At 35.4% G+C, this 71285-nt stretch overlaps 5 protein-coding genes across 15 annotated transcripts; 3 read left to right on the top strand and 2 right to left on the bottom strand.

Annotated features, from left to right (window-relative positions):
• Window positions 1–2165: 2165 nt before the first annotated feature.
• Window positions 2166–5793, bottom strand: LOC110007322 (uncharacterized). 4 transcript variants are annotated; one of them, XM_088874450.1, is made up of 4 exons: window positions 5602–5793; window positions 3161–3286; window positions 2589–3079; window positions 2166–2450 (listed from the first exon to the last, which is right to left on the bottom strand). In XM_088874450.1, the coding sequence occupies exons 3-4, from the start codon at window positions 2959–2961 to the stop codon at window positions 2443–2445; spliced, it is 381 nt and encodes a 126-aa protein (XP_088730576.1). In that variant the 5' UTR covers window positions 2962–3079; window positions 3161–3286; window positions 5602–5793; the 3' UTR covers window positions 2166–2442. The 4 variants fall into 4 exon arrangements, with proteins under 4 accessions (XP_088730576.1, XP_088730567.1, XP_088730584.1 ...); XM_088874441.1 differs by having other exon boundaries at window positions 5542–5793; XM_088874458.1 differs by lacking the exon at window positions 3161–3286.
• A 1190-nt stretch (window positions 5794–6983) lies between these two features.
• LOC18434754 (ARM repeat superfamily protein) lies at window positions 6984–25050 on the top strand. Of its 6 annotated transcripts, XM_088874475.1 has the most exons (20): window positions 6984–8126; window positions 8937–9474; window positions 9993–10247; window positions 13190–13281; window positions 16904–17114; window positions 17208–17389; window positions 17519–17761; window positions 18336–18508; window positions 19366–19459; window positions 19604–19660; window positions 20188–20316; window positions 20930–21217; window positions 21307–21376; window positions 21716–21820; window positions 23084–23245; window positions 23333–23461; window positions 23563–23664; window positions 23760–23839; window positions 23976–24490; window positions 24567–25050. In XM_088874475.1, exons 1-12 carry the CDS (start codon window positions 7632–7634, stop codon window positions 21131–21133), a joined length of 2673 nt encoding a protein of 890 aa, XP_088730601.1. In that variant the 5' UTR covers window positions 6984–7631; the 3' UTR covers window positions 21134–21217; window positions 21307–21376; window positions 21716–21820; window positions 23084–23245; window positions 23333–23461; window positions 23563–23664; window positions 23760–23839; window positions 23976–24490; window positions 24567–25050. The 6 variants fall into 6 exon arrangements, with proteins under 6 accessions (XP_088730601.1, XP_006844880.2, XP_088730612.1 ...); XM_006844817.4 differs by lacking the exon at window positions 21307–21376 and having other exon boundaries at window positions 20930–20998; XM_088874486.1 differs by lacking the exon at window positions 21307–21376 and having other exon boundaries at window positions 17519–17730; window positions 20930–20998.
• Window positions 25051–26996: 1946 nt separating this feature from the next.
• Window positions 26997–38159, bottom strand: NADK1 (NAD kinase 1). Of its 2 annotated transcripts, none has more exons than XM_006844816.4 (11): window positions 37852–38159; window positions 36091–36259; window positions 35476–35595; window positions 34767–34966; window positions 33755–33868; window positions 33379–33473; window positions 31924–32030; window positions 30255–30328; window positions 29553–29631; window positions 28419–28726; window positions 26997–27609 (listed from the first exon to the last, which is right to left on the bottom strand). In XM_006844816.4, the coding sequence occupies exons 1-11, from the start codon at window positions 37876–37878 to the stop codon at window positions 27301–27303; spliced, it is 1602 nt and encodes a 533-aa protein (XP_006844879.1). In that variant the 5' UTR covers window positions 37879–38159; the 3' UTR covers window positions 26997–27300. The 2 variants fall into 2 exon arrangements, with proteins under 2 accessions (XP_006844879.1, XP_088730621.1); XM_088874495.1 differs by having other exon boundaries at window positions 33755–33934.
• Window positions 38160–55571: 17412 nt separating this feature from the next.
• On the top strand, window positions 55572–60203 carry LOC110007811 (uncharacterized). 2 transcript variants are annotated; one of them, XM_020671158.2, is made up of 4 exons: window positions 55572–56087; window positions 56780–56990; window positions 57486–57611; window positions 59868–60203. In XM_020671158.2, exons 1-4 carry the CDS (start codon window positions 55956–55958, stop codon window positions 60002–60004), a joined length of 606 nt encoding a protein of 201 aa, XP_020526817.2. In that variant the 5' UTR covers window positions 55572–55955; the 3' UTR covers window positions 60005–60203. The 2 variants fall into 2 exon arrangements, with proteins under 2 accessions (XP_020526817.2, XP_020526818.2); XM_020671159.2 differs by having other exon boundaries at window positions 57486–57578.
• Window positions 60204–64434: 4231 nt separating this feature from the next.
• On the top strand, window positions 64435–65995 carry LOC18440920 (uncharacterized). The gene is made up of 2 exons (XM_006851055.4): window positions 64435–64987; window positions 65138–65995. The coding sequence occupies exons 1-2, from the start codon at window positions 64592–64594 to the stop codon at window positions 65366–65368; spliced, it is 627 nt and encodes a 208-aa protein (XP_006851118.1). The 5' UTR covers window positions 64435–64591; the 3' UTR covers window positions 65369–65995.
• Window positions 65996–71285: the final 5290 nt, after the last annotated feature.

The following is a 71285-nucleotide window of genomic DNA, read 5'->3' on the forward strand; positions in this document are numbered from 1 at the left end:
TCACACCTTAACAGATGGAATTTTGGCAACTCCCCAAAAGAGCCCCAAAAGAATTCCCGCATCATTTTTTCAATTTTCTAGCAACTGAAACAGGAATATTGACCAACGACATTTGGTATACAGGGAGGTTAGCCAAACAAGACCGCAACAACGTTACTCGCCCTCTTAAAGACAAATACTTCGGCTTCCATAAGTCAAGTTTAAGTTGGACTCTCTCATTCACCTTAACCAAGACAGCCAAAGAGAGTCTCAAATCCGAAATAGGCATTCCAAGATAAATAACCAGAAAGGAACCAACTTTACAACCCATAGTGGCTGCAAGATGATCCACCATCCCTTGTGAACAATTAATGCCAACCAATAAGGACTTGTGGAAATTAACTTTTAAACCCAAAGTAACCTTACAACATTATAGGAACCGAGCAATGTTCTTAATATGAAGGGGGTCCACGTCACAAAAATAAGAGTGTTATTAGCATATTGCAAATGTGAAATGGAAATATTTGAGTCCTGAATCTTAAAACCTGCAAAATGTCACACTCTTTCCACATTACTCAACATTAAGATGAAACATTCAGCATAAATGATAAATAAAAATGGAAGTAGCGGATCCCCTTGACGCAGTCCCCTAGAGGCATTAAAGAAACCAATAGGACTCCCTTTGAAAATCACTGAAAAATACGTGGATAACAAACAACCATAAATCCAACTCCTCCATCTGTTTCCAAAGCCCATTATTTTCATAATTTCTAATAATGCCCCCCACTCAACTCTATCGTACTCTTTTTCCATGTTTAACTTTAACATCACCCCAGGCTTTTTACAGATCACTCGAGAGTGAATGCACTCTTGTGCAATAAGCAGACTTTCAGTAATTTAGCAGTCCTTAATAAAAGCTATTTGTGTGCTCGATATGAGAAGAGGCATAACCACTTTCAGTCTTTCAGTCAACACCTTGACAATGATCTTGTAGAGGCTAGTAAGTAGACTGATAGGTCTAATATCAGATATTTATTAAATAACTTATTTTTTGGAGATCAAAGCCAGAAAAGTAGAATTAATACCTCTAAAAATATATCAAGAAATCATAAAGCCCCTAATCAAATGCAGAAGATCATCTTTAACCAAGTTCCAACACTAGTGAAAAAAAATTAAAAGAAAGCCATCTGGTCTAGGTGTTTTATCACCTGACAACGCAAAGACCACCTTATGTATCTCCTGAATAGTAACCTCATGCTCCAATTGCCTCTTCATAGCATTTGGAAGCACCTTAGAAGGTACTCTCCCAAATTTTGGTGTAAATCGCACTTCTTTGGTAAAAATATTCTTAAAATGGCTTATTATTGCTAACTCCATCGTGTTATCATTTTCTGAATCCACCCCAGGGATGACTAATCCAGAAATAGCGTTTTGTCTTCTTCTAGAGTTAGGAAAAGCATGAAAAAATTTGGTATTGAAGTCTCATTCTTTAAGCCACTTAGAACGAGACCTCTATCTTCAGTATAACTCCTCAGCCCATCAAAGATTATTCAACTCATTCAGTTTAATACTTCGATGTAAAATGGACTGATCAGTCAAGACACCATCCTCTTGAACACTTTGGTCTATCCCTTCGATATCCCTTCGATATCATGTAGAACCCCATCAATTTTTTTTGTGATATCAAAATTATTATCTTTCTTCCAAACAATCAACTTATGTTTAATACGTACCAATTTCTGGTGTACTTGGTAGTCCACAAAACCCTCCACTATGGTATTTATCCATGTTCTTCTGATGAACTCCATAACCCTATCCTATGCTAGCTACGCCAAATCAAGTCTGAAAGGTTTCGTACCACCCCTTGTAATGTGTTGAGAGCATAATTGGGAAGTGGTAAGAGGAAAGTCTCATAAGAGATTTAACAGATGCTAAAGGGAATTCCTCCAGCCATTCCATGGACACCAAAAACCGATCTACTTTGGACATGGCCAAATTGTTAACATTATTATTAGACTAAGTAAATTTTGATCCAATAATAGGAAGGTCCATAAAAGCATTGCTTTCAATAAATCTATTAAACCTTCTCATTGAGGTGTTTATTGAGGTGCATGCTAAACACTCATCTGGTAATTGAATAAGGTTAAAATCTCTCCCCCACACCCCCCACCACCACTACTGGAAAAGAAAAGAAACATCATTCATCTCATCCATGAAAGCTTCTTTAAGAGCTAGAACATACAGTCCACATACATTTATAAAGCCCCAAGAAAAGCCCGGTTTAGGACCAATAAAACCCACCAGTAAAAATCTATCCTTACTAATAATTTCAAAATTATGCAAAATCAGAGGATCCCACAGGACCCATAAGCCCCCTGATGCACCAACTGCATCAATACCACAAAACCCATGGCACCAGAACCCCAAACTTCCCTAGCGGCTGAAACAGTAGGGCTAGGTAATTTAGTTTCCTGTAAGAGCAAAAGTATGGATTTGAACTTAGACACTAAAAACCAAAACGTTATTTTTCTTTCTGGGGTCACTCAGACCCCTAACATTCCAGGATAAGAAATTCATAAATCAAAGAGTGGGTGGGGTAGAGGAACAACCTCCAGGACCATCAGGGCCAGCATCGAAGTAAAGCTCTTCCAGCAGCACGGCTTCATTGAGATCATCATCCCTAGATGTAGAGCTCGAAGAGGAGGAACACAAATCAACAACAATCGGATCTCCAAAGGGTAGTGCAGGTGCTAGTCCTTTCTTGAGTATGCTCCTGGCCTCGAGACGTGCAAAATAGCAAGTACCCGCTTTCGCATACTTCTTCTTCTTTGCCGCCGACGAAGATTTGGCCGGAGAGACCGCTGTCGGTGCCTTACCAATACTCGGGGCTTTCTTACAGACAACCCTTGTTCTCCTCTGCTCCTTGATTTCATCCAAAACTACCCTGAGTGGCACTTCATCAATTCCCATGTCATCCAGCATCTTGGGCAACTGTGGGGTGCATCCATTAGCGGCTGAACAGAGATAGGCTCCTTTTTGTTATTACCCCATTGTGCTGCATCAGAACTTGGACCCTGTAAGAGCAACTGCGTGCCTCCATCTGTGGAAGAGCCTCTAAAGGCATCAGTACCTCAGAACTAGTCAAAGCAAGCCCCGAGTCCAAAAGTTGTGAACTAGGCACCTCTTCAACAGGAGGCAAAGCTTCCAATGGTTGTTCCTCAGGCTCCACCTGGACAATGGCTAGAGGATCTACCAACAAAGGATCAAACCTGGTCCTAGTTTTCTTCGCCTGTTTTTTGGCCACCACCTTGCGATAGGGCAACAGATACACTTATAATGTAGAACTACAGATGCCCCTCAAAAATCCATTGGAAAAGATAATTTTAATGTTGAAAAACCCTTTGATTGATCATCCGACATCGAGATGTATGACTATGAAAAATAAAAAGATTTTAAGTCTAAAAAATAGTGCATTTAACATCATATTATCGACACTGTCTATTTTCAAGATTTTCATATGTTTATAGATCTACTTGATTTTAACCATTTTTTAAATTTAAAATTTTATAATTAGATATAAAAATAGATTTTGAGATAATCCTAATAACATTTTACATCAAAATTATATACCATGATAAAATTTGAATGTGCACCTTACCTCTACACCTATGGATGCATCCGTATGCAAATTGCACCCTTTTTTAAATGTAGTATAGCAAATTTGAGTTCAAGGACATGGCACTGGCTGTCCCATCATGACTAATTCGACCTGGGTATCAATAAGGTAAAAAGAATTAAAGTTTAACTATATTTTTTACAAAAAAAATTTAAAGTTTTGTAATCTTTTTGTAAGGCGCACCTCTAAATTTTATAGACAGATGTTCTAGTATTATTAGGAAAATGCTATAATGATGATAACGATGATGTAGTTCTAGTATTAGGAAGATGTAGTTTTGGTATAGAAGGCTTGCAAGGATTGAAAAATGATAGATTTAAAAACACTGAAAAATCTTGAAAATAGATGGTCTAGATAGTTTGTTTCAAGATGCACTATTTTTATGACTTGAAATTCTTTTTTCTTTACATCCATACATCTTGAGGTTGAAATGATTAATCATAGGGTTTTTCAACTGCATAATGTTCTTTCCATAATTTTTTTGGAGGTGCAACCTTATACAAGCTTTTTTTCAAACTAAAGCACTAAACACCGAGTAATTGAAAACAAAAAAATATGATAACCTTAAATAAACATGAAATTTGATTTAAACTAAATATGTATTGTTCCGTTTTAGTTGGATCTTCTTTTTAATAAATTCTTAAAATAGTACCCCGTTTCTATTACATGAAGTGCACTTGAAATTCTAAAAATTCTAAATCCAACTGGTTGACTCGCTGATTCTTTGGCCCATCCTAGTGTTGAGATGATTGATTTGAAAGTTTTTAAAAATTAAACTACAATTTTCTACAAGTTTTGAGATACGAAAAAATTTATATAGAGCTGAGGCTCCAAACAATTAGATTAGAGCGTACCTCAAAAAGTTCACTTCACTAAAAGAGGTTGTTTTGATACCTAAATATCCTCAAATTGATAATCTCGACCATAGTTAACAAATCGCTGTATTAAATGTGATTTTTTAAAAAATTCAGAGTTTTTTTTTTAAAATCGTTTTCATCTGCATATTATTCAAAAGAGCGTCAAAAAATCGCTTTTTTTAATGAAGAAGTTTCAAATGCGATTTTTTGATATTTACAATAAATCGTTCCAAAATTTTTTTTAGTATTAATAACATCTTATTATTATTTTTTTGGAATGTTTATTTACCTTTTTCCTGTTTTATAAAAGTTCATTTTTATACATTAAAAAAAAAGTTCATTTTACCTTTTTCCTGCTTTTATTTCTTTCCTTTTTTCTTTTTAATCCTAAAACGGGCTCATTGTACATGCTGCTGATTTATTGTAGAAAATCACTGAATGCTCACAGAGATTTATAGTCTTTATTGTATGGCAGCTTCATAGTGTGTTGACCACTAGTTTATTTTTATTTTTGATTTAAATCTCATTTAATATCACATTTTATTTATGATTTATTTACTAGGTATTAATCCCTATTTATAGTGCTCAATATAAAGTTCCAATACACACACAAGGGTAAAGAGAACCACTCATATAGAGAAATTAGGGGAAAATAGATTAGGAAATTTATTTACTAGTTATCAATCATTCTTTATATCTCGATATCAAGCTCCAATACAGAGAGAGAAAGACAACCACTGATAGAGAACCATCTCAAAGAAATTAGGAGAACAGACATTAGGGAAAAACATAGATAGAGATAATTATCAAAAATCCCCAAATTTAACATCTTAAAAAAATTAGGGAAAGATAAATTAGGGAAAAAAGAGAACAGTATGATAGAGAGAACTTTCAAAGCACATATTCAACATTAACTATAAAAATTCCTCAAATTTAACATAGCTAAAACATCCCCAAATTTAACATAGTTCAAAGAATATTACATTGAGGCAAAATAAATTAGGAAAAAAATTAGGGTTTTCCCTAAACCTGATTCAACAATCCGTTGGCTTCAAAAAGACAACACCATTTGAGTTCTGCGCAACGTACCCATCTGATTTTCTTTACAAACAAGTTCACCATCTGCTTCAAAAGACAACACCATCTGAAAAAACCTCTGCACGTGCCTGTGTTTGTGCCTTCTCTTCAGTGCTCATCTCTGAGAGATCTGTGGTCACCCCCCTTCTCTCTTTTGTGTTCATTTCTCTCTCTGTTTATTTATCTGCAACCACTTCTCTCTTCTCTGTCCCTGCTCCATTTTTTCTATTAAAAAGTATAGCTTTTTGGGCAAGTATAGAAAATGATATTTAGCTGTTTGGGTAAGTACAACACATATCATGGGTAAATGGGTAAGTACCTAAAAGAAACATGCACAACCTTTGGATTTGGAATTCATCAACATGACCAAATAGTTACTATGGTGCACACGCACAAGCTTTGAATTACATGACTAAATGGTTAGTATGGCACAAGCTTTGAATTGGAATTCAAATTAACATGACTAAATAATTAGTTTGGTGCATAGTTAGCATAGTTAACCTATCCGTTATTTTCACTTTGAATTTTTTAGCCTAGTCCAATATATTTGCGATATCTTTACATAAAGCATTTTTGCCGATCCGTATTTTTTATCCGATTTTTTAAAATAAAAACGATCTATAGTGAGCCGATATATTGATACTCCCTGACTTGTTAAGTATGATGTCAATATCAAGATGCATGAACATGAGAGAAAAATAGATTTCAAGTTTTGGAAATAGTGCATCTTGTAATACATTTTTGGATTGCCGGTTTTTAAGATTTTTTATAGATTTGCTCGATTTACACTATTTTTTGAATTTGAAATTTTATAATTAGAGATAAAAAATATTTTAAGGCTATCACAAAGATTTTTAGTATTTAAACCACATTTCTTAATACCATTTGAAGGTGTGCTTTACTTTTATTGTTTAGATATTGGGCTCTATACAAAACCGTATCCTTCAATACTAAAAAAAAAAAAGAAAGAAAGAAAAAAAGAAAAAAAAGGTAAGGTACACAATTATGATATTTACTGGGGTTTAAGAAAGGGAAAGGTTTTTATACTTCCCCTACAATATAAAAAAATTATGCTTCCCTTACCATCCAGCTGTCCAATTTTGATCAAAAGAGTCACTCACTATTTGATCTTAGATCGATGTCTCAATGTATTTTTTTTTTAATATTTTTTTTATACAAATTATATGAATATGAAATTTGGTACGTGTCATCTTCTCATTCGAGCGTACCTATAAAAAATATTAAAAATAATTTTTTGATAAAATATAATGACCAAAAGACCCCTTGAATCTTTCAAAGGTATTTTGGTCATTTTATTTGATTAGAAATATTTGTTTTTATATTTTTCGTTAGTGCGAGCTTAATAGAGCAAAAAGCCCGTACTGTCTCCCTCCAGTTGCGCAGTGAAAAAACGTTGCAGTCAACCTGTTCTCATCAAACAAAACACTACCATACATCCTTTGCTGGCAAGCTATCCTCCGCCCGTCGGCGAGGCAAGCTACCCTCACCCGTCATTTCTATCCGCCCGTGCGCGAGATCAGATCGGCTACTCTACTACCATAATGCTGGAGTTCTTCAAGAGGACGGTGAATGAAGAGGGAGAACCCTCTTCTTCCCTGCTTTCTTCGAGAAGAATCAAATCAAAGACGGGCCGCTCGGCTGGTTAATGGGAAGGAAGGTGGTTCAAGACCGAAGATACAAAATTTGGTGTTAAATATAATTTATAAAAAATAATTAAAAATAAAATAACACAAAGACATGAAATTGTAATTGCCACAATCCTAACCCTCGATTCAGAATGGACGATTGGATAATGAAAAGTGTATAAATTTTATGGTGTAAAGAGGAATATAAAGCTTGAAAATAGGGAAAGGTTATTGTACTTCCCCTTGATCGTGGAAGACCTCTGCTTTCATATAACATGCTCAATAAATATTTGTAGAGAAGAGAGTGAGGCTTCAAAGCCCTCCCCTCAAGAACGAGACCCCGCCACTGCAAATCCAATCTCCCGCTTTCCAACCCTACGACGCGCGCAGGCCACGATGGGCGCCCACACCGAGCCATCACCGAGCCACGACGCGCCACTCTCCATAGAAGAAGAAGACGACGTATGCGACGCCATAACCAGGCGCTTCGCCAACTCCTCGGCCCCTCAGCACCGCCATTTATGCGCCATGGCCCAAGCCATACGTGCACTAACCCGAGAAGAAGGCCTCCCCCTCTCTCCCCTCTCCTACTTCGCCTCTTCCATGGCCGCCATCTCAGGCCGAGCACGAGACCCTGAAGCCATGACAGCTCTCTCTACTCTACTTGCTTCCATTATACCCTCCGTGAAGGGACTCAGTGAAATTAGGGCCAAGGAGGCGGGGACTTTGCTTGCAGAGATAGCTGGGGGAGAGGGGTTGTCGACTTCGACTGTTAGGTCTCTGGTTAAGTGCGTTGGGTTGTTGGCTAGAGCTTGTGATCGCTCGAGTTGGGGATCAATTGGGCCTTTGTGTAAGAGTTTGCTCTCGTTTTCACTTGATAAAAGACCCAAGGTATGGGTCCCTTTGCTTTTTGTTGTCCATGCTCTCGCTTTGTTATGTGATTGTAGTAGGGTTCTTAGTCTTTGATGGTTTTATGATGGTAGAAGTCTTCTATTTTAATGGTCTTGTGCATGCAAAGCGCAGCTCTGCTTCTTCTCCTTCCCAATAATTATCCTTCATGGTGGGTTGCTATTTTTTGTTTCCTGTAATTTTAGTTCAAGAGTTCATGGTGGTGACTTCAAGGAGAAAAGCATGACTTGTTATATCAAATTTCGTTCTTTGTCTTCTATTATTTTGTTCAGTTCTTAGTTCTTAGAATTCGATGCTTATGTACCTGCAAAGTTTTCAATTTCTTCTCTCTCTAACTTTTTCTACTGGTTTGTGTTGTTTTCCTTAATTTTGTTTTCTGTAATTTGATTTCTGGACTCTTGTTACTCATGGCAGTTATTGGACACAAAGCTTTTATAGGAAAATGGGGCCCTTTATGTCATAAAATTGGAAATCATAATAGTAGGAAACTGAAATCCATATTCCAAGCTGCATTTAGTTCTGGTGTCTTTGTTCTCTCATTTTTGTTTTCTATGATTTCTTGTTTAGGGTTCTATGCTTTGTCATGGTAGTTGCAGAAAACAAGGATCGAATAGTATATTTATGGGGAACTGAAATGTACATGCCAAACTGCATAAATTATTTATCTGCTTCATTGTTGAAATGAAGAGGAAACACAGGGATATAAATTGAATTTGAATTTTGGCAATATAAAGTTTTAACAGAGTGTTTGCTCGTCCTCTAATTTTCCTTGCTCATTTCATCCATATACAGGTGAGAAAGAGTGCACTAATGTTTGTTGAGGAGGCCTTTAAATCTTTTGATAGTTCCAGTGTTACAAAGAAGGCAAGCAAAGAGGTTTTATCATTGTTTGAGCACCACCGTCTATTGGCAAGGGACCTGATTCAAAGTGACACTTTCCGCACTTCTGAAAAAGAGGAAAAGCACAAGATTTTAGAGGTCCTACATATGCTGAATGCTTTGAAACTTATTATCCCCCTGCTATCTGGAAAGGTCATCTCAAAATTTTTACTGGAGTTGAATGTCCTCCTGGTTGATAGGTTCACACCTATTACAAGACACCTTTTTGATGTTTTAGATGCTATATTTACTTCAAGATCTGAAACTTTTGCTTCAGAGACAAAGCATACTCTAGATTCCCTAGCATCATATATATGTTCTATTAAGAAGAATCCTATCAACACTGTCATAACTGCATCATCTTTGCTGAGAAGTGGCTTGAGCAAACTCAATGTTGTGGAACCACAAGTCGAGATTTCCAAGCTTCCTCAGGTGTTCAGTTCAGTGGCAGGTATGAGTGTGAATGCCTTGTTTCAGTACTCTTATATTTGCAGCCTTTCTTCCTTCCAAACTTTTTTTCGCAAGTTCACATCAGATGAAAATTGAGCGCATTCATGCAAAGCTTTGGTTATTTACTTAAGAACATTTTTTGATTCGATGTTGTTCATGCGTAATGATTTTCTCTATATCCTGTGTTTTCAGTTTTTATGTAGTCTACCCATAAGGCTCATAATGAATTACTTTTAGCAGAAACTATATTGTTTCACTGTTGAACTATTACCAATGCTCCCATTGATTTATGCCATAAATGAGTGTTGTTTGGGTTGATTAATTAAGCTGTATGAAATATTTATTAAAACCCGAAGGAAGTTGTATTAAAGAAATCTGGAAGCTACAAAATGTTATTCTCAGCTGTGTTCTTTCCAATTGATTTAAGTTACCATGTCGTCTGTGAGTTTGTTGATAACTTGCCATATATCAAACACAGTTGCTAACTTATTCCCAATTGATGTTTTCTGGAATTATTAGGTAAATTAAGTGGTCCAGATGAGAATGTTTCCATGAAAGCAGCAGAGATTGTTAGAGAGTTGGCTGGGCTCATTGTCAATCAAAGTAGTTTTCTGGGAGAAGTGAATCTAACAACGGATAAAGAGGCCTTAAATCAAAAGGAGTCAACCACGTTAAAGTCTTTGTGTTCTGCAATAGAGAGTGTTCTTGATGCTTGTGCTGGGCCCCCCAATATTCCAACCTTGGCAGTCGTTTCAGATCTATTTATTATGCTTGGTTTGCATCTTTTGTCCTCCTTTTTCTCTCCCTTTTTTTTAAATAACTGAATATAAACACTTTTGGGCTGCTAGAATCTCATGGCTTTTCCAGTATGTAACAATGATTCTGCTACCTTATTTCTCCTTTATCGTGGTTCGGTTATATTCCTGCTTTTGTGTTATTTCTTTCTGAAGAACTAGATGAAGCGTTGGTTATTGGGTATCACAGTTATTTATTTTGTCCCTACTTTGCTGCTTGTTAACATAGTTGTGTTAGCTCGTTATTAGAATCCAAATCTAGCTTCCTATGCCACTTGACTGACAATTGTGTTCTTGCTGGAAAATATTTTTGTTCTCCTATTCTAAAGTAGGTTTTTTGCGGTACGCTCTAGAACTTTATTTTTGAATTTGTACCTATGTTAGTCTTCATGGCTATTGTTATTTTCTTGAGTGTGACATTTATGTCTAATCTTGCCATGACGTTTGTGTTTGTAAAGTATGCTTTCTTGAGGATAAATCATCAATTTTTATTTATTAATTTTCAATTTTGGCTATTTCATTTGAGGGAAATTTGCAAATCTATCCCTTTCACAATCCTGTTTTAAAAATAAAAGATCGCTTGTTTAACATTTTATGCCAAGATGCCCATAAATTTCCATTATTTAGAAATTCACTCATAGTTTCCATTATTACATTCATACCCCTTTTTTCTATTATTTTCTAAAATGTCCAAATTGTCCCTACGGCGGACATTCAAGGTCCAAAGTTCAACTTTGGAAAGCACTTGTTTATTTAAAGTTTATTAGAGTGTCAACAAAACAATCTTCAACAAACCTAGAACCTTCAAGGTCCTAAGTTCCTTTTGGAACCTAGGATCCTAAGTTCCTTTTGGAACCTAGGAGATACCCCGGCTGTCATATAGGGTGGCTCGTGGTGTAATTTAGGGCCTTTAAGGTTCTAAGTTCTGTCTAGAAACTTGGAGCCAATCCCCCTGCTGTGACGTTGTCATAGGTTGGCTTCTAGCGTAACTTAGGTGCTTGAAGGTCCTAAGGTTTTTTTGGGACAAAGAAACAGGTAAATCCCAGGTTTTGTTTTTGAATAAACTTATTTGTTTTTGTATAAACTTAGGAGCTTAAAGGTCTTAAGTTTCTCGGATTGTTAGTAAAGCAATCTTCAACAACCTTAGGACCTCCAAAGTTAGTACTTTGAAGGTCATAAGTTTATTAAAAAACATATATGTTTATTTAAAACCAAACGCTGGGACTTGCTTGTTATTTCTTCCCAGGTCTCAAATTTTTTTACAAACTTCAAGTCCTAAGTTTCTCAGATTGTTAGCAAAACAATCTTCAGCCTAAGTTCCTTCTAGAGCCTAGGAGACACTCTGGCTGTCATGGGGTGGCTCCTGGTGTAATTTAGGACCTTTAGGGTCCTACCCTAGCTATCATAGGGTGGTTCCTTCTGGTGTAATTTAGGACCTTTATGGTCCTAAGTTCTTGTTAGAACCTAGGAGCCACCATAGCTATCATAGGGTGGCTCCTAGCATAATTACACCATAGCTATCATAGGGTGGCTCCTAGCATAATTACAGCATAGCTATCATAGTGTGGTTCTTAGGTTCCTTATGGAACCTAGGAACCACCCCCGGCTGTCATGGGGTGGCTTATGGCGTAACTTAGGACCTTGAAGGTTCTATTAAAGAAAATAGGACCTTGAATGTCCTAAGTTCCTTCTGGAACTTAGGAGCCACCTCAGTGGCCATAGAGTGGCTCCTAGCACAAGTTAGGACCTCAAAGGTCCTAAATTAAAGAACTTAGGACCTTCAAGGTCCTAAATTTCTTTTGGGTGAGACATGAATGCGAAAGAAATTGTTACTATTAAATGTAAGAAATAGGAGGGGCTGATGTATGGATTCGTAGGACTCAGAGAAAAAAAAGTAGATGTGTTAAAAGAAAAAATTGAATCAAATAACTTAGGTACTTCGAGGTCCTAAGTTGTATATTTAGGACCTTGAAGTACCTAACTAGGGTTATTGAGAAACATTAAGGAAAAAATTTGAAAAATATGGATATGAACGTAAATATATATTTTTGAAGGGGAACTTTTAAATAACAGTAATTCTGTGGAATATTTGCATAAATTTCACTTTTTTTTGGATGGGAGATGGGTTGCTTATTGGGTGCCTGAAACCACTTATTTGTTTTTTGTAAGCCAATGTCCACACCCGCTCTGTTTCTTATTTTTTGTGTCGTAAGTTCGTACATTGGGTGTCCGAAACCTCCCACTTAAATTTTTTTAAGTGGCAAATGGGTTTGGACATGGAGTGTCCGAATTCACTCTTCTATTCTTTTTGTAAGTGGGAGATGGGTTCAGATATTGGGTGTCTAAACTCATTCTTTTTTATATATTTTTATAGTGGGGAGCTCGAACATTGGGTTTCCATACTTGCCCACTTGTCATTTTTTGAAGTGGGAGATGTATTCATACATCTAATGTCCAAACACCTAATGTCAAAACTGACCCACTTACAAAAAAAAAGAAAAAAATAAATGGGTTTGGATACTCAATGTCCAAACTCATCTTCCAATTACAAAGGAAATAAAAGAGGGGATTTCAACACCCAATGTCCAAACCCTTCTCACACTTAAAATAAAAACCCGGGTTTGGACATCTAATGTTTGAAACAAGGGTAACTTGGGGAGAAAACTCCCCCACAAAAAAAACAAAAAAAAAAAGGGACAAAAGTGGGACGTTTGCAAAAATGTAAAAAATATGTGATCTTTAGATCTTATAATGGGATTTATTCATAAGTTTTCCTTTATTCTAATATATTTCTTTGTTATTTTGTGCCCTATTTACAGATGTTCATCAATTTATATATTGGTTGAATATCTTGTAGACTGTAAATATACACAATAATTGACTGCTGTAAAATTTGATTTGTAAATCCTCTATTTTATGCAGCGGAATCTTCATTCATCTGGATGAAAGCAATCCTTATCAAGCTGTCAAAGTTCGAAAAAAGCACTGATAAAGATGCACCTTGCAAAATGCAGGTACAAATAACTTGGATGACAATCATCTGGCCTACATCGTAACATTTTATAATAGTCATTAATAGCAAAAGCTTGTGGAAGTCTATAATTTCTATATGTTGGTTTTTGCTTGTTTGAATTTCTTTTTGTATTTTGCACCACATCATCATCATCATCATCAGCACCTTTTCCCAGCCATTTGGGGTCGGCTATATACATATATTTTTGCAAAACATGTCAGAAATAAATTAAAATCTATGTTGAAGGTTCGTATTTGGAATTCACTTGTGGCTTTTTCTTGATTATGTTCATATTATTTTAATTCTGAAGGTGCAAAATTCATTGCATCCAGTTGAATGCAGTCGTTTAAAAATCTCATTTGTTCATTTGCACCTTTTTGCTCAGCCCTAAATGATCACGCCTTCCCTTTTTTCTCGCTCTGTGATTGAGAACTCCCTCCCTAGGATTGGTTCCTCGGATCCTAAATCTTTTGACCTTTCTGAGTTGAAGGTAAATATTGACACTATTAATCTCAAATCTAGACAACATGGGCATTATTTCTTTGTCAATTGCTGGGTAGTTCCTTTTGATGGAGGGAAGAAACATCGCTTGCACTCAGTGGAAACTGGAACTGGAAGTGCTTTCAGAATATTTAACATTGTAAACAGTTGTCACTTTGGAATGTACTTACCTCTTATATATATATTGGTTATCATGATTTTTGCATTATATCCTAGCTCCGAGAGATGGGCCATTGGCTATAGTTCTTGTTCAAAAGAAGTGGTATCCATTTGATTTAGCTAAAATGGTGCTCCACTTTTGTAAGTCTGTGAGAAAGTCCCTAGAAAGTCTCTAGGGGGTAATAACTCAACAAGACCTCTCTTTTAACCTTTCCATGGAGAATCACATAAACTACGGAGGACATGGACTCTCATTGATAGATAGCTTCCCTGCCATGATGCAAGACAAAATTATTCTTGTTTTTAATTTTATTTAATTTTAAAAGATATATATTTTAATTTAAATTTTAGGCTTTATTTTTAAAGTTTTTAAGTTTTAGGTGTTCTATTTTATTTTATTTTTTTTATTTTTTATTTTAGGATTTTTAAGGGTTTATAAAAGAGAATTTAAAAGTTATGGAATATTTTGTTTAATCTGGGGTAAAATTGTCATTACAAATTTTGTGATTAAGATGGGACTTTTGGGTTATTTTATTCATGGTATGAAAATTTAATGTCCTTGAACAATTAAATAAACATTATTTAAAAAGTGTGGGGAGCCCTTGAGTGGTCATTCTCATGACTATTTTAGAAGAAAGGAAAAGCCTCAGGCATTTCAAACCCTAGCTGTGTTTGGGGAGAAACCCTAGGTTTCTTCTAATAATTGCTTGTGTTTGGCTTGAAGTTTACTGATTTTGCTGTTCCCTATCAATTTTCCCACATCAACTTGGTAAGGTGTCTTCAATAACAGGGCCAGGAAATTACAACCACTTCTAGGGTTTATTGATTTTGGGCCGAGTTTTGCCAATTCAGCTTAGATCTTTCTGATTTCAGCGAAGCTTTGTTGATTCTCTGCCAAGGATTTGTGGTTTCGGTGAACCCATGACAACGAGAAGGGGCTGTGGAAGGGGTATTTTGTAGATCCACTTTGTGATCTCAGAGATGATGCGATTGAGGACTTCAGAAGGCAAGTTCAACAGCTTGCACAACTACTTGCAAGCATCATTCATTGGCAAGATGATGATCTTTCTACCCAAGAAGCTGTTGAGTACAACCCTCTTCACCTCCGCACTCCGCGTGAAGAATCGAGTAAGAGGAAAGTGAAAGTGATAAAAAACTTTGACGTAGGGGACATTACTCTAGGGTTTTCAATATTTTTTATTTTGACACAGGTTGTATCCAAAATCAGCAGGATGTAGATTCAATTCACCAGCAATCTTCGATACACGCTCAGATGAAAAACAAGATATCTTAGGAGATCCGATCTATGATAAGGAGTAAGATAAAGATGATCATGTTTTGGAAGAGGATTTTTCTCGTGAAGAATGTGGAGAGAATGCAGCAGGGAAACTGATCAAAATGATGGCCTTTGAGGATCTCAAGAATAATAAGGTTGAGCATTCAAGAGATTTATGGCATTGGAATCAGAGTAGCACAGAGGAAGCATGGTCGACTCATAAATTGAAAATTGTAGCCCTGGATTCAGTCAATAATGGAATAGAGGTCGAGAAAGGCTCTAAAGGCTAGAAAATTTACTTTGAAGTTTCCACTCAATTTTCAAAGCGACTTTTGGGATAGTCGAATTTGATAAATTTGTATCAATGCCTTGCTATAAATACTAGGATCCATCTAAGAATAATATTTGAGCTAACAAAGAAGAAACTAGTTTTGATGTTGGATTCATCTGAGCCTACTTAAAAACTTGAGGATAGGTTTTTCCAACTAGGGGAATTGATGCAGCACAAAATTATTCTTATTTTTAATTTTTTTTTAATTTCAATGGATGTATATTTTAAGTCTAATTTAATGGTTTATTTTTGGGGTTTCTTAGTCTTTTATGGATTTAGGTTTTTCTTTGTTTGTTTGTAGTTTTAGGATTTTTAGGAGTTGTTTAGAAAAATACTTAGTGTTTGTGGAATATTTTGTTTAGGGTAAAATTATCATTATAAATTTTATGATTAAGCTTTTTTGGGTAAGTAAATTTTGTGATTAAGTTAGGACTTTTTGGTCATTCTATTCATTGTATGGACATTAATGTCCTTGAGAAATTAAATAAACGTTATTTAAGACGTATGTGGGACCCTTGAGTAGTCATTCACATGACTGTATTTTATAAAAAAGGAAGGAAAAGCCCCAGGCTTTTGGAACTCTGGCTGGGAAAACCCAAGGTTTCTTCTAATTATTTTTTGTCTTTGGCCTGAGGTTTACTGATTTTACTGTTCTTTATCAATTTTCTCAAATCATACCAACACGTCCTGAGTTTGGCTTACAACTTGGCAGACTCCTTAGCTTACTTTGGATTTTGGAGGACTCACTTGTTGAGGGCCTGATATTTTTTTTCGTTCTCTTGAGTAAGTTCCCTTCGAGTCTATGCTGGTCCACACCTCCTGGTCTGACTTGATGTATATGCTAATTTCATAAGTGGTGTCTTTTAAAAGCAAAAGTACACAATCTCTCTTGCGGAATGGTCTTTGGGACCAACAGCTGAAAGGTTTCCTACCGAATTTATCATCATTTAACCCTTCTTAAACCAATCCAGGAAGTAACATCAATGCAAAATAGGAGCTATGCATTAGTAGGTAGTCCAGTGTCTCTTCATGACTCCATACACATGAAGCATATGCTGCACGTTTCGATTCCACCATTATGGAGTTCATAAAGGCTTCTTTTTGGATTTCTATGACAAGCATCTGGTGGATCTTTGTTTTGTTTGTTTCTTGTCTTCTGCTGTTTAAACTTTATGTGTCTAACTTGGAAACTATGTGCACATCATATCTGTTTGGTTTATCGCCTATCAGATTTTGCATGCTGAGTGGGTTGTGCTTTTGTTTAGCTTATTCTTTGAAGCATTTGTGAAGAAACTTTCTTCCATCTTCCCCTAACCAATGAATTTCCTGTTATCTAATTTCAATATAATCTTTCAGCTGGATGCATGCATTGGATGTGCTGTCGTAGCTATGGGTCCGGAGATGATCCTTTCCATCACACCTCTTACTCTAGATGAAGAAAAACTGTCATTTTCCAACCAATGGTTGATTCCCATCTTGAAGAAATATACCATTGGAGCATCGTTAAGATTTTTTGTGGAGCATATAGTTCCCCTTGCAAATTCTCTTCAAAAAATTAGTCATAAAGGTATATCTTTCAGGATATGATACCCCTCTATCGTTGGCTCTATGCTTTTTGTTGTCTTTCAGCTCTAAACAATTTTAGACTCTTTCTTTGCAGCTCCAAAGTCATCTCTTGTGCAAGAACTGCAATCTTATACCCATTGCCTATGGGATTTGCTACCTTCATTCTGTAATTATCCAGTCGATACAGACCAAAGTTTTACAATGTTGGCAACGTTAATGCTTGATGCCCTCAATCAGAACCCAAATATTCATCAGATCATTGCCTTAGCTTTGCTGGTTAGTTTTATTTCTGTTGGATAATAGTTATCGCCATTCTGTTATGTGCATGGGAATTCATCTTATGCATGTTTTACCATGATGTCCTATCATTGTATTCAACATTCTCATGTTTTTTGTGTTTTGCAGAAACTGGTGAACCAGAACAAAGATATTCTTAATGCGATCCATAAAGCAAATGATAGTCAAAGTCAGTCCATTTCATTCATATCGGACGACTTCCACATGGAAGTTAGGAGAGTGAAGCTTTTGTATACAAAGAAGCGTGCATCAAAAAATATCAAGGCTTTGTCATCATTCTCTGTGGATCTTATTGAGGCATTTTCTAGTCTACTTTTCAGGTCCACTCATGCAGAAAACACATGTTTGAAGGTTCTTCTTACATCCGACATAGTTTTTTTTTGCATTCTTGAATGGATTTGATTGCATAATTGATCAAAATCATCTCCTAGTAGACTTGAAAGGTCCTTGTTCTTTATAATTGACATTATCTCTAGAAGCTTATGTAGATGCACTCCCTAAAATGCAGTTTACTACGGTGGGACTGAGTGATTAGGATCCTTTACCCATTTTTCATTCCTAATATTGTTATATACTTTTTATTTTTTTTAAAGAAAAAGAAAATTATTATGCCATTATGTACCCTATATATTTATGCGCTGCTTCATTAGCTATTTGTGTGATTTTTTATTTTGGAAATATCTGAATACTTTGGATTTGTTATCTTATGTTAGTATGTTGGATGTTATCCATGTCCATGGGGATGGTGTAGTTTATGTGGGGTTATTAGATATTGGCTGATTTACATCAATATTTTGCCCCTTGAAATGAGCTCCCTTAGTAATCTTTGATGTGTATTTTCTTAGTGAAAATCTCTTTGAGAAAGCACTTCTTTTGTTTACAGCAGTGACTTATCGAATTATTTTTGTTAACTTGGTTGTCTCAGGATGTGATTGGGTGCTTGGCTTCAATTACGGATGGCTCAAAGGTCAATAAGATTTTTGTTCAATCTGTACAGAAGTTTCAGCTCACAGATGGTGCTGAAGATAACAATAGTTCAATTGTTTCTATTACCAAACCAATTCATAAAGAGTCAGGAGAAGATGTACCATCAAAGAGGTAAATTGTTGCTTATCTTCAACAGAAGTTTAAGGATTGAGAATGGAGTTGGGATACAATTTATATTTGTTTGTCGGATTGTGCTTGCGAGATTAATATGGATGTCATTGAACCTTGTGACTTTTGCATGTATTTCACAGAATTAATCATTAAATTTTGTCTTTTCAAGGCCAGAAGTTAGTTCACTCAGCCACTTGTCCTAGTTAAGTCTGGCCCAATTTGCCTGGGATATTTTTTTTTCTTTATATTCCATTTTAGCACAGTATTATTCAAGTTATTGGATACCTAAAAATGGCATGCTCTGCAATTAGGGTTATCATTCTCTCTGGAGCATTGTTCTCCAATACATGAAATCATGTTGTGCATGCCTGCATGTTGTACCCTAGCTGGTATATTTTATTTTGGCAATTTATTAGCTCCACTGTTCCATATAATATGTTGTTGTATGCGATCTGCTAGAGAAGTGACCAAGACACTATCAGGGACCGTCTCTTTGCTCATAAGGTGCGGTAAAATGATCTACTAAGAAATCCTTAGCTGTCCCAGGCCTGAATCATTTATTCAAAACATGCACCTGAATGAAAGAACCTTCGAACCTACGTGCCAAGAAACTAATTTTTTTTTTTTTTTTTTTTTTTTTTGAGGAATACCCACCAAGCAACTGATCATTCCTAAATTCTCATAAATGCATAATATTGTAGTTTTACTCTGCTATCTGGAACAGCTTATGTTGGGAGTAGTATTACACCTGGTATTTTATTATCTGAAAATTGTAAAACTGTATGCATGAACAGTATTTGGTTTGGGAAAGAGACATTAACCTCACAAGTGAACTGGGATATGGCACATACTTGCAGGCTCAAGGTGCTTCAGCTAGCATACTCGCTTGTTGGAGGAGCTGATGAAGATGGTGTAAATATGATAATTGATCATGTCAAGTCTGCTCTCGAGGTACGAGGATGAGAATGTTGTTTCATTTCCTCTACATTGTGTCAGGAGTATTCATGTTTCTTTCTTTTATAACCATTGTTGTCTTGTGTTTGTGTGGTTTGCATATCTTAAATTCTTAATACATTGCATGGTGGTGGTGTCTAGGCTGATAATGAACTTTGTCAACATGAGGCATTCTGTGTTTTGGGCAAATTATTGAAGGTTAGTTTTGCCATGACTGGTTGATGTCTTAAGTTGTGTCAATTTCGTTTTTAGTTTCATCAAAAAGCTTTTGCATTTTGGATTAAAATTGGTATTTTCTAAAGTTTCACTCACAAAGCGGTGGTGCTTTAGTGGGGCCTGTAGACGTAAACATGGGCAAAATTTGGCATTCAAATATGCCACTAAAACCCATTCTGGCTGTTTCCTAAAAAAGCCGGGCCAATAGCACCAAAACGCATGTTAGGTGGCATCCAAATGAGCCTTAAAGGATTATACAGGGGGGAATTGTAGGGCTAAACCAATGAAATAATGGAATAATGGACAGTTATTGAGACTGAGGGCACCACCATTTGGGTCATACCCTGTTCTGGTGGATCCCACTTTCTCCTTCACTATCCATCATAGTGGTGACCCAATGAACTATGGGTTTCCAGCCATTGGATTATTGTATGCGTGCCATCACATAGTGATTGGTATCTTTTCATACTCTCTTGTCTCATATTCTAGTATTTTGCTACAACGTGCAGGAGCATACTTGGTTTTGTTCAACAAGGTTAGATGAACTGATTGAGCTTCTGCTTGGTGCAAAGCCATCTGCTGCTGCCCAGAAAAGTCACTTTGCCTGTTTCCATCATATATTGGTTTACCTTTTAGAGGTCAGAAGACCATTTTACTTATCAGTAGCTCTTATTTGTGAAAACTTTTCTTTAAATCTATCCATTGCTTTCCATGAATCATTCTCAAATATCCAATGTTTTGTTCTTAATTGTGGCCATAGGTATAATAGTCATCACCATAAGTCTGGGACTTGTGAAAAGGGTCCTAAATTAAATACAAATCGGTAGTGAATTTCAACTGCAAGAAGTTATATGAAATGTTATATAGTCGCAAATTGCATGCTCTGAGAGCTGGTAACCTGTTTCACTTTTCCAGAAGCATGATAAACTTGCTGTTAACCATAACCTTCCTAACGTTATGCTGTATGTCACTGATTGAAATGAACATGTAGTTAATAGTCATAACTTGATCATGTAATGTATACAACATGCATTGTTTTTGGGGCAAATTTATCTTTTACTTCTATTCCCAGAGAGTTTATGATCTCTACTGTGGCATCATATTGTTAATTTACCTTTTTTTAGTAATGGTAATTACTTGAAACTCGATATGCAGTCAAGCCTATTTTTGGAGGAACATTATTCTTGGCATTTGAATTATTTCAGAATGTATTTCCGATGTTATCCTGAAGCTTTCTTATGCCATGTGCAGAATAATTTAGAGAACATGAGTACCAGGGCTTTATTAATTCTCAACCAGATCATACAATCTCTGAAGGATGTAAGTTTCTGTTGGGGATGTTTTGGAAGTTGTAACTCATTTTCCTCCCTATTTGATGCAGTTCATTGCTTACTCTTTTTGTGTTTCTTCTTTATTCCTAAGGAACAGGTCTTACTTTCGTGTGGTTGCTTCTGAGATGGCATTACTCGAGTTATAAGTTTAGTTATAAGCTGCACATGATTCTATGATACCACGCAAGTTTCTCCTGTTCTTTAATTGGTACTAACTTTACAAAATGGAAATCAAAGTACAATAAAAAGAGAAAGCAACAAATAAGCAAATATAACTGAGGCTTCGTTTGGCAGCAGGATATGTAACAGGCGGTAATGGGTTAGTATCAGAGCACGATTGAACTCCATACTGTAGGGATGGAAAGAGGTGAGGATCCCTTTCCAGATAGAATGCAAATGGCTGCTAAAAATTGCAGTGTTTTGTATGACTAAAGTAATGTAAAAGGGGACCAAAGAGAGGTAACAGAGTATTAACTATCAAGAGAATGTTATGGATTTGGTAAAAGATATGGGTTCTAACCCTTCCTAAATGCTGTTAACTAAGGAAAACGGCATCTGACGTTCCCTCCTATGTTATTAGTGGAGAGCTTGTTCTTGAGTTATCTTTTATGATGAGGTTTTTCAACTTTGGGTTCTGCATGTAGTTATTTACATAGAAAGCCCAAATAGCAGCTAATTGAGATCTTCTTGTTCTGTGCTTCTGCAGTCGAATAAAGAAGCAAGGAAATTAGCTTATGATGTGCTTCTCCAGACAAGCTGCAGCTTGAGGAGCTGTTCTTCTGGTGACCCAATTCAGCGGTTGTTTAGTATGGTAAGATATGCTTTCAATTGGTTATTATGGACATCTTTAGATACTACAGATCAATATCTTCTAGGCAGTTTTTGTATTCTTGTCTTCATGGTTAATGGTAGGAACTAAATAGTAATTTTACAACCACAATGTTAGAATTTAGGGAAAATTTCGTATAGAACCCTAATTCCTCATATTATTTCATGGTAGACCCTCCTTCATTTTTTCTTCCAAGAGGCATAAGGAAACCCTCCAAGGATTTCACCGCACCCCCGCATCTCTTATCTCCCTCTTTTATTGACTTTTGACCATAAAAATTAGCCTCAACAAATCTTTTTATACCATTTTAAACCAAAAACTTTTTTAACCCTCTTTTCCCCATTCCTCCCATTAAAAAGGTTTTTGGGTTGAAATGGTATAAAAAGATTTGTTGGGCCTAATTTTTATGATCAAAAGTCAATAAAAGAGGGAGATAAGAGATGAGGGGGTACAGTGAAATCTTTTGGGGTTTCTTTATGCCGCATGAAAAAAAATCAGAAAGATGGTCTACCATGAAATAATATGAGGAATTATCTATACAAAATTTTCCCTAGAATTTATGCATTTTTTTCTGTGAACTAGCCACTGTTACTCTAGAAAATAATTTATGCATTTTTTTTCTGAGTGTGCGTAATAATTATGTCAGATTTTATTGTCTTGTTGGAAAAAACCGTACAATGAGGTAACTTCAAAGGAGTCCTTTTGTTTGTTATTCAGTCCATTGCGTTCTGCATCCTTCGATACTTCTCGTGTCATACCTTACTGTGTTGACTTAGAGCTTTTACTTGCATTATTATTGGCTTTATGCAACTGGTAAAAGCTCCAGGAAACCAGGTTTCTCTGGTTGACACTTGATAACATGCATAGATTGACCCTATCCTGGTGTGAAGTCTGGCAGGATGATCTACCTGATCTTTGACTTTGTTTTGCAAGGGCATATATTAAATTCGAATGTACTGTAAAATCCCTTAAGATAGCACTCATGGATTGTTTTCTCTATCTCATTTGTTCTACTTGGATGTAATTTTCTCACTTTATGTGATCATTTGATTTTTGGATAACAGAAAACAGTAGATAAATTTATTAGCTGCTAGGTTTACACAATTTGCCTCTCCAAGAAAATCTATTATGCAAAATTCGGATTGAAATTTTCAATTTTGATAACTCATGCCACATCTTCTCTGCTTTTCTTCAAGAGAGGAAACTAAACGAATGTTACCCTGCACATGTTTTTTCTCTTCTCAGATCATGGGATGTCTTGCTGGGACTACTCCGCGTGTAATGAGCGCATCGGTGGCTGCTCTATCATGGTTGATATATGAGAACCCTAGTGTTTGTTTTTCTGTGCCTGATTTGCTTCCTTCAGTTTTAGCATTGCTTCAAAGCAAAGCCAGGGAAGTGATCAAGGTAAGTTCTTCTTTAGCTCTTGTTATATTTTCTGAATACAATGGCTTAAAAGAGTGGTTTGCTTGAAGTTGATCGTGCATGAAACAGGCAGTTTTGGGGTTCGTTAAAGTTCTAGTGACATGCTTACAAGCCAAAGACCTGAAGATGCCATTGTTGGATATTGTCAATGGAGTTCTGCCATGGTCATCTGACTCCAAAAACCATTTTAAGTCCAAGGTTCTGTGTGTGTGTGTGGGGGGGGGAGGTGTGTGTGTGTGTGTGTGTGTATGTTTATGTATATGGGTATAAACTTAACTAAACCAATTATACATTGGCAGGTCTGGATAATACTAGAAATCCTGATTCGAAAGTGTGGTTTTGGTTCTGTGAGGTCTGTCACACCAGATAAATACAAGGAGACACTCAAAAGCATTATTGAGGTATGCTAGCAGATGGGTACTTTTTACCAACTTTGCTAATTTCATTTCTTCATATTTTGCACTTCTCACTTGGACCTACCCTCATCTTTTAACAGCAACGTCAGGGAAAAACAAATTCCAAAGTAGTCAGTATTCCTTCTGATTCATCAAAACCAATCAATTCTACTCCTGAAAGGTCTGAACTTCTATTACAAAGAATTTGTTGCTCTTTCAGGCTATATGTTATTTCTTCTTTTTCTTTAGTTGCTAGAGAGTGAAATGGTTTATATATGAGAAATCTTCTGTCATTTTCACGAATAAGTTTTCTGTAGGGGACCGAAAAGAACTCGTGAGAAAGATGGGTTTTCGAGAAAGGAGAGAAATGGTTCATGGGCTCCTGGAGTAAAAGAGAAAGGAAAAACACACAAGAGATTTAAACAGAGTAATTCTGAATTAAACAATTCTAGCTTGTCTGCTCATAACGATAATCAGAAGGGTTGGAGGAACAAAATGACACAAACTCTCAAAGACCAATCTCAAGTTAAACGACAGAAACATGATCGTGGAGGTGGGAAGAACAGCAGAGGTAAGCACTTGAACGGGAGGCTAGATAGAGGCAACCATGTCAAACATAGGCCACAAAAGAATGGAAAACACCTCGTACAAGCTGCACCCCAGTTCAAAAGGGATAATGCATCTTCCAAGGTTCAAAAGAAATCAGGACTGCAGAAGACGAGCAATCCCATGGGGAAAGAGTCATAAAGGACCAGACTAGAAATTCCACTGATATGCATGGGTACCTGTAGTTTTTCTTTGATTTAGCCCATCACGGAGCTTGCAAAGAAAGGTTATCTCTTTCTCTCTCTCTCTCATTGGCTGAACGTGCAGTGTCTATATAGTGTGCTAATACTTTTACTGTGCAGGTCTTCGACTGCTTTAAACAGGCAATTTATGAATGTAATGGGCCAACGGATTTGCAAGTAAAGACTCTATTTGCATGAGTGAGATATTAAGGCTTTCTTCAGATCAGTTGCGGGGTTGCTTTATCAAGATTTATCAATGCTTTAAAGCCACAATCATATCTTTGTTTTGTAGAATGAGCTGCTTTGTAGCGTAAGGCGGGTCGGCACTTAGGGTTTGAATTTTGGTTACTTATCATGAGATAAAGGAGTCAGGATTTTGTAGGGCCTGGCTTATTATAGATATGTATACTTTTTTGCTACTAGATATCTGGGGCCTATTCTTTGAAGTTATAGAAGCGTCCAGATTGGCCTTTGTTGAGCTATCTGTGGTTGTACCATGATGATTAGTGGCATCTTTGCAGAATTGCAAGAGTTCTTAGAGCTTGTATAGTTGTACCCTTATTCTGCAATTACTAAATTCCATTTATTGGTAAGAAAAAAGAAATTGATGTGCATTTTTTGTAATGTTAATGAACTTTAAAAAATGTACAACAGCTATTGTGGTATCTGTTCAAAAAAATTTGTCTGTTGTTTTGCTGGCCCAAGCTATTGTATTTTCAGTACCACGACGATATTGTTCCATCTCGAGTCAAGGTGTTTGGGGCCTATTGGCGACTCTCAAATTTCTGCCTTGTTTGCGTCTACGTTGTATTTGCCCCGAGTAGGTCATGCACACTACTCCCTCATCATTATATAGCATATGGAATTTGCTTTGTTAGTGCTTTATTTACTGCCTTGGCGGCGGATTTTGAAAACTGAATTTGCTTTGTTAGTGCGATGGTTATGATCTTTATCACACCTTTGGACCCTCAGTTTAACAATGAATAAATTCTGGCTACGGCTACCGATGCCAAAGAAAAATGCCGTCCTTTGCAGCTGATTTAGTGAATGGTATTTATTGTGTTTAGTTTTCTATCTGCATGCTGCACGTTCAAACTATAGATGTTTGTTCATACTATTATGTAGTTTATGTATTTGCAAAACTATTTGTTGTTTATATTAACTCTTTGATTTGTTTTTTCTGTGTTTTATTGTTGTCCATTATTTTTATGATTCATTTCCTTATTTTCTGTTGAGAGCTTGCGCATCGTCCATTTGTTACATTACAGATATCAAGGTTCCAACAATGGGACTGGATTTGGCTTGGTTTGAATCGGAATTGGTGGGTGACTTGTGCAATGCCTTGCTAAATCGGGGTGCAGACCTATTCATCCCGAAATCATATTTCTATGAGTTTTAATGTAATAAAACATTGTTTTAGATCGATTTAAGAATTCAAAATGTTGTCTAAATTTTTAAAAACCAAAATTCAATAATTTATTTATTTTTCCCTAAAGAAAAAAACAAAATCAAGTCCCATCTGTGGTCCATTGACCACCATAGGATCCTTAAAACTATGTTAGTCTAAACGACCCATCCCAAACGACAACCGTCCAGTATCCAATGTATAATACTCTCAGAATCGAAGCGTTTTTTTCGAAACCTTAGGCAAGACCCTACTCAAAAGCCAAGAGAACGTTTATTCATAACCTTAGGAAATACCCTATCTAAAAGTATCTTTAGCACCCGAAAACTTGGAGACTTAAATGTCCTCAACTTAGTGACTCACCTCGAACAAAAGGGTAGAGGGAAAATTATATGTATTTTATTTGTGCTTGAAGAAAATAGCATTGAAACGTCCAATTATTTGGTGGTCAGATCCAACTTCTCTGTTTCTTTGTTCTTTCCAATTTTTCGTTGGTCAGATTCAACGTCTCAGTTTTCTTAATCTTTCCGATTTTTTGGTTATTAGATCAAACGTCTCAGTTTTCTTTATCTTTGAAAATACTCTATCTTTTGATTCTAAAGTGGATCTCAAAATGCCACGTTAACAAAATCCTCCCAAATACCTCTTTTGAATAAAAGAATAAGAGTATAATGTGCTACAACATCATCAAAACATTTTTTCAACTATTTGGGTTTAACTACACAAATCTTGATCCACCATCCTGTTCTATTAAAAGTCATACCCTCAATGAAACCATAAATCTCATCTTTTCTCACTATTTCCAACCATCCTTTTGGACTTACCCCTTGTCCTTTTTAGCCTTCCACTTGAATTAACTCGCACCTCCGAATGGGTATTATACTGAGACTGCGCCACACATGGCTAGCATACTTAAGCCTCCCCCCCCCACATAAAGTACATAAACAGGCCTCTAATTGGGTGGTTGCTTAGCCCTAAGAAAGCTTGAAAATGTGCACTTAAAAACTCTTTTGGAAACATTAAATTCGTCTCAGAAAATAAGGCAATAGAGGCAAAGAAGAAGGGGTCACTAGGATATATAATGCTCAGACACACAATTTCTATCCTGGATTTGACTGAACATTTTGCCAATTAACATCAGCATCTACTAACAAGTACACATCTAAGCATTGATTCATAGAATATACAATAACTCCTCCCCTCGGGATGAATCAGATTAAGAAACATAAAGTTACTTCTATGATACTGCATATTACAAAGCCCACAGGAAATGGATTCCACATTCCATGGATGTCAAATAATAACTTCACAGTATACATTATAACATTTCAGCTTCGTCAAATCTTCTCTAGCTCTTTCCTTTCCTTTTTTTCTTTCTATCTATTTGTAACCAGAGAGAGAGAGAGAGAGAGATCCTAGCTGATTTTCATAACCATTGTCAGAACTGAATCACAGATCTTGAGGGCCATCAAAGGACTGGGTCTTTCTGAGGTTCCAATGAAGGCCTTCATGGATACTATGAAGAAAGTCATTGGTGGAGTCTACTTGGCAAGCAGTGGGAACAGGCCATGGAGCCATACTGCATATGAGAGCATCCCCCGCTGATAATTGCTTCCGGTCTTTTCCATCAAACGAAGCCCAAGCTTGTCCCCTGCTATTGAAAGGTACTTGAACCCTAACGGTTACATACTCGGGCAAGATCAGAGGCCTAAACGACAAAGAGTGAGGGCAAATTGGGGTGAAGAGGATTCCGGGTACCTGCATTAGCATATTGGTTTCTCTAAGCTTGAGCTTTTATAGAACACAAGCAAGATATTTGTTACTTTCAAAGACTATAGAAGGTTTGGGCGTTCAAGACAGAAAATAATCGATATGACATTTCAGATTCTATTGTGCAGCAAACTGGCAACCTACAAATATAAGATTCAAAGCACAAAAGGAGAAGCTGTCAAGCAAACTAAAATTAAGTAATTTCCTCTCTTCTTTTTTTTTGGCTCTCCTTGTAATTTTACAATGAATTTGAAGCCATGTAACTTATTTCACATAGTCAGAAAATTCATATGAATGGCAGACGAAAAATTTGTACATAGTTTACGCATAATGTTCAGTTAATTAACTACAAAATTGACCAATATTAGGACAGGCAACAAGAACCATTCCCAAACTATCAAAACAGCAGTAAGTTCTCATATCAAAGCAGGCATTTTTGAAGGTATCTTCCATAACAGTGCACCACGGACACATTGAGTTAAGCTTTACAGAAAAGCAACAGATATGAACTTCAAATTTTTTCCAATGGGAAACTACTAAGAAACCCCACATGAAGAATAGGATACTTACTACACAGGCCTAATGTCTCTGTATCTAAATCATCTCATTGCCACCTATCATGGCAACAGATTTGTCCCCAAATACAACCCCAATGTCATGGTCAACTTCTACCAAAATGCAACATGTTGTAAGTTAAGGAAACTAAAGCAAGTCCATTTGGTACCTTTGCATGAATATGTAAGATTTCATAAATTGTAGGTTTAATTTGCAAACAGGAAAAAGGCCAAAGCTGATACCTGAGGATGGACCATGGATCCACCAGCTGCTAGCGAGTAAGCCGTGCTTCCTGATGTCGTTGATAAAATCAACCCATCTCCTTGCACGCATGTGACAAATGAGTTGTCACAATAACATTCCAGTTGAGTTAGAAAGGATGACATACCACGATCAATTGTAACTTCATTCAAAACTAGCATGGGTTCTTCAGTTTCCAGCTCATCTTTGGCTCCATCTCTTATAACATGGCATATCAGACGATGGCGTAGTGTGATACTGATGGGACCCTTCAAAATTGCATCTAGGGATTCTTTGTAAAATTCGCTTTCTGAAGATTGTTAAAGAACACATATGATGACTCATTTTTCAAATATAAAAGGCATATGAACTGAAGGAGTGCATTTTCACACAGTTACAAGCCAAAATTTTGATTTCTCAGACTTCTCGTACCCATTCCACCAAAGGAAATTGGAAAAGTTACATTTTCTGCCTGAGAGGAAGTTAATTTATGTGGCAGATAGAAGCAACATCATGTGACAACTCCATTGTCACTTTAGAACCAATGTATTTTAATTGCACTATAAAAAGAAACTTCAACTCATTCAAATCATAGTGTATACATGCGATGCCATGTTACAGTACGAAACTGTTGAGACAAATGGAAATATAGTGATATACTACAATCATTCTTGGAATTGTTTGTTGTGATGCATTGGCACCCTTCATTATTGAAAATATCTCCAAAATTTTTTAATTCCACTGTTTGAACTACTCTCCAAAAGAATTGGAAACACCCAACAAACAGTACTTAATATATCTATATCCAAGCAGACTAGAGTGCTTAACCCGAGTCCCGATGACCACATAAGCTGGGCCATCATTTGGTCTGTGCTCCACTTAAAGCCTTCAATTTGTGGGTTGGATGAAACTGGTACTTTCATCACGAAGTGGTGGAGTTTTATGGCAATGCACACCTGAGATAAAGTGGCACCCAAAAGTGCCATTTCAAACATAAATGGCTCGTCGCCGAAACAGCACCAAACCATGACACAGCTTGCGGATAAAGCCTCAATATGTGAAATGAGCACACACACAGATGAATAACAGGACACAGAAACTCAACATTAGCTCGTTCAAAAACTTAAGAAGGATACGGAATGGTGTCATGAATCCCAGTGACCCCAATGAAAATGATACAACAGGAGGAACTGGTCCCTTGAACATTGATGCTGCCTGTACATAGAAAGTATTTATGAGTATCACAGAAGTTTCAAACATCCCAACCAATTCAATACATATGATAAGGCATGGCTGTCATCTCAATAATCTGTTGTTCACCAGATGGTAAAGGCTAAATGCAGCATACTGTTTATATCCTTATTCTACCATAGTGAATTCCAAGAGAACATTTGATTCCCTGCTGTCCAGTCGACTAATAAGTTTAACGAACTTCGGGATTTTCAAGTGATCTATGGTCTGTCACTACACACCATTATCTCTCCAAAAGTAAATCCCCCCCTCACATACATACGACTTTTGGTGTAATTAGATTATTAGCCCGGACTATCTTTATACAATGCATCACCAGATATCTTGAGAAAATTCTTCCCCATGACACATATTTATAAACTGGCAAGTAAGACCCATGCTACAGAATGCTTCTCTGATTGGATCAATACAATCTTATGGCACCTATAATTGGATCAATACAATCTTATGCTACTCCACCAACAGCTGCTTTTTCTTAGAAAAAAATAAATGTGTACAAAGCAAACAATGACATTACTATCACAATATTCATAAAATTTGTTCAAGCAAAGCTTCCACCATCAATGGAAAATGTTTTGTGCACTCACCCAGAGAACAGTTCCATCACCACCCAGGGTTATAACAAGATCAACTTGCGTGTGAAGGAGCAAAATCTCCTCATCTGTGTCATAAGACCAAATAAAACACCAAATTAACCACGTGAATGCAATCTATGCAATACCATAATTTTTTCACTAGATTATAGAGAATTACCACTCATGGACATATAGATCCAAAGGAAATTTGATGCAATTCATCCAAGCCGAGTAAATCTTTATTATTTTGATGAGTCCTTAATTTGTAAGTATACTGAACTAATTCAGTGGAAGTTTTAAAATTTATATAACTATTCCCAGCCCAAAACTTAGAAGTCATAAAAGGCAATTATTCAAGTATAATCATTCACTAGGAGTGAAATGATCATAGAATAAAATTCCAACAGTGTGATCATCCATAAGGGATTTTACGTAATTAAAGATTGAATATAAAGCCCACGCTGCATGCAAGGTCTCTGATGTATGTCGCTCATCATTTCATATTTTAAGCATCTATTCATTCCGTGAGTGAAACCAAACAAAAACCAATGAGATTATGTAACCAGGACCATTAAAAGGAACCAGAGCTATGTCTTGTCAATGGAGAAGAAATCAAATTTTTGTGAGCCCATTTTTTTATTTTATTTGGTGGGGGGGGGGGAGGGGAGAGACTGGAACCCTTCACAGTTCTGCCCAGAAATCAATCTGCTCTTCCATGAACCACAACTGCATGACAACTACTGTATCCCATTACTCTGCTCAGTTGAGAATGAAATGATGGTTGAGGACTACGAGATTCTCCTATGATAGTTAATCACTATGCGAACTATGATAGTAGAAGCAAAACACTGCATCCCCACCTCAGACTATGAGAATCCTCTTACTTGGACAATAATCCATTCAGGCTCATTTAACATTAAATTGGATCCCCATGCTATGCCAACATCATCCACCAAAGTTTCTAGAACACTAGGGTATATGCATAACAGCTAGTAGAGTATACACAACAGATCATCAGCAACAGTTTCATTGGATTGTTCCAAAACACAACTAGTTTCGTGATAACCTAGCAAGGAGATTCCACATGCCCAGTTGTTGCAACCTATGGTGTAAAGATCAGGAAAGCATTGATTAAAGTCAAGTTCTCTCTTCTGGCAAGTTAGAGTCATCCTTTATTATACTAGACCTCTATGGTTTGTAAGCATCCCTACAATTTGTAATAATACTTGATGCTCCAGATTATCGGGAATAGTTTGCGATTTTTATGTCCTAGATCTCTTCTCATGAAGGTTCCAGACCGTCCCACCAAGCAAAGGTTTCTACAGCTTGTGTTTCTATTTTTTCTGCTGAATGACTTTTCCAAAATATTAATTGCAAAATTAAGAACAAATACTTCAAACGAAGCATCCAACCACATTAGAGACAAGGGACCACATGATGAAATAGGGATACTGCATGCAATGAACGCAATGTGATCAGTATGCGTAAAATAGTTATCCAGGTGATTCTGGAAGATAACAATAATAAAATGGACAGGAAAAAGTTCAATAACGCATCATTGACAACAAATGAGCATGCCACCAAACAATAATTTGCAACAAATAAATTCTAGATAACAAATATTGCCTAGCGGATGAGTATATGGGTAAAAGATAAAATAAATTTGTAGCTTTGTGCTCACCTTCTTCCCATGTCTGTACAAAATCAAAATAAGAACTCTCAGCAAGAAGTTCTTTTCTAACTCGAGGTTCCACAAAAACATTTAATTTTTTGTGCTCTTTCAGCCATCTGCAATGACAAACTACATAATTTAAGGAAAAATATAAGGAAAGGTAGTTTATGCGTCGGGGGACGCATTTCTACATTTACACCCCCGAGGCATAAACCATCCATCTAAAGTTGGATGCAAGTGATGGTCTCTCCAAAAAAAAAGGTAAAATTAATGGCTCAAGTATTTCCTTGTAAAAAATATTATTTCTAGTTTTTTTTAAAAAAATTTGTTACACATTAATGATCTCCATATTGGGATTGTATAATCTTTAGAAATCAAGGTCAAAATTTATTTCAAAAAGAGATTATTAACAGGGGCCGCGTTTCTACGAGTCCGGGGACTCATAGAAACCGTGTCCAAAATATAAAAAGCACATTTACAATTTGGACAAAAGACTTGAAAATGCATGAACGGGAAAAGGGCCGTATCATACATTATGGCAACTACAATATCCGCATGAATGCATAGAAAGAGAAACACAATGAATAACAATAATTTGGCAATAGTATTTCGTGTAACTTAGAGAAATGCAGTAAAAGAACCTGATAAAAAACACCTACTTTTGGATATATGATGGTTTCAATCAATCATAAAAAGAGCATTACAATTTATAGTGACCAAATAAGCAAGAGAACATAATTAATAATACAGGAAGAATTTCATACATTTTAATATACAAAATGAATTTGTGAAGTTATCAAATGATTCACAGGCACCTAACATGAGCAAGTTTCTTTAAGATTCACAATTAAGCTCAAACATACTAAGATAAACTGCAAGAGACAATGATTCTTAGAACCATAACATATAACACAGCATCCACGATAAGAGAACGACCAGACTATGATTAGAAATGTAACTTTTATTATTGCATTGAGATATTACTTTATGGGAAATTGATTAAAATATCCACAAGAGATGAACTATTCAATATTTTGCCTATTTTTGCAACTATTGCAACTCATGATCATGTGTCTTTTAATGGGCATTCTGAAATCACATCAAAAGATATGGGTAGCATGTTAAATAATTCACCTCTAATCGGTATTTGGATAAATTTCCCTTATTCTATTATTAAATTGCTTTACAGAAAAATACTGCATAATATTATAGGATTGAGCTCCATAATAATAGGAGAAACAAGAGAAGGAACTCTGCTATGCCTGTTCATGCTGGCTTTGACTACAAAGCACAAAGAAAATGGGAACTACAAACTTCAGATTATCTTATATGTCAGTGCCAATTTTAAAACTATGCCATAAATCACTATTGGTTATTACAATCGTTTTCCATAACCTCATGACACATGAATTAGATAATAGAGAGTCACCATTGAGTCACATCGTGGAAAGTTGACAAGCATACCTGACCATTTCAGAACATAAAATGCGGACTGAAGTTGAATTTGGCTTTGTGAGAACAAATACAGTTTGTGGATCTGTTTCCCATTTCAATGAAATCTGAAAATAAACACCAACGTTCAATTAGGCCAACCATGGTATATAAACAATTAAAAATTACAATCAATTGGCATACCAAATAGATTTCCGACAGTGTATAGACTATAGAGTACTCTTGCCAAAGAGAGGAACCAAAAAAAATTAAAATTGACCCACATTAATGTACTTAATAACAAAAATTCAGATATGAGCAATCCAATTATATCTAACTGATTTGCATCCAATTAATATAGCAGAATCAGCCAACAGCAATTCATTCATATTGAAAACAACAAGAATACCTGTTTACTGCTGCGCTCAGCGGTTGTGATGTTTCCTCTTTCAAAGGAGACAACATCGTGCTTGTGCTGACCATTTCTCTCACCCTTGCAACCCCAAGCAAGTTTAAATGATGCCTGCCTTAGGAGAAAAAAGAAGGGCCATAATGATGTAAAACTTAAGTTGGGATCCAATATGAGCACCTAGGATTTTCCATCCAAAAGAAAAAGCTATAATTCTCTATGAAAGATAAGTCAATACACAATATATGTATCTACCACATGGCAAGAATGTCACACAATAGATACATGGAAATTGTAGAGAGAGCAAGGTGGCAAATCATATGAAAACCTATTGATACCTCCCAGGTGCTTGGGAAAAAATTTGGATGGATTGAGGTGTATATCCATATACAAGGGAAATTCGATAATTTAGCTCTTAAATTGTCGTATGATTATGAACAATAGAGTTGGATGTGACATACCTGGCAAGTTAGTCCCTATTGATTACAAAATCACAATAACTTGGTCATATAATTAGGAATGCAGAAGCACCTCACATAGTCAAGCAAGGGTCACAAATCTACGCAGGTGTTACACAATTAATCTAACAGGACTCTCAGTAAGTCCCAGGCCTATCAAGAATAAGTTCAAATAACAACAGAAAAAGCCAACATTTATTCAAAAACTATTGGACATGTAGGTTGCAACAATAATATGAGATGCCTTAGAACAAATGCTTAGCGAACCATAAAGAACTTTAGAAGAAGTATTGTTAACGTAGATCATAAATATAAATTAGATTACCAACTTGAGTATTTATTGAACAAGAGCAATACTATGAAGTGTATCCACGATACTCCTACAACAATTATTATGTAAGCAACTGGGAAGGTGAATCTACTGTAAGCAATAAGTATCGAGCAAATTAACGATATTCGATATCACTAATATTCTACGCAGCGTACATTAGCTAACAAAACACATTCTGAGCTACTAGATAGAATCAATCTCTCTTTCGCATCAAATCCTCTACCTTTCTGCACATCATCTTGGCCACCGCACTAGATTCAGACTCTGAATTCCTATCGCGAAGAACCTCGTGTGTACAAATTCCATGGTTCCCACAGCACCTTTCAGTTGCCATGTTTGATGAATTTCGTGTCTCAGCTTGATTGGAAGTATTTCTCAACCTTTTATCACCATTATCAATTGGGGTGTCTTCAATAGACATTTCTGTAAACAACATTACAATCTCTGTTACCAATTACAATCATATGCTGTCTCTATTCACAAACTATACATCACAAGATCACACAAAATCATAGCCAAATAAATAAAATATTATGCAAAAGCGAGAAGCTAATACCAAGGCATTTTCCAACCAACAATTTCAACTATTTAAATAAAGACCCGGTTTGGTGCAGGCTTTGACACACCAAAAGTAGTGCATGCCCTATAATCTGCACTGTCCACTATAACAGGATGAGGCAGATTGCACCCAACAATTGCGACGGGTTGGTTTTTGGGTGTGACAAACACCGCTGAATTACATTAAATGGTACAGATTTCAGGGCCCAAATAATAACATGTGTGGGCCCCAATGCACCGACACTTTTCCTTTAGACACAAATAGACATAATGTAAACACAAAATAACCAAAGTACTAGAGAAACTGAAAGTCATTTGTATTCCAAAGGCTGATATAGAATCACAGAGACAGTGATCAGCTTCCTTTTCTAAACCTTTTAGCTTTAAATGCATATTCCGCGCTCTCTCTATTTCAAGTTTACGTTTCCATTCAGCAGCCTCTGCTTGAGCAGAAGCTCTCCCTTCAACAACACATCTTAGCACTTTTGCAACACCTGTGAATTGGCAGAAAGATGAAGGGATTAGAGCTTAATAATACAGATATAATCTGACAATATAATTTACACTCAGAGGCATAAGCATAAAATTCAGGTTCCAAGAAAACCTTTTAAATTACAAATTCAAGTCAACAAAATTTTTTTTTAAAAAAATCTGAATAAAAAATAGCTACTTCTGTAAGTTCTAATTGATTACATATGTCCATAGAAAATTCATAAACTTGGTATAAAGAAAGTCACACCAGTCAAGGAAAACGTAGACTACCACTTGTTTCCCTCCTTTTTAATAGGTAGCTTAATAGAGAATGAGAAGCTTTATTTGAGGGACTCAAAATAAAGAAAAATCCATTCCTTGCCTTTACTTAAAATAAGTTGATACCAGTATAAAATTTTGACTGAAATTTAATACAGTGGAGAATATGAAGCAGTTATCCAAATCAAATTCTTAATGACACTAATATGCGGATAGAAATACAGGGCATGCCATCTTACTTCTCAGTGCCTCAGAAAACTCGACCAAATTCTGATCAATTGTTTTGACAACTGACTGTTGAAGGATTTCTTCCAATCCATGAACTGATTCCATGGAATGAAGAGCGCTTTCAACACCATTCTCTTGAGGTTGTGAGCGACTTACACTGGATTCCTTCCCAGATGAGGCCTGTTTGGGCAGAAAGACATATTTTGGGCAGAAGGTAAAAAACAATATTGGATATACCTTGTGTTGGTCTACAATCATCTATAATAGGTGCTAGTAAACAAAGTTATTGCAATTGATGTTGAAAAATAACTTGCTCAAAAATAGTAAAATACGCTCAATGGATAACACCATATTGGTCAAGCATTTTAAACTTCGGTAAGGTAACACACACAAAACGTCACCTGGCAGGAGACATGCTCTTTTAGCATATAATGCGACACTAGTATCTAAACTACGTCTCAAAGGATAACTTTATTTAATCCATATTTTGACGGTAACGAATTATCTGTGCGTTTGTACGATACCAATCTCTATTTTCTAGTTATCATGGTGTAATGAGGGAAAACAACATATGCAGTAGAGAAAAAGATAATAATGATTCAAATATCATGCATAGATAAAAACTCAAACATGTGAAAGATTTTCAAGAATTCCATTCGTAATAGGCATTGTGTTGGTTCTGAGTTTAACACAAAGCAGAAAGAAATGACGTATGAGGCAACCTATGAAGCTCCATAAAAATGCATCAGGTGCGCATGCGCACAGGCACAGGCACAGGCACATGCATGCATACACCCTCATTTATGATTAGACCATCTTAAATGGATCAAGCTGATGAGTTGGGACAGTACTTTAGAAACATTAAGGGAAGAGGCGTCTGAACAACCAAAATTTAGTGAGGCAATATGCAAATCTCCCACGGAATTTACGAGGTTATTATGATGAGTGATGCCGAAGCTTCAGGGGAGAATCAATAAGTTTTGAGGATTGTGTTAATGACTGAAGTGATAATATAACTTCTAAGGATGATGCAAATAAACCTTTTCCTAATGTCACTGGATTGGTAGAAGTACTTAAAAACTGTCTAAAAGGCTTATACTACACTAATTCAATTTCATCACACAGGCAATTCATGAAAATTTTGTATCAAAAGTGAATTGAATGAACATGGTTTACCCTTGTAGACCCTATAATTCATGTAAATGAAGCAACGCATTTGGATTTCCATGGCATCAATACAGTGGTTCAGTTTAATCTTTTCAGTTTTTGCATTGACATTTTAAAAGATTCGCAGTGAACAGTAGTCACCTGCTAAGTTACCTCTATTAAAAAAGAAAAATACTATATTCTTCATGAATTATCATCTCGGGAAGAATCATTAAATGGGAACAAGAAAAAACTTAAAAAATTCGAGAAAAAACGAAGAATACCTCTATAGCAAAAGATTAAAAGGAAAAATACTATACTCTCCATGAATTATCATCTCGGTAAAATTATTAAATGGGAACAAGAAAAAAAATCACGAATTCAAGAAAAAATTGAAAAATTAGAGCAGAGTGAGACAATTTTTGTGATAGAAAATAAACAATCAATTTAATGGACAAGTTCATCATCTGAACGAACAAGCTACAAAGAGATCACCAAGAATCAAACCAGAATCTGATTTAATTCCAGGTTTCTAGAAAACAATTATCACTATGCAAGTAAAAGAATGGAAAGAATTAAAAAACTTCGATCTCGATTCCTAAGGACGCACAAAGCAGGTCACGCACCTCTGCAAAGGAATCGCGAGGCGACATGATGAAGATTCAAACCTCTAATTCTCTCTCTCTTCTCTTTCTCTCTTTAAGCTTCCGGTGAAGTTGGTGACTGAATGGAAATAAGAGAGAGAATTGAAGTGAGAAAAATTGCAGCTCGGGACATGTAAAGAGAGTGAAAAGAGATCGGGGAGAAGAGAGTCTAAATATAGAGAGGGAGAGAGAGAGAGAGAGGCGCAGGATCTCATCCTACGACGGCGGCCATAAAAGGCATGCAATTATTAGAACGCGTGTCAAGAATCAAGATGTGTATTTGTGCGGGTAAAGAAATGCGACGGGAGAGAAGGATGCTTTTGTCTCTTTCACAATGGACAGTCAAATAACCAATAGATTCCTATAAAAAGTCTTATTCCTTTATGATTGACCAATGTTATCTTATTTGGAGGATACAGCCTCATCTCATGTTCCCGTTTCCATATAGCACTTTCCTCATTGAAAATATTTATGCTAACTCTAAAATCAATTTTCAACACCTACCATAAAATTTAAAATTTAAAAAATAGAACAGATCTTGTGGATATGTGAATATTTATTTTTAGGACAAAATAGATAGGCTAGATAATTTCTTGCAATATACATTATTTTCAGAGCTTGAAACCCTGTTTTGTTTCACAATCATAATGTTGCAGGTGAGATGATCTATTTATAGGTATTCCAACACTTAAATTACAGTTTACAATGAGTTATAAGGTGAGGGTTTACTTATTTTGATAGGGCTATAATTAGGCTATAGCCCTATCAAACCATTTTCTTTTAAAAAATACATATTATAATAAAAATGTGAAATGTCTATAAAAAATGGTTTGTGTACTGTGAGAATTTTTATCTTTATTTAAAGGAGGTTACAATTGCTCATAGCCCTTGGATGTTGCCACACTGGATGATTTGGGGTATTTCGCAAAGTATGAAATTTGTTTTTGAATTTTGAATCTAGTCAATGCCACTTTTACAACTATTCAATTTGAAATCTGACGGATAAGTGTGATTGTGACCTCTTTGTACCAAAAATACTTGATCTCTTTATATATTTTTCTTATAAAAAATTCTTAGTTTATCTAAACGACTAAAATATATTGGTCCACTTATCAAAACTAATTACACACTAATTTTTTGAAGTAAACTAGGTTTTTTCTTTGGAGCAGACTGATAAGGCACCGATCAGTTCCCTTACTAGTTTGATTGGCTTCATCTTAATAACTATATACTAGGCAGTAAAATGAGAGAAAGAATGCACATGATTTTGAAATTGGAAATAGTTTATACAAAGTTGACAATCTTAAATTGTAGAGTTCAGGTGCACTCACTGGAAAAGGCTATTTTGTTATTGGAAAACCATCTAATTGATCGTCTCGGTATTAAGATATATGGATATGAAAAAAAAAAAAAAACTTTTAAGTCTAAAAAATAGTATATATTGGGATATATTATTTGGAACTTCCATTTTTAAGATTTTCAAGGACTTATAGATATGCCTAATTTGAACCACTTTTAAGAGTTTAAAATTTTATAATTAGATATTAAAATAGATTCTCGAGCCATCCTAAAAATTTTTGACACTAAAATTGCATCTTATAACAAAGTTTGGAAATACGTCTTATTTTTGTGGTTTAAGTTTGCAACCTCATGTAAACTACCCTTTGAAATTTAGGGTGGTACTAGGCTGCTAGCATGATACCCTCGCCGCTAGGGAACATCTTGAAACACCCATTTAAAATCAATCATTTGATGAACTGCGAACTAAAAGTTGTTTTAAATTATGAATTTATTTTTATCTTGGACGAGACTGATCAAAGCATTGATCTACTCCGTGAAAGATCGGATTAGCCCCATCTTGATAACTATGCCCTTATCTTACCGTTTACATTTCCATTTCCAAATTTGGAATATTTGGATAAATAAATCCAAAAAACAAACTTACTTTTGCTGCCCCAATTTACTGGAAGCTGTTGCTTGGAGTCTAGGTCAACTTCGTGCTTGTTCAAAACGGTAGCCATGTCATGTTGACTGTGACTTCCACAAAGACAAAGGCGTTCCATAAGTTTTGTAAGAAAATAGAGTAAATGGCGTCAATATAATACAAATAAAATACCTCCAAAGGACTTCTTGTGTGGTTGGTGGTTGGGGCCACCATATTTTACTCAAAACGTGGAAATGAGAAGGGTTAAGGGTCAAATGATTCAATAATAACATAGGAAATAATATGAAGGAAATATATATAATGAGACATTTTATTTCTAATATGAGGAGGTTATAATTATTATATCATTATTGGCTATAAGATTTGAAATCCGGTAGTAGAAAACCTTTTTTTATTTTATTTTTTGTAACTTTAAGTAAGCATTTCATGAGAGAATGAAAGAGTACAGGATGACAGAAAATAAAAGAAAGAGAGAAAGGAAAGAGAGTGGAGAAGTTAAACAAAGGAGAGAGAAAAAGAGGGAGAATAAGATGAGGGAAAATTATGTATCATTGTTTTAGATAAAATTTATGGCTTTGGAGTTTGTTTGTAGAGAGAGAGAGCAGGTAGTAGAGAGAGAATGAGAGGAAGTGTAAAGAAAGAAGAGAGATGGAGAGAGGGTGGGTAAAGAGAGAAATATGGCGGGTAGAGAGAGAAAGTAGGTTTCAACATAGAGTTTTTGGGCAGTTCGGACATGGAGGGAGAGAAGAGATGCTTAATCACATGTAACTACAAAAGGGGTAGAGAGAGGTAAGGCACTGTAGTCTTAAATTTTTTTGGATTTCTTTTTTTTTTACAATATTAAGTACTTTTATTGAATGGTTGCTTGGAAAGCATCGATTACATATTTGGAATCAAAGCATCATAAATCAATAACTAAGATAAAAAAAATTCCATATTTAGCAAGTCGATCTCCTGAATCATTGGCTTTGTGAAAAATGTGAGAGAAGGAGTCTAGGTCCTGGAGAGGAGCAAAGATCCATGATTTTCAAATGTATAAAGAGTCCAAGGTATTCACTGTTCTATCAAACACCATTTAATGACATTTAGAAAATCTCCTTTAATGAAAATAGTTCCCAAAATGCCTTTGTTAACTATAATTTCCAAATCATGGAGTAGATGGACTAACTCAGCCTGGTTAGCCATAGTAGAACCACAAGGTCTTGCATAAAAAAAAACAACAGAACCACGATGGTCCTTGTGTAGACTACCTATTCCTGTTGGACCAAGATTTCTTAAAGAGCTGTCATCAAAGTTCAATTTAAAAGATCCCTCAGGAGGAGGCATCCAAATAGAGGCCTGCCGAATTTTGAGCACAAAGGAAAAATCTAGCTACGTTAAGTTAACAAAAATAGCTGCCCTTGAAACTCCACACCCTTCTTTTGTGACCAATAACCAGTCCCATATGCTCTGTAGGATTGTATCTTTAATATTGAGGAGGTGTAAGGAAATCCCATAAAAAGTTCTTCTATTTCTTTCTAGCAAATAATAGTGCTTCTGAAGATCTTCCAAATAAGATTGCATTTAGAAGGTAAGGAAAGGATGTGAAGATGACTAATAATAGAAATTAAATTGGCAAGAAGTGAAAGAGAGAAACCAAGTAGCCAAAAAGCCCACTTCCACATAGCATCAACAAAGGAACATTGTAAGAATAGATGACAACCCGTTTCTTCAGCATTTTTACACATGAGACAAACATTAGTAAAAATTTCCCCCTCAAGTGAAGATTGTCAATTGTAATACACTTATTTTGAAGAGCCACACAAAGAAAAGATTGAACTTTCATCGGGATAGGTTATTTCCAAATAGCATGAATGCCTTCAAAAGACCATCTAACTCGATCATGGAAAAACAGTCTGTAAGCTGATTTGACTGAAAAGGATCCATCACTTTCACTTTCCCAAATCACTCGATCTTCATAATTTGGCGAGATGTAAACATTATCGAGCATATTCAAAAGATTTTGAAGTTGCAAGATCACACAATTTGGCAATCTATTGTAGCTGCATTCGATGTTACAAACAAGAATTCCATAATGATTGCGTGAAAATAAATCCGCAATCTTAGCAGCTGGAGAAGTAACTCTTGAGAAGCGATCCAGAGAGAGAAGCTTAAGGGAACTGTTATCAAGCCATCTGTTAAATCATAAAAAACTATTCTCACCACTACCAATCAGCCAATTGATATTACCAAGGACCACATTCTTGCAAATATAAATACCTTTCCAAACTTGAGATGAAATTTTCCCTGCCTTCCTTTATTGGCAAGATAAGTGATATGGTCAAAACCGTACTTAGCCGTTAAGACTTCTATCTAAAGTTGGTTAGGGCCTTGTACGATTCGCCACCACTGCTTCGAAAGTAGCGCCCAGTTCATGTATTTAAGTCTTGGAATACCCAGTCCTCCTATTTTAATCGGAGTGCAAATTTTATCCCAGCATATTAAATGAAATTTCTTTTGGTCACTATAATATGAACCCCAAATAAAATTCGACATAAACCTCTCAATAATCTTGATGACATCACTAGGCACTTGAAGAACAAACATCAAATAGATAGGCAGATTCACATAGGTAGACTTCACAAGAGTAATACGGCCTCCCAAAGATAAAATTTTTTATTTCCAAAGATTCAATTTAACTTAATATCTTTGAATCAAAAGGTCCCAAACTACCCAAGAAAGTCTAGAGTCTGAAATAGAAACACTCAAATACTTAAGACAAGACTTATTAACTCAACATTTTAGGATAGAAGCCAAAGAATTAAGAAGACCCAAATCACAAGAAACACCAACCATTGACGTTTTATGGAAATTGACCTTAAGCCCCAGAGCCAATTGGCAGTAAAGAGAAAATATTGGGGTTCTTGATCATACGGGGTTTGCATCATAAAAAACTATGGTATCATCCGCATAATGCAGATGAAAAATAATTGGTCTCCTATGAACCACTTGAAAGCTCATCAATCTATCCCTTTGAAAAATATTCTTAAACATCATACGAACCCTTATGCAACCAAAGTGAATACGAATGAAGAAAGAGGGTCGCCTTGCCTAATACCTCCAGTAGCCTTGAAGAAATCTTTTGGGCTACCATTTATCAGAATATAAAAATGTGCTGAAGATAGACATCCTAGAATCTAAGAGACCAATTTGTTGGGTTTATGTGGCCTTTAAAGGCTTTATGAGTGCTTGTAAAATGAAATGATATAGTGGAACATGAACTCAGTGGGAGTGTGGTCCCCCGTGGACCATATTAAGCAAATGATGGTTTGCTAATACCGATCTGTGCTTAACGATCTAGGCCAATCAGTTGGAAAAAACCCATGTTACCTGGGCATGAAGAACAAACCATGAGGGTTTATGGGTTAGCGCTTGATGAGGTCGGAGAACTTGCCCGGATGAGTGAACCGAGGGACTGTGTGACCCTTGTGTGTGATGGTGGCCTACTGAGACGGGGGCCAAAACCTCATCCATGTTCCATCACACGGCATGCATATTGATAGATCGTTCAGAAAAGCCAGATATCCACCTTTAGGTGAAGCGTATGCATGTGCAAGAGATACCCCTATGCACCATAGAGCTGTGGTCGCATCAGGTCGTGGTGATATTAACTCGTCTATAGGGGAGAACCTGTAATCCACATATTGGGATTGCGACCTATTGATTCATCGATCGGACTTTGGTGACCCGCTAATGAGCCCCTGCTTGGACTGTAGGTCATGGGAAACACTGGATTGGTTCGATAAAGCTAGTATGGTCTGTAGTCCACAGTTGAAGGTGTAGTACCCCGTTATTACAGTTTGGATTTCTAAAACCATATGGATACTTTCCCATCATATTAATTTAATTGTGATCATTTTATTATTGAAATGATTTTAGTTTTATTATTTGAATTTTTATGAATTTCTCAATATTTTATTTTGTGATTTTTGGACTTATAAAAATACAGTTATTGTTCTTATAAAATTATAAAAATTCAAATATATATTTTAAATTGTTTTATTCAATTTTAAAAATAATATTTTTTTATAATATTCTATGGGGGCCTATAGTGCACATGGGCCCACCATGTAGCATGTGGGTGGGGGCCCACATGTACCACAAAAGGGTGGCATGGCCCACCCTCTTTGGATTCTCTTGTATGCTTTTAATATAAGGTTAGTTTGATTTGTGGCATGTGGTCAAATGTTGGAAGGGATATATTGACCATGGCTTTGTCTATTTTGTAGCAAGTTTGTTTTAAAAAGATATGGTCAATTTGAATTGATATAGATCTTATCTTATTATATTTGGTAGTATTTTTTTACTTGATATTATTTGACATATGCTTACGGAATATGTGACATGGATCGTGCAATTTTATCGAATGCATGATATTTATTTTATTTGAATATATTGATGAGAAAATGGTTTAAGAACGGGGGATATTAGTTCATGCGCCTTCCATAATGTTGATGACCCATCTATGGAATGGATGACTCAGATCTGTCACCCCACAAGTCACCCTTGATTGACGGTCTATTTTCAATCTCACAAGAAGAGACAAGCAAATGAAAACCCTAATATTATTCAAAGCCTATAAAAATAGATGGTCTCTATCCAAAAATCTCTACACCTTATCTCTTGTACCTAATTCCCATCTTTTTATCTCATATCCTAAAAAGGGGGCACGCATCACTTTCTCAGTTTGATCTCTCTCACATTGTGAAAGAACCTAAGGGTTTAGGTTATGAAGTTCTTTTATCATATCTCTCAACTATGGATTTACAGCTAAGGGTTTTAGGGTTTAGCAAAAAGAGAATCCAAATCTCTTAAACTAAGTTGCTAAGATAATTCACCTAGGGTTTGAGTTTGTGATCAAAGAGGTTCATGTTCCATTGATGTGGCTTGGCCGAAATTTGTTTTTCCGATTCGAGATTGAAGCTAGACCATTGATCTTGCGTCATCGGATGGTGGTGACTCGGTGTAGGGTGTAATATGCCCGGTTGAGGTAATCTCTGACACTCTTCTTTTTTTGTTTCTTGCAATCTTATATTTTATTCTCAAGCATAATGCATAGTTGTTTCAATGGCATCAAGTTGTTAAGATCTTGGTTTTATTGTTATGTTGATTTTATTTTGAAATTTATCTTATTATAATAAAGACCACCTGTAAGTGATCTTTTGCCAAAAAGAAAAAAAAATAAAATTCCTCGATAAAATATCACATAGGTCTTTCTTTTACAATTAAGTGCCAAAACCCATACATCTCATGATCTCCAATAGAACTTACCATTCAACTCTATCGAAAGCTTTTTCCATATCTAAATTAAGAACCCTAGGTTTCCCTTCCATAGATCTAGAGTGAAGGCATTTTTGAGCAATTATGATACTATTTGTAATCATTCTATCTTGAATAAAGGCAGCTTGTTCATCATAAATAAGAAGGGGAAGTATCACTTTAAGCCTTTCAGCAAGAACTTTGGAATGATTTTATATAAGCTATACAGGAGGATAATGAGACGAATATCACCAAGTTCTATAATATTATCTTTCTTGGGAATAAGTGAAATATAAGTGGTGTTGATACTTTTAAGGATATGACCAAGACACATAAATTCCTTGACTATAAGAATAAGATCTTGTTTCTGTAGTCCCCAAAGTTTTTGAAAGAAAATAAGAGGGAAACCATATAGGCCAAGGGCCTTATCACCAGGAAGACTAAACATAGCCCTTTTAACCTCTTCTTCAGAAACTTCTTTTTCCAGATCCTCAACCATAGAGGGTGGCAAGATCTTAAACACTCCACCCAGATTTATATTAAAATGATGCTCACTAGAAAAGGCTTTTAAGAAATGGTCAATAATGGCGTTATTCTTGCCAGAGAGGTCCCCATCTGCAACTCTAGGCAATCTCAAAACTGAGGTATCATTTTGTCTCCTACAAACATTGGCAATGACATAAAAGAACTTAGTGTTTCTATCACTCTCTTTCAGCCATTTAACCCGCGACCTTTGTTGCCAATAAATTTCCTCACTTGAGATAGTCATGCAAACTATTAAGCAAGCGGTTCTTATTGATCAAAAAGTTCTTAGAGATATGTTGTTGCTCCTAAATCTGGTTTTCAATTAACTCAAGGTCCATAATGGTGGTTTCAATTTTTCCTTTGAGACGATACCGGGTGGCTTGCTTCCAAGCTATAATTTTGTGTTTGATGGCGATAAGTTTTTTACGCAATTGAAAGCCTGCAGTATCATGAGAAACACTATTTTCCAAGGTTCGCCTAATAAGGTCAAGAACATCAAGCTCATCTAGCCAACCGATATCAAATCAAAAAGGCTTCGGGCCAGCAAAAACATCATCGGTGCACTAGCAAATGGGTAAATGGTCCGATGAGAGTTTAGTTAATGCATAGACTTTAACAAGAGGAAAAATATTAGGATTTAAGATATGATATTAAAAATATTGGAGGTATGATGTCTACAAAATTAATTTTGGGAGTATCTATAATTTTTTCTTAAAAAAACAAGGCCCAGTCATAGATAAACGGCCCGAATTGGAGACCTATAACACGCCAAAACCGAGTAACCCGGCCAAGTCAGTTTTGCATACGCTGGTTTTTTTCCATATCAACAATTGTCAAGGTAGAAATCATGAATTCGCAAAAGCTCACGCTATATCTAAATTTAACGACAAGAATATCCATTTTTTTTTTTTTTTGTCAAGATTTGAAGTACATATAGGCTTTATGAAATACTTTTCCTATTGTAAATTTTGCATTACCTTTTTATTTTTCGGGTGAATATTTTGCGCAATATTTTCGATGCAAAGGGCTCAATGTAACAGTCTCAAATTAGATAGAACCTGTCCATAACAGCTTTCGGCCACCAGGTGGACCCCACTCCGCCGGGATACATCGCACTTGGATCGGCATATTTCAACTTTGTTCTTCACATTGTTTGTGTAGTGGCTACTTGAGAACCATAAAAAGATATAGCTTTAATTTGATTAGGACCCGGTTTCTATGCGGCCAAGTCCACATATGTAGAAATTCAAGCCTTTTAATAAATCTATTTTTGAGATGCATTTTAAAACTTAATTTTATACTTGAGCTCAAAGCCCTCGATCAAACCCCATCTCCATGTGTATCACTCCCTCTAGTAGTTTATACTAAAGCACAAGGAGGCACAAAAGCACAAAGTATTCAAAATAAGCCCTTTCAAATTTGTTAGCACCTATCACCTAATGTTCATACACTCCATACATATTCATAAAACAACTAGCCAAAAAATTCAAAGAACTATATGAAACTTAAAAAAAATAAAGAGTTACTGAATCATCTTTCCCAATATGACCTCTCCATGTAATATGGGATAGAATTCATACCTCAAAACCATGCAATGTGGTACCTAGGCTTTCTTAATTCATTGCTTTACTTGATTGATAAGCTTTTGTGATCTTGGAAGAGCACTTAAGTGATGAAGGATATATTAGTCATTGGTTTTATATGTCATGAAGTGTCCATCCTTTTGGTACTTGGATTCTCCCTGTCTGACATCGTGAAGAAATAATCTTCTTCATCCCATTATTTCAAATATCACAATTTCGATTCTCCCACTGATTTTAGTGTTTCTATGCTACCACCAAGTCTCTCTATATATCTGTAACGATGGGCCCGAAATTTTTGGAACTGACAATAATAATAATAATAATAATAAAATATTAAATATATATATCCATTAAATAATTTTGAGTAAAAGTTCTTTGTGATAATAATACACCATAGAGACCATTCTTTTAGCTTTTCTTAAAATACTTCAAAAGTCAGAATATTATTAAATATTCGAACAACCCATCTCTATTTGGGTGGACCTTAGGTCCACCATCTTTTTCTTTTCTTACCTTTTCATAAGGATGACTTTTACTTCTTACAATGCCATAATACGTGCCCCTTTCGATTCTCCGTTGACACCTCTTTTGATGAGGTGTTACAAAAAGTTCATCTCTCTTATATATGTATAGGTCATGAGGTAATAGGAAAACAAAAAGATTAGTTCCTTCAAAGAAAATAAAAAATCAAGAACAGTAACCGTACAAAATAAAAGCATAGGTAAATGGTTATAGTTTTCTCTTTTGAAAATTTGGAACCTATGCTTGAAAACCCTCTCTCTAAATAATATAAAATTTTCTTAATTATGCCTGATAAAAGGTTGGATATTCATCATTCAATTTGGTGTATATTTGGGGACTCTAGACTTGAATCTCTTAGTCCGTTTTGATGGTCCAGACCTAGATATGGTTCAGATGAATCAAATCTGACGAGCAACAGTAAGTGACACTATCTTCCTGAAAAATAGTATGTTTTTAATAAATAGTGATATTTCTGTCTGGGATCTTTATTTTATAAGTTTTGTGTGTAAGTGACATCATCTTCTTGAAAAATAGTCTGTTTTTAGTAAATACTGATATTTCCGTCCACGATCTTTATTTTATAAGTTTTATGTGTAAGTGACATCATCTTTTTGAAAAATAGTCTGTTTTTAATAAATAGTGATATTTTCGTCCAGGGTCTTTATTTTATAAGTTTTGTGTGTAAGTGACATCATCCTCCTGAAAAATAGTTTGGTTTTAAAATAGTAATATTTCAGTCCATCATCTTTATTTTATAAGTTTTATGTGTAAGTGATTTCATTGTCTTGAAAAATAATCCATTTTTTTTTAGTCTCGAATAAAATCTGGGAAGTACTTTTCATTAAATGTCTCTAGAAATACCTCCCAAGTCAAGGGTTTATTTTCTTGGACCAATGATCTTTTTGCCATTTGCCACCAATGTTGTACTTCACCTGCTAACATAAAAACTGCCAAGGCCACCTTCTTATCATCAGGACATTCCATTACCTCGAATATTTTCTCCAATTGCATAATCTATTCCTCGACTTCTAGTGGGTCTACAACACGCTTAAAGAAGGCGGGTTCAATTTCTTAAATTGTTCGATATTACACCCACTATTTCCCTTGGCTAACTACTTGAGTGGATTGTTGTTCTCCATCTGATGTTGCATTAGGGCAACTATATTTTTCCAGGCTTTATGAATTCCTTTCATATTAGCTTCAGCCATTCTGGATCTTGATCTCGTACCGGTCGGTACATACAATAAATATGACTTAAAGTACATTCTTTTCAAATTTCCTAAGAATCTTAAACCTATTGCTCTGATACCATAATTTTTTACTTAGTTTGGCATACAACTTCTTTTTTACTTAGTTTGACAATTCCATAAATTGTGATAATTCAGTATTTAATTTTGGATTCTCATAAAAGTTCGTCTATTGATACTAGATTGTTATCATGTTAGATTTCAAGAATGTTCTTCAGAACTGTTATCTTTTAGAAATTATTGCATAAAATGTTTAAATGGCTACTTAGAGATATTCAAAGGAAGTGATTGTTATTAAATTTCTTCAAGTGAATTCATGTTAATGTTTTCAATGATACTTCGCATATATGATATTGTTGCTTTCTGATGTTTAAAGAGTTTCAGAGATAATTTGAGTATAAGTGGACCCGCAGTGATCGTTAGGACCTATCTGGTTATGTCGGTAGGGACTATTTGGACTCCTCTGGGATGCAGATGAGATATGATCGGACCTGCAGGGATCGTTAAGACCTATCCGGTTATGTCGGTAGGGACTATTTGGACTCATCCGGGACGCCAGTGAGGTATGAGCGGACCTGCAGAGATTGTTAGGACCTATCCGATTACGCCGATAGGGACTATTTAGACTCATCCGGGATGCCGGTGACGTATGTTTGGACCTGTAGGGATTATTTAGACCTATCCGGTAGGGGCTATTTGGACTCATTCGATATGTCGGTGAGGTATGTTTGGACCTGCAGGGGTTGTTTGGACCCATTAGGACGTTGGTGGGGTATATAGGTGACCTACTTTAGACGCCAGTAGGGTATTTTGTGAAATCTTTTGAATTATACATCTCTGTTAAAATGTTTATATGCATTTCCATCATTTGGATTATGTTTAATTGTGGATTTGTGAAAAGTGAAATTCTTATTCAAAAATGTTTTTGTTCTCAATGCTCCTCCTCATGTTGTTTTTTTAATCTACATTCTTTAGAAAATGTTTATATTTTCTAACCATTATTATTTTTAAGACCATGATGATCACTTACTGAGTAGCCAAACTCACAAAACTATGGTAAATATTTTTCAAGATAATTGCAGTCTCATAGTTAAATGCACATCAGGACCAGCTTGTGAGGAAGATACAGTCATGTCATAACTAAATTCTCCTTTGTAACGTTTGTTTAACTTCACCACTGTAAGTTTTTGTTCTATTAACAGATGTATACCTAGACTTCATGTTAATACCAGTTGTGAGCAAACTTTGTACAAATTTTAATTAATAGAAAAATTTGTTTTGTTACAATATATATTAATAGGAATTTGAATATTTTCCTGGTATAAGAATAGTCTGTCGCACCTCAGGAATGTTAGAAATCTTGAAGCGTGACAATATCTCTTCATTTCGAAGAAACTAAGATGCTTTTATAGGTATTATGTTTCTTCTTCTTTCTGTTATTCCCAGATAGAATACTCTTTATAAATAGTGTCATATCTTTTCAACTATGTATTACCTCACTCTGAAGTTTTTATTATAATAAACCATACTCATAGCATACTATAATTCTTTTTAAATGAGCCTTAAAAAGGTCTTCATTGTGAGGAATCCAAATATATACCTTAACATGCCACAACTTTTAATTTATTACATAATCGAATATGAGCACCCCACGATAAAATATGATATCTCTCAACTCATAAAGAGTTGTTTATCTTTGAATCCTTTTGAGTAATGAAATAGACTCAAAAATATAAAATAGTGCTCAGTTCCATCCTTAAATCATGACTTCCAAGTCATTAAAATAGTTTTCATCACAAAAAATAGCATTTGCATACCCTCTAATAAATAGACCATATCTTTCAAACTACAAGGAATTTCTTGATAAAAATATTTTTGTTTTGAAAGTAGACTCAATTTGATAGGTTACAATCAAATTTCAGTTACAAATAAAATCATATGATTGGTAGAAAAATCATGGAACTCAATGGACAGTTCCTGACGATTGTAGAGTCAGAACTTACACCCTTCCTTGATTAATCCATAACTCTCCATTCCCTTAGGATCTCCCACTGAAATTTTGCAGGTAGATTCTACTTTCAAAGATACACAATATTACTGAGTATGTAATGAAAAAATACACCATTATCTTCTTCATATCACTGTTCCAAAATAGCCTAGAATACCCATTATGCATAGTACCTTTTTCGGTGTTTGAAAATTCCAATGTAATTTTAACTATGGGTGTATTACGTGACCACAAAGATCATTAGTTTTCTTATATCTTATTTTCAAGTTTGATATAGACTCAATAAGAGAAAATATAACTAATGGTATCAAGTATCAATAACTCTGATATCAATGAAAGAAAGACTAATGTGATCTTGCCGGTGAATATATTTTTTTTATTTTTTTTCTTTCACCCATTTTCTTTTTTCTTTTTTCTTTTCTTTTGGAAAATATCACTTGTAAGTAGTCTTATTACAATAACTCTTGCTTTAAAGAAAATAAAACTAACAAATTTAGGATCTTAAAAACTTTGATGTCATTAAACCAATTTTCTTTAAACAAAGAAAATATCCACAATTCTTATCATTCAGAATATAAATACAATATAATTAAATATGGTAAGAAACAAAAAGAAAGTACCGGAGATTACCTCAAATGGGCTTAGTGCACCCGACATTGAGTGTCCTCCTTCTGATGGTGCTCAAGATCTATGATCGGTCACTTGATTCTCTTATATATGACAAAACCCTCTCAATGACATATGGATCTCGATCTAAAACCAACTAAGGCCTCAATGCCTTAGCCTTGCTCAAGCCTCATTAGCTTGATCTTTTGAGAGATGAGAGATAGATCAAAGAGAGATGGAAAGATCTACTAGCAAGGAGATCCTCCCATTAGCTACCCAAAAATCAAACCACCACAAGCTAACTTTAGCTTGCCATCTAGAAACAACAAGAGAAATATGATTTGGGTGTACCCTCTTAGAAAAAACTTGAGAGAGATAGAATATAAAACTTATGGCGTGCTTCAAAAGTGGGGCGTGCCTCCCCTTTGGTAATCTAGAGAGAAAACTAAATTTTAGTAGAGAGAGAATTCTTAGAGAGAGAGGAGATAACATGTACATCATTTTATGAAGGGAGATACCTCTTTTTATAGATTTTCTATGCCTTTGGAATTTGCCTCAATTCGTAAGGTTAAATCTTTAATATCGATCTAAAGAGACTTATGGCGTGAAAGATTTGAGTCATCGATCTGTTTGATGCACCATCAATATTCAAGAGATGAGCTAGAGCTTTATCCTCCATTTCCTAGATCTATATTCCATACATCTATTTGATCAACCATCAAGATTCAAAGAGATGAACTAGAGCCTTATCCTCCTTTTCCTAAATCTATTCCCTTTCCTAGATTTATTCCAATGAAATCTTTAACTAAAGAAAATATATATCTTATTTTCTATTTAGTATATCCAATCTTTATTTATTGGATCAAGCGATCTTGATTCAAAGATTTATTAAATATTTCAAATAATTAATATTTCAAATATTCAACCTTATAAGTTAACTATCTCCAAAAGTTAAGCCAACAAACAAGGGATAAACATTCTTCTCAAGAAGAATACGTGAATGGGTGGGGCGTGCCACCCTTTTTGGTGGCTACGTGTGGGCTCACCTTATCCACATGTTTTTAAATTTTGGGCCCCATATTTTATGGAGACTGTATATTTTAGAAAATATTTTATTTCATATTTAGAATTTTTAAATCTTATAATTTATTTAAAATATTGAAAAATTAATTTCTCTTAATTTATAAATCCAAATGACAAAAATAAAATATCAAAAGATTCACAAAAATTCAAATAAACATTCTAAAAAAATCATATATCATAAAATTAATTAAAACTAATTAAATTTTTTTTATGGGAATCGGATCTGTTAGATCTAGGAATTTATCAATATACTGGAGCACTCAACTTTCAACTGAGGACCACGATCCACCTAGCTTTCTCAAATTGACACAGCAGTTTCCATGACCTACAGTCCACTGTAGGAGCTCATGATTGGACGACCAAAGTCAGCCAATAGACTAAGAGACGCAATCCCAGTTTATGGATTTCAGGTTCTCCCTTAGAGACAAAAAAATCATGGTCCTCCAGATCATGATAGAACCATGACTCTATGGTGCATAGGGGTAATCTCTCGTATATGTACATGCTTTACCCTCATTGGCGAATATTAAAATAGCTATCTATGTACATGTCATGTGATGATATAACGATGAGGTTTTAGCCTTGTCTCTAAAGGCTATTCATCACATACAAGGGCTATACAGTCTCTTGGCTCTCATCTGGGCATACTCCGACCTCATCAAGGGCTAACCCACTAAACCCTTCTTGATAGATCCCTATACCCAGGTATCTTGGGTTTTTCTAAACTCGGTTGGCCTAGCATGTCGAGCCTAGTCCGAGTATCGACAAATCGTATTTGCTTAGTATGGTTTACAAGATGACCACACTCTTACTGAGTTTATGTTTCACTATATAAAATGCTCATAGTTCTCATGAGGCCTTTAAAAGCTACATAAACCCAACAAAATCAACTACATCTGTCCCATTAGTCAAGTCCAATATCTCACATCGAGTTGTCAAACTTTACATATATTAGCTATGTGTGATTTATAATTGTTGTGTACTTAATATGGTTTTATATTTGGACGAGCATTTTAAAATCGAGATCGACTGAAGGAAACTATCACATAGGAAACCATTTTGATCGGCGAAACAGATTGATTCTCCTATGTGAGTATTAGTCCCAAAAAAGAAAAAAAGTTAATCGAAAAGTATAATATGTTGGAACTAGGTAATTCGGATTACCCAATTCTCTAACTGACTCGCTCAATACCCTTATATAATCATGTTTCTTAAATATTGACTTGGATAAAGGAACCATTCAAAATCTTGGTTCTCGAGACCTTTTTTTGGATTCGGATGGATAATTCCCAATTCAAATATTCAGTTTCTTAAATATTGACTTGGATAATTAAGTGGTAGAAATAAAATATAGGATTTTTAGTGTTGCTAATGTTAATTTCTAAGCCCGCGCGATATTCATCGTTCTATATGAAATCCCGTTACAAAGTCCAAAAGCTAACGGACTCCACCGTTACCGAGCTAGAAATTCACCGAGACTAGGCATTTATTTGAAACTTAGCAGCTTCTAAAATTTAGAACACGTGTCAATTTGGGGGAGGTGCGCGGACTCTGGCGGGGAGGGTTTACCGAACCAACCAACCCAACTTCCCACGTTCTTTCCTCACGTCGTCGCCCGTTTACGCAATGGCCTCACATTTTACCATAATACCCTCGAAGTTACGTCCGCATTTCTGTTCAAATGAACCATTTGGAACTAATCCTCTAATAAACAATGTGGACTGTATAATTATCAAGACTGAATTGGACCATGGGGTTTAATAAGTTAGAATGAAAATAGGTGCCTTAATCATTTTGGTCCAAATCAAAATTTGGCTTTGATTGAAATTTGATCAGATCTAATGTTTGATATGTTTTAACCGTTTGGACTAGTGGGTTTTCGCCCGTGGATTAGTTAAATAGAGTGGTATAGGACTGGTTAAAGGGTGTGGTTTCTATAAGGTTACAACCTTAAACGATCCAATTAAGGCACACATCGAAAATTTACCATAACATGTATTCTTGGTGTAAAATATTTTTAAGATTAACTGAAAATCTATTTTCATATCCAATTATAAAATTTTAAACTTCAAAAATGGTTAAAACCAAGTAGATCTATATACATATAAAAATCTTGAAAATAGACGGTCTACATAATGTGTTGCAAGATGCTCTATTTTTGAGACTCAAAATCCCTTTTTTTTTTCTTTTTTTTTGTCATCTTCATACATCTGGACATCAAGATGTTCAATTAGAAAGTTTTTCAACATTAAAACAACCTTTTCCAATAAATATTCGAAGTGCGTCCGTAATTCTACATTTTAAGATTGCAACCTTATATAAACTATTGCCTTAGCTAAATAGAGTGGTATATTTTATGTTTTAAGCAATTGTTGTTTTTAACTTGGGTCTAACTAGTTCGATCAATGTCAGCAGCATCAATTTTAATTAGATCAGATCCCTCATCTCTTCAATATCAAGTTCAAGCCGGAGAACACTGGTCCGGATGGTTAGAGACACATATATATTCAATAGTGACATGCTGGGTAGGATAAGTCGCCTTCCATTCGAGATCAACCTATTGATTAAGACACATTGAGACCATAGTGTTACGATGATCATGTGGGCCATACCGCCATAGAACCATGTCACGGGCATGGATTTTGCAACCCATGCCCGTTGGGTTTTGGTGAAAAAATAATGATTTTTGTTAAGGAGGAAAAATTGGGTGGTTTGAGAAGGGGCAGTTGGGTTTTGGTCGCTTAGATAAGGAATGAGGGTATTATTGTCCCATTGTTGCCCTGGTGATTAGGATAGTAGACATTGGACTTGATAACCAAATAGTAGGGGAACGACCCCATAACCAGGAACCCTTTTTAAACCCCCTTACATGAACTTAATACAACACTTGCTATTGGTTGAGTTGCAGGTTTAGGGTTGGAACAGGAACACAGGGAGATCCTCTCTCTCCCTTTCTCATATACAATTTCAATAAAATCATCTCTCTCTCTCTCTCTCTCTCTCTCCTATCTTCCCTCTAATCCCATTAGAGGATCACTAAAAATCCCCCTGTATTTGAACATCATTTTAAGAGCCTAGATCTCTCTGGCTCTGATCAGTGCAATTTAGAAGCATAATCATTCTCTCTGTCTCTTGTCTCATCTCTCTCACCAGTACCATTTAGAAGCATAATCAATCTCTCTCTCACAACTCTTTCACCACTACTATTTAGAAGCATACCGTCTCTGTCTCTCATCGATAGCTTTTAGAAGCACAATCTCTCCCTCTCCATGGAAGAGAAAGGGTACGTAGGGTTCCTGAACTGGGATGCTGAGAAGCCTTGTGTGAGCATCGCTTCCCCCCGATCTCATGCTCGGAGACCAAGCAACTCTTGGAGGTACGCAGAGCCACGCGATTCTAAGGTACTTTCATGCCTTTCCCAAGTCACTCGATTTAGTTTCTTCTCATCTGCGGCTTTCTTATTCCCTTTGCCAAGAAAAAAAAAAGTGTTATTTAAAATACGAAAGGTTTGGAATCCTCCGTCTGAATTTTTTTTATTTTATTTTAGTTTTTTTTTTTTTTGTTAGTAGGGCCAATGAAAAAACTAAAACGAATTAAAAATTAAAATTCATCATTGGATTAAGGGGTAATTTTGAAAAAATATAAAAAATGGGTCAACCGACCATCTTTTGTAATTTTCACCTATAAATCGATTATTTTGTATTTTAAAAGAAAATTAAGGTGTAAATCACTCTAGTAAGAAAGATCAAGCACTCTATCAAACAATGGCCTGGGGGCTTGACCCTAAAAGACTAAAGCCTGCGACAAAATATGATCCGTGAACCGCATTGGGCGAGGCATGTGTTATGGCTAAAGCCGGGCAACAAAATATTATCCATAAACACCATTGGGGGCTTGGGCATGAGTTATGGTCGACATGGACCAACCCAATTCTATTAGTTTGAGTCTTATTCCAACTATTTGAGGTCGAGTACATTAGTCCCATTTCATATTCTACTCTATCAATGATCAATACCCCAAGTCTTGAGATTGTATCCTAAATTTCCCCTCTTTCAAACTTTTGAATCATTTCTCACTAGACCTCGGCTCTCAGTGGACAGGAGGAGGGCAACACCAATGGCATCAAAAGCAACGGCAAGGCCACCACCTTGGAAGACACGTGTATCCACAGCCACGCACGTGCGAAGGGTCGGGCATGCAAGCCATCTTCCTCTCCTCAAGTGACAACCCTCGCCCTTCATGTGGGACAGGCTTCTTCCTCCCTCGAAGGGCCGGCTCCCCCTTTCACCTCAATCTTAAGCCATGTATGCAACTTTCTAATTTTATCATTGTTTTCTATTAATTCATTATATTAATAGAAATTTATTAACATATGCTTCAGAGTTGAACAAATTTGACATATTATCCCAAGAATAATTTGATCAATTCCAAAGCCAGTTTTCATGTGTCATATGATTTGAAATTAGAAAAAATACAAGGCAAGGTATTAAATAATTCAAATATAACGTATAGTCTGATAAAATTTCCCTTATTTTAATAGCCATATGTTTGTCAGTTTGTGTTTGTAAAACTAGGAACTTTAGAGAGCAGTTAGTTTACTATTTCTACTTAAAATGTTTGTTGAAATAGTTGTTGAATTTTGCAAGTGCAATGTAGTAATGGATTAGAGGTAGGTATTGCATGTGTAAAATAAAATACTGGTTCCTTGAGAAGGAAAGATGAGAACTGTGTGGAATTAGGTGGTAGGTGTGTCTAATGGAGGTTATTGTGAATGTGATATTATTATTGTGAATATGCAGCATATAGCACGGTTCTCCTTCCCTCTCGAGTTGTGCATGCCCTCAATCTCAACGCCCATGCTTTGGCAAGTTCCCTACAGCTTACTCGTCGAGGTCAATCTCTCTCTGCCCTACCTACTGCAAAAGGTATTAGTGAAGACTCTCTCTCTCTCCATCGCCCCCTATTGCAAAAGGTATTAGTGAAGTCCAGTGTTCAAAAAATCGTACCGGCTTAATAAACCGGCTAATGGCTGGTTTTGAGTTAGCAGTAAACCGGTCGGTTCAACTGGCTTAATCGGGCAGGTCTTCACAGGTCAAAAAAAAATTTAAAAATATATAAAAAAATCTAAATAAATATGAAAAGTATATTTAAAACATGATTAAACAAATAACATCGAAATAAATTTGAAAATTAGTGAAAAAAATCGATTTAAAAAAATTGATTTGTGCTCAGGGGTATGTTTAAAATTTTTGAAAAGGGATAGAAAAATATAAAAATAAGTATTCATGACCAAAATACTTTACAATCTTTGCCAAAATAATAATAAAAACATTAAAATCACATTAGTAACAGATCCCTTCTTTTTTAGAATTATATATATTTTTAGAATTTTTTGAAAATACTCAGTTGAACCACCAAAACCGGATTAACCAATAACAGATTCCGGTTTGGCCAGCCGAGTTTGCAAACACTGGTGAAGACACTCTCTCGGAAGCTTTAACATGTAAAAAGTGCTAATGTTAACATGTAAAAAATGCTAATGAAAATTCGGGTTGGCACCAATATGTAGCACCTTAATGAATTTGTCAAGATTATAGGCTTTCAAGGGTAATATATTTTCTTGGGTGATAACTATATCCAGATGTACTTTTAGTCGTATTTTAGAACAGAATTTGTGGAATTTAACATCTAAGCCTAGTTGCCAAGCTCTGAAAAAGAACAATTATGTGCCTCAAACCAATAACAACATAAGATTGTATAAAGACAATCCAAATTTTGGACATTCAGATACAAATGTTTGAAATTCTATATTTTTTTCATCTAAAAATATTCGTCTCGTGACCCTAATATGGACCCCAAAATTTAGAGCGACAAAATTCTTTAAATACAGTCCTCTCATAGAGAATGCTATGCCCATGACTTTTTGGGATGATTTTATTTTGGAAAACATGATCCTTGTGGTCGTGAAAAACCATGACGGGGGTTATCACCATTCATTCAATTGGCGGGATGGTGATGCAGATAGAAAAGGGAAGAATTTTTTTTTGGGTAAGTCAGTGGAGATGACGATCTCCTACCTATTTTTGAAATAGTTAATTTTTGGATATGTTAGTGAGAATGAAAGTCAAGATCTTTAAAAACGAACATATATGAATCGTATGGTTGGTCTTAGTTTTCTTCATCATCATCCAATCTGCCATTTTACTAAAAGGCAAGTTTTCTATGCTTCCCCTACAGCATAAAACTTATATACTTCCCTTTATCCAACCCTCTATTCTGAATGGAGGGCAAAGATTGTCCCAATCACAATGTCACGTCTCTACACTATTTTATTTTTACTTTTTTTTCTATAAACTATTTTGACACCAAATTTTAGATGTCCAATCCTCTATTAAACTCGCATTAGCAAAAAATATAAAAAAAATATTTTCAATAAAATAAAATGATCAAAATACCCCTAAAATATTCAATGGGTATAATTATATTTTATCGAAAATTATTTTTAATACTTTTTATTGGTGCGCCTCAATGAGAAGATGGCATGTACCAAATTTCATATTCATACAATTTTTATAAAAAATAAAAAAATAAAAATATTTTGAGACATCGGATCTAAGATCAAACTGTGAGTGGCTCTCCGAATCAAAATTGGACGGCTCTCTTGATCAAAATTGAGCTGCTGGATAGTTGGGGAAGCATAAATCTTCTAAGGAAGTATAGAAACCTTTCCCTTTACTAAAAGGGTCAAAAGAAGATTACAAATTGCACTGGAGGGTAATGCCTTTACATTTCTATATGAATTAGTTAAGTCCTAAAAATAAATTTTTAAATTAACCTTATTTGATATTGGGTACTTTGGTAATTCTACCTCCAAATTGGCCTTGCTTAATGAAAAAAGTATTTTTTTGGGAATAAACGTTCTTGCTTCCCAACATAACCATATATAACATTAAAAGTGTATATCCTAAAATATAATTCGTAATTTTTACCCTTTGACAATATTGTAAGGGGTTTCAACCGGCTATTTTCCCTAAAATAAAAGGAAGAGGATACATAATGATGTCATTTTTTGTACAACGTACTAAGGGAAATTTATCAAGAAAAAAACTGCCCACACACACCACATATAGTAGCATAATAACACCAAACTCCCACTAACTCAGCTTGCAAAATTTGAGCAGATGTAGGCAAGTTACATGAGGCAAGCAGCCATGAGATAAGCGAACTGGACGACGAGGATTACAAGAAGGATGCAACATCGGATTGTCATCTCTTAACTTCCCCTGAAACTCTTCTTCCTAAAGAATGGACATACTAGCTTCACATGCAAATATTTTTGTTCTTGAATAAGTGTAACTCACACTTGCCTAAATTATCCCACCTCAAAATTAGTCATACACTGGTGCTTAATGCATGTATCACTGGAATGCTACGTTTCATGTTTGTGCAAAAACTGTTGATGTGTACAAATGTAGAAATAATGAATAATCCAAGGTGACATGAGAAACTGGTATATACATTATTGTTCTACTTTATTCATCATCAACGTCGTTATCATCATCATCTTAGCATTGTCTCAACTATTTGAAGTCGACTATACAAATCTTGTTATATTATTCCACTACAAGATCAGGATTCATGAAATAGATACGGCCTGCCAACGTAATATAAGCCTCCTCCTTTCTCGAAGCTTGAGACCAACATGATCGGCTTGGAACCTGCCATAGTTCTTGTTGTATTTTATTGTATGATACTTCCTTTTTTTTGTCTATTGGGATTGTTGATTCAAGTTTTCAAAAGTTGATGGTGACATACAAGATCCTTTTCCTTATTAATGGAGGAGCTTATGTGCAGGAAGGTTTGGTAAGAAATGTTCCTTTCTCTTCTTATTTTTAGAATAAAAGTTGTTGCTACAAGGGGCGCAAATGAATTGCCGTTTGGTTCCTTCAGGCGTTTTAGAAATTAGAATCCCTGCACGCCAGGTCCGATTATGATGTGTTAGGTCTGGTTCTAATTTAGCCCATGTCTATGACAATTCATCAGAAGGGTAGTCCTAAATATTTATAGAAAAAATTTCAAAGCCAAAGCTGGGCAGGTTTGGTTCGTGGGAAAGCATTTCCTGAGAAATATTTTTCGACAAATATTTTTATGTGAAAAATTTCTCTTATATGGTTAGGTGTGAGAATATTTTCACACAAATTAGTTGGTTTTTGATAAATAAGATCCAATTCGAGTTCCAAGCTTGCGTAAATCACCGTAACATGTAATGTCGAAAACCCTAAGATGAAAATTCCCTACGTGGGTGAGCGGGGAGCACATTGTCTTAGACGGAAAGTTGGTGTGTCCTCTGATCACGTGCTATCAGATAAATTAAAATATCAACAGTGTTTACTTCTTTGACACTCACTTGTCCCTCGAAGGACAAGGAGCGTCAAAGAGATACCCCATTTTGAAAACTAATAAATTTAATGGTTTTTTTAAACCGTAGACAACCTTAAGACCACACTATCCTAGTAAACTCCCCAGACCATAGACTACCATAGTCCATACTGCTTGCCATGTAATCAAAATCTTACATAACACCTTGCTTCAATAAATTTTTTTATTAAAAATAGCAAAACACCTCGTTTTGACCTAAATGTTGGCAGACATCATCACAAGAGCCCATAAATTATCCCATAATTGGAATTTGTCAATTTTGAGCATATTCGATCTGCGTGACCATTGGTACTGCCCAGCTCGACTGCCCCAAAATGGCAGTTTTCCGTATCCTAACCACTCCCCGACCATTTTTGTGTAGATTCATTGAATCTGGACCCTTTTGGTATGTTGACCCCAAAACAATAATTCGAGTTGAAAAATCCATTTGAAATTGGCAGTTACCCACTCCAACCGATTTTTAGCCTTTAAAAGATCATTTCAGGATCATTTCTAGGGCTAGACTTTTAGACATCTTAAATGCTGAAAAATTATAGGCCAAGAAACCTTACACCCTGAGAAAACCCTAGACCTAGGAAAACCTTAGCTTTAGGCCATTAATTAGCTTTTAGGTTAAAAAAACCATCCAACCAAACCAAAGCTTGATCAAAATCTGAAGAGAGACAAAGATGACGCATGATATAAACTCAACTGGTTTTGATACGGGTGAGGCCTCGGGAGTCTCGAGTCAACTGGTTTGGTCTAGTATTTTATTACTCTTTCTACATTTTTTCTTTTATTTATTTATTATTTTTATTATAAATAAATTAGTTTTATTGTATTTTATATTATATTTCGTATTTCTGATCAATGCTGGCTCTGCCACTGATCTGAGAGCAGATCTGCTCATTTATGAGTAGAACTAGCCTTAGATCAGAATTTGATTCTCCCCACTCTCAATCACACTCTTAAAAAAATGAGTTTGTGGTTTAAATTTGAGCAATCCCCATTCGGAGATCGTCTCGATCTGCACTGTAAACAATGATATATTTTAAAGCCGTATTTTAGAACCTGGATCAGTGGGGTGGATTGTTTGCCCCACAACACTTTGTCAGATCATTATATCGACCGACAAGATTGGGCTGGATTGTTTTGAATTAGTGATCTAGAAAAATATTAAAATAAAATAAAATAGATAAACAGCATAAATCGAGATTCATGAAGTGGGAATATAAGGACTTCAATAAATATTAAAAAACTTAAAAGAAAAAAAATATGAAATAGAGGTTTTTAGTGAATCGGGCTAGGATCTTGTCAAAATCGATTTAGGCTGGACTGATTCCCCCTCTATATCAATGATCTGGATGGGAATTAAGTGCTCTTAAAACAAGGAAAAAGTTTTTATAAGGGTGATGCCCTAAATAATCAAACTAAGGCATGCCTCAACAATTCACTAGAAGAGGTTGTTTTGATGAACCAAAAAGCCTCAAATTGAAAATCTCAACCGCAATATGGATGGACATGAGAAAAAATCGATTTCAATGTTTGAAAATAGTACATGTTGTTATGTATTTTCTAGGCTATTGGATCTACTTGATCTATACTATTTTTAAAGCGTTAATTTTATGATTAGAGATGAAAATAAATTTTAAGGCCATAACAAAGATTTTTAGTATTAAAACAACATAGGACACGGTTTCTATTCAGCCATCCCACATATTGTAGAAATGCGGGCTTATCTTTAATATGAAGATCATGATTAGGAAATTTTTTTTTTTTTAAAACTACAAATAATAATTATATTATAAAACATTTAGACCATTAGTTAAATTAAGTTTAGATGGACCACCCATTTGCATCCATCTTTAAGATGAAGGTTTTATACCACTGGATTGCATGTTGTAAAAATGCACTCCAGCCCGCATGAAACAATTTTCTAAAAATATATCGTTTGACACTATTTGAAAGTGCGCCTGATGGGAAGAGTTTATATAGAGCTGAGGCTCTAAATAATCACATTCAAGCCTACCTCAAAAATTTTACTAGACGAGATTGTTTTGATGCTCAAAAATACTCAAATCGATCATCTTGATATCAAGATGCATGGACATGAGAAAAAATTGATTTCAAGTTTTGGAAATAATGTATTTTGTAATGTAGTTTTTGACGGTCAATTTTCAATATTTTCAAGTTTTCATAGATATCGCGATCTACACCATTTTTGAAGCTTTAAACTTTATAAATAAAAATCAAAATATATTTTAAAGCTATAACAAAAATTTTGAATGTTAAACCACATTTTTCGATACTATTTAAAGGTGAGCTCTAATTTGATTGTTTAGAGCCTAGGCTCTATACCGGACCCTATTTTCATTGTTTAGGGTCTCGGCCTGTATAAACTTCACGCATGCGTCAAGATTAAAAAATTACAACACGTGCGTGTGAGAAGGGAATCCTCGTTCCCGCCAATTCTTTATGGGAAACTCTTCTAATTCCAATACAAAACATGGGTGTAAATAATAAAAGTACGAGAACAATATAGTTTTCACATTGTTTTGGGTGGAAGTATAAAAAACAACGCTAATATCAACTCAAGTAATAAATTGCGTTTTTCATTTTAAAAAGTGGGAAATACGGCACCCGTTCAAAGTGGTCTTCGACAACCAAAGACCGTGGTTGCCTACGAGATCGCCACGTGTCGCACCGAACGCCCTGCGATGGACAGCTTGAGATGAAATTTGACAGCTAAGATGCTGTCCAATCGGCTAATGTCCGCAAAAAAAGATTGGAGGGCGCCGCATCAGCCGTTCGTTTCCAAGAAAACGTGCGGGTCAGATCATTTGGTTAACGGACGGTCCGGATATCTCTGCAAAAGAGGGCCAAGATCGCGCGCCCTTAAATAAGTCGGCTAAAGGCTAACGGTACGTGTTAAAAGCAAGCCCTAGCTATGCGCTCCTGTTCGCTGCTGCTTGTGCTTACTTGTTAGTTTCTATGGCTTCGCTCCCTCTAGTGGTGGAGATCGATTAGGGTTAAGAAGCCTTGCCTAGGGTTTTTCTTCAATGGGAGATGAAGTGAACAAACCCTAGCTCTTTGCTGCTTCTGTTACTCTCTTTATCTTTTCTTCTTTTGCTGCTTTTAGTTGCTGAGAGAGTGGAAGTTTTGAGTGAATCGAGTTCCACAATGGTTTCTCTCTGAAGTAGCAGATCTCTTCAAACACTGAAGGAGCAGAGTATTTTGCTCAGCTGGACACTTGAAATATTGGTAGCGAGTTGCAGAGTGTTTTACCGCAATCGTTGTGAATTCATTTGGCGAAGTTCCTTTGTAGGTGAGGCAGATCTCTCTGAGTTTCACTCACATTCAGAGGGTTTGAGCGCTAATAAAAGCTTCTAAGCATTTGTAGAGGGTTTTTGCCTCGATAAAGTGGAGTCTAAGTGGGAGTTGCAGAACTGGTTTCCCTGTTGCCCTTCAGGGCATAGATCTCGATATAATGATACAGGGTGCGGCCCTTAGAGCTCCGACCCCTGTCTACGGACACAGTCACTTCAAGAAGTTCTGGTTAAAGAAGAAGGAGATCGAGGACGCTGAGGAGAGGCTTAGAGTGGTCTCTGCTCAACGGCCAAAGCCTTCTTACTCATCAATTGAGCATTCTTCTTTGACAAAGAGCGTGAGGTTTTCCATGGGGAAATCAGAGCTGGACTATGCCTTCTCTCTCAGCTCGGATAACAGCTCGGATAATGGAGCTTCAGATAGGAAGAAGAAAGAAGAGGAGGAAACAGGCGATCTCTCATCAATAAGCCCTAGAACTCCTACCCCTGTGAACGCCTGTGCTGACTGTAAAACTGTGAAGACTCCTCTTTGGAGAAACGGTCCCCTTGGACCTAAGGTATCATTTCTTCTCTTCTTATGCCTCATCTGCGATTTCAGATCCTTTATTATCTTTTTGTTTCTTATTTGCATTTCATAACTGTCTCAAATTACTTGAAATTGTAAATTTTCTTTTTTGTGATTCTGATGGTTTACTGGTAATTTTCAGTCCCTGTGCAATGCCTGTGGGATCCGGTATAAGAAACTTGGAAAGAAGGTTAACGCTTCTAATGGCTCACCTAGGGGGATTAAGAGGAAGGATGAGGTAGAAGCAGTTGAAGATAAGTTCTGGAAGAGGCGGCCATTCTTGCCTAAGAAGGGTAGAGTTATTGACAGGGACGAAAAGGAGGGCGCTATGTTGCTCATGGCTCTCTCTTGTGGCCTTGTCGCTCCTCCTTGAGATTCCAGGGCTTCGGATCTGCAGATTTGCCGGGACTTCCACTCTCTGCAACCTCAGATCTGCATTGAAGGAACCCAAACTCTGTAAATTTCAGGTGTCGCCATTAAAGGACAAGAAGAAGCTGTAAAGTTCAGCCCTCCATTAAAGCAAGAGGAGACAAGAGTCTGCTCACTTTAATGGAGGAGCTGTTTTTTTGATGAATCACTTCTTCTGGAAGGATTAGTTCGCCCATTTTTGGATCTACAGAGCTGAAGGGCTCGTTGCTACTGTAAACGTTTACAGATCGCCATAAAAGCTGCAGCGAAAGCTTTCTGGTTTTAATGAAGAGGAGGAAGCGGCGAGGCCACCATCGGCTCAACGGTTTTAGGGTTTCTAATCCTGCACGTTTGAGCAGCTCCCACTTCCGGGCTTTTACGAATCACACGTGCGGATATGTTTCCCGGCACGTGCAGATCGCTCGTCGATCGGAGCTTGTACAGGAGTGTGTGAACACTCGTCTCTGTATCCCTCCTCTCCTCCTAATTTTTTTTTTTTTTTTAATATTAATGGGTCCAGTTTATGGGGTCGGGCTTGCTGGTGTTTTTTTTATTGTAATTTGAAGATGAATGCCCCATTCTTTTTTGGAAATGACCCATTTATCTTGTGTGAAAAGCATGACATGGGACTTTATAAGTGGTATATTGGTCATTGTTGGGCTGCAGCCTTCCTTTCTGTCTAGAGTTTCTAACGATATTATCTTTTATTTGGGGAGAAACTTGTTATCAAATATTGATTCCAGAAACTAGAAAATATGTTCGATCGTATTATGGGTTGATCTTGAGTGGATTTTGATGAGTTTGATTCGGTGTTTTAAAGCCTGGATTGATAGGTTGAACCGCTGTTTCGGATCAGTGATTTGGCTTAGCTTATATACGGGTTTGGATCTGGCAAAACAGGTGATCCGATCAGTTTTTGAAACTCTGATTGGATAATATGATGATCTGAAAAAACATTAAATTTGAAAAACTGTTGGGGGTTGTTTTGAGAAGGCAACAGTGTTGGGCGGGAACAGGCGAATGATACTATGACAGCCTTGCTCCTGTCCTTTGGGTTATGGATTCTGGGCGGGAGGGGAACATTAATGGACCGGGAAGGAGGTTCGCTCTTCTGCTTCTGTTATCTTCTGTGGTATCAGCTCTTTGCATATAAATGTACCTACCTGCCTTACTGTGTCCTGCTACTTTTATGTGAAGTTCTTTCCCGCTAAAAAAGAAGGTTTATATTTGGAAGTAGAATGGTAGAAATGGAATTAGTCACCTGCCGTCCCATTCTCCTAGCCTTTTATGTAGGGTTTTTATTGTTTGGAGACCGCACTGTTTTTACTCTGACTGCTCTCCGGTTATTTTAACAAAAGAAAGTATACAATTCAGCTGTTTTACCTTTGATACGATGAGAAGTATACACTGAGATGATCATAAGCTTTTAATTTTCCAAGACTTGCGTGAAGTTTCTATCAATCATAAACTACGAATTTCCTCGGATTGTCTAAATTTCTATTCTTCATTATAAAAAAGTTCCGTGGTAATGGTTCACTCAATAATTGCATAAGCTTTGCAATGTTGGCCATTATTAGGTGATCTCAGTATTAGTTATAGACATTGAAATACTCAAATGGATTTTGCTTGAATCCATTGCAGGAATGTAATCATTAATTTTAACTCCACCCTGTACTTTCACTTGCATGATGGAAAATGTTTAGAGCATGAGCAGGGTTCTACTCTTTCAGTAGAAGATGCAGTTTCTATACGGCACAGGCTTTATGAAAATACAGTAAAACCTTACTTTGGATTCTCGTTCGGAAAGCATTTTGAGTGTAGAAAATCTCCATGATGACACTCTAAAATCAATTTCTAAAACCAATTGTGAAATTTGAAGAAAAAAAGAAAGCAATCAATTTCTAAAACCAATTGTGAAATTTGAAGCAAAAAAAAAAGATTTGTACACATTTATTTTTAGGGCAAAATGGACAGTCTAGATAATATATTATAATATATATATACTATTTTTAAGACCCAAAATTATAGTGTTTCTTATAATTATAATGACCATGGTTAAGATGATCGATTTGAAGGTTTTATGGTGCCATATTTTTTTAAGATAGTTTTGAAGTAGGGTTTTACTTATTTTAATAGGGTTACAACTCTATCAAAATATTTTAAAAAGATTTATATAAGGAAAAAGTTTATATAAGGTTGCAGCGTTAAATGTAGAATTACAGATGCACTTCAAAAGTCCTCTAAAAAGGTTGTTTTAATATTGAAAAACCTTCTAATCGATCATCTCAACAACGATATATATGAATATGGAAAACAAAAAAGATTATGAGTCTCAAAAGCAGTACATTTGCAACACATCATCTAAACTGTCTATTTTCAAGAATTTTATATGTTTATAGATCTTCTTGATTTTAAGCATTTTTGGAGTTTAAAGTTTCATAATTAGATATGAAAATGGATTTTGAGATAATCCTAATAATTGTTTACACCAAATTACATGTTATGATAAAATTTGGAGGTGTGCTTTAATTGGATTGTTTAAGGTTGCAACCTTATAGAAACCAACCCCCTTATATAAAAGACTTATATGTGAGAAGTTTTTCAATCTAAAATTTTTGGGAACTTTGAAGAATTTGTTGGTGATTATTCTCAAAAAGAAATTGAAATTTGATTTTTTTTAACATTTGGATCTCACCATCTAAAAATTGGATGGTTTCTACTCAATCTCGAGACATTAATTTTTATTTTGAAACAAATTCCAAGACGTTATTTTCAAATGCACAAATGCTATATTAGATTTTTTTTTTTGTTGAGGTTAATATATGGGTTGAAGAGGATAAATACCCAAAATTTGGGGAAATTCTAGAGGGTTCGATAGACTAATGGACATATTACTCATGCGGAAGTAGAATATCTTTTTTTTGTTTTTTTGACCAATGTTAACTAACATTATTGAAGAAGGTGCAATTAATAACACAATAGCAGGCACAGACGCATCATATTTAGCCAAAGAATCTACCAAAGAATTCGATTTCCTATAAACATAAACGGACGAGATTGGGATAGATTTGACCAAATAAAAAATCTGCAGCCATAACGATTTGAGCACCCATAACACTCTTTATTCTTTATTGCACTAGTGGATAACATTCAAAGAATCTCTTTCTATAGTCAAAACCAGCGTTTAAAAAATCGCCGAGTCGAACCGGACTCGCCCGGTTCGATTCGGAATTCACGAAAAAGGTACCGGATCGGTTAAAAAACCGGGAATCGTCTGGTTCTAGAGAGAACCGGACGATTCCGTACAGTGACTCGCCGATTCACTGTGCGGAATCGGCGAGTCCGTGAAGAACACGGGTTGCACAGTGTTCTTCACGGATTTTTTCAAATTTGTCATTTTTTGATCATTTTTTTTGTTTTTTTCGGCATGTGATCTGTTTTGCAGGCTGTAAACAGCTTTATTCAGATTTTTCAAGTATTAAATGGTGGAAAAATTGGTTGTTTTTGGATCAAGAAAAATTCGGGGTTTAGGGTTTCCGCCATTTCTGAAATTTCATGCCAAATAGGGCATGAATCTTTCAAAATTTGTAGGCATATTGATCTTAAAGCTGTGAATCAAAAGCTTTTGTTACTAATTTGTGATAATCGTTGAGAAAAACAGAGTTTTTTGGAGATTGAAGGCTTCGGTTCACAAAAACAGGTAAGAACTTTGGGTTTTTTTTTTTTTCCACCATTTGATTTATTTCACGGCATATTTTGAACAAAATGAGTTCAATAATTAGGGTTTTTAATCTTTATTGTGTCTAGTATGATTTAAAATTTTCAATTTTACGTAATCAGATCAATTACAACAAGAAATTTGATATGAACAGTGAGATGCCTGCGGAACCAAATTCCGCTGTTTTTTTTTTTTTTTTTCCGCCTTTTGATTTTGTTTTCATGATATATTTGAAATAATGTGTTAAAAATTTAGGTTTTTGATTCCTTATATTGTTGTTTATCAGAAAATATAGTCAATTGGATGTAATTTATTCACTTGGAGGTGAATTTTTGAGTGAAAATCGCTTATGTAAAACGACTCTGTGAAGAACAAATTTTATTTTTTTTATTTTTATTTTTATTTATTTATTTTTTTTTTGTGTAGCCCATGATAGAATTTTTTGTAATCTATGATCGAATTTTTTGTAATCCATGATCAAAATGTTTGTTTTTTTTTCTTGTAATCCATTATCGAATTTTATTTTTTATTTTTTATTTTTGTAACCCATGATAGAATTTTTTGTAATCCATGATCGAATGTTTTGTAATCCATGATCGAAATGTTTGTTTTTTTTTGTAATCCATGATCGAATTTTTTGTTTTTTGTTTTTTATGTAACCCATGATAGAGTTTTTTGTTATCAATGATTGAATTTTTTGTTATCCATGATGTAATTGTTTTTTTCTTTTTTTGTAATCCACGATCGAATTTTTTGTTTTTTGTTTTTGTAATGCATGATCGAATTTTATGTAATCCATGAACGAATTTTTTGTAATCCATGATAGAATTTTCTGTAATCCATGATTGACTTTTTTGTAATCCATGATCGAATTTTATGTAATCCATGATCGAATTTTTTGTAATCCATGATAGAATTTTCTGTAATCCATGATCGACTTTTTTGTAATCCATGATCGAAATGTTTGTAATCCATGATCGAATTTTTTGTGTTTTTTTTTTTTTTGTAACCCATGATTGAATTTTTTGTAATCCATGATCGAATTGTTTTTTTCTGTTCTTGTAATCCACGATCGAATTTTTTGTTTTTTTATGTTTTTTTTTTTTTTTGTAATCCATGATCGAATTTTATGTAATCCATGATCGAATTTTATGTAATCCATGAGCGAATTTTTTGTAATCCATGATCGAATTTTTTGTAATCCATGATCGAATTTTTAGAAAATTTATGATTTTTTTTTTTTAATCCATGATCGAACTTTTTGAAAATTTGTTAATTTTTTTTTTTAATCTATGATCGAATTTTTTGAAAATTTGCTGTACTTTTTTTTTTTATTTCTTTTTATCCATGATCGAATTTTTTGAAAAATAATGATTTTTCGAAAAGATGTGAAAATCGTGATAAAGTTTTGATTATCATGATGTATTAAACATTTAAACCCAATTTTAAATTTTTATTGTTTGAGTTTGCTGTAAATTTTTTTTTTTTTTTTCCATGATCGAATTTTTTGAAAAATGATGATTTTCCGAAAAGATGTGAAAATCGTGACAAGGTTTTAATTATCATGAGGTATTAAACCATATTTTAAATTTTTATTGTTAAAGTTTTTGTTCAAAAAATTGTATGTTGATGGATTATTTATGCAAAAAAATGCATGTTATTATATTTTCAATACAAAACTGTATTTTTTTTATCTGTTGTTCATGGATTTTTTAGTTGGAATGACTGATGTTAGCCGGCTCTTTGAAGAATTGTTTTTATTATTAATTTTTTAATGCAAAAAATGTATGTTCTTGATAATTGAGTTGTAGCCATGTTTGGAGCTTGCATTTTGTATTATTCTAAATGTTTGTAATTGATATGTACGAAAATATTATTGTCCTTTTGCAATAACAAATAACAACGGATATGACTACATGAACTACCGCAACATATTATCATTACATATGGTGATTATTTTTCTTTTTGAACTGTCAGGTTAATTTAAACTTTTTACATCTTAATTTAGATCGTATGTTACTAATTTTATGCTTTATTGTAGTCCATGTATGTTGATATACTTATTCCATGATAATTATATGTTTATCCTTTTGTGTGATGTAAATTAAATGTTGAATGGCGGTTCATGCAGGGGAAGAACATATCAATATTCGCATATTCATTC

The sequence above is a fragment of the Amborella trichopoda genome, chromosome 1 (genome assembly GCF_054954075.1).
Source record: "Amborella trichopoda isolate Santa Cruz 75 chromosome 1, AtrichopodaSantaCruz75HAP2 v2.0, whole genome shotgun sequence".
Lineage (NCBI taxonomy): Eukaryota > Viridiplantae > Streptophyta > Magnoliopsida > Amborellales > Amborellaceae > Amborella > Amborella trichopoda.

What these genes read in the sequence shown, in the direction of transcription:
- LOC18434754 (XM_006844817.4), top strand. Translation starts at nt 7,632, where the DNA reads ATGGGCGCCCACACCGAGCCATCACCGAGCCACGACGCGCCACTCTCC. An exon ending in GAAGATGTACCATCAAAGAG is followed by an intron (nt 18,509 to 19,365) that starts GTAAATTGTTGC and finishes ACATACTTGCAG; the next exon opens with GCTCAAGGTGCTTCAGCTAG. An exon ending in TATTGGTTTACCTTTTAGAG is followed by an intron (nt 20,317 to 20,929) that starts GTCAGAAGACCA and finishes TGCCATGTGCAG; the next exon opens with AATAATTTAGAGAACATGAG.
- LOC110007811 (XM_020671158.2), top strand. Translation starts at nt 55,956, where the DNA reads ATGGAAGAGAAAGGGTACGTAGGGTTCCTGAACTGGGATGCTGAGAAG. An exon ending in CAGAGCCACGCGATTCTAAG is followed by an intron (nt 56,088 to 56,779) that starts GTACTTTCATGC and finishes CTCGGCTCTCAG; the next exon opens with TGGACAGGAGGAGGGCAACA. An exon ending in TCACCTCAATCTTAAGCCAT is followed by an intron (nt 56,991 to 57,485) that starts GTATGCAACTTT and finishes GTGAATATGCAG; the next exon opens with CATATAGCACGGTTCTCCTT.
- LOC18440920 (XM_006851055.4), top strand. Translation starts at nt 64,592, where the DNA reads ATGATACAGGGTGCGGCCCTTAGAGCTCCGACCCCTGTCTACGGACAC. An exon ending in ACGGTCCCCTTGGACCTAAG is followed by an intron (nt 64,988 to 65,137) that starts GTATCATTTCTT and finishes GGTAATTTTCAG; the next exon opens with TCCCTGTGCAATGCCTGTGG.
- NADK1 (XM_088874495.1), bottom strand. Translation starts at nt 37,878, where the DNA reads ATGTCGCCTCGCGATTCCTTTGCAGAG. An exon ending in CTGAGCGCAGCAGTAAACAG is followed by an intron (nt 33,474 to 33,754) that starts GTATTCTTGTTG and finishes GTTTATTTTCAG; the next exon opens with ATTTCATTGAAATGGGAAAC. An exon ending in TGTACAGACATGGGAAGAAG is followed by an intron (nt 30,329 to 31,923) that starts GTGAGCACAAAG and finishes CTTATGACACAG; the next exon opens with ATGAGGAGATTTTGCTCCTT.
- LOC110007322 (XM_088874458.1), bottom strand. Translation starts at nt 2,961, where the DNA reads ATGCTGGATGACATGGGAATTGATGAAGTGCCACTCAGGGTAGTTTTG.